Here is a 72089-nt window from a genome sequence, read left to right as displayed (position 1 = left end):
AGAATCCGAAGCAGGCTCTAGGCTCTGAGTTGTCAGCACAGAGCCCCATGTGGGGCTCGAACTCACAAACTGTGAGATCATGACCTGAGCCTAAGCTGGATGCTTAACCGACTGAGCCATCCAGGTGCCCCTTCTTATTCCTTTTAGTAAGTCCTGCTTCCTGCCCCTCCCTGTCTGTTTAAAAATGGTTCTTTTCCCCTCCCCACTGCTGGAAACCTGAGGGGATTTTTTTTTCTGGGTATTTACTGTGAGAACCTTGTGGTGCTTAGTATGGTCAGTGTTTTGAATTGTAGCTAATCTCGTGGCTGTATAGTGATATCTTACGTAGTTTTAATTTGCATTTCCTTTATCATTAATGATATTGAGCATCTTTTCATGTGTTCATTTGCCCTTTATATATCTACTTTGGTGAAATGTCTATTCAAATCTTTTGTCCACTGTTTTATTGAATTATTTTCTTACTGAGTTTGGAGAGTTGTAAAAGTGTGTGTTTGTGTGTGTGTGTATACATATATATACCATATATATGTATATATACACACATATATATGGTATATACATATATACCATGTGAGTATATATACACACACATATATATGGTATATACATATACCGTATATATATATATATATATATATATATATATATAGTAATAAGGTGATATACATTACATATTCTTATGTTCTTTTATGGATGTATTATTTTATTTTGAGAGTGAGTATGAGTGGGGGAGGGGCAGAGGGCGAGGAGAGAAAGAATCTTAAGCAGGCTCCACGCCCAGCATGGAACCTGCCTGAGGGGCTCCCTCTCACACCTGTGAGATCATGACATGAGCCAAAATCAAGAGTCAGACGCTTAACTGACTGAGCCACCCAGGAACCCCCTATTATCTATTTTTGACGCAAGCTTTTTTGTCCATATATGCTTTGCAAATATTTCCTCACTGTGGTGGTTCTTTTCATTTTCTTAACAGGGTCTTTTGAAAAGCAGGTTGATTAATGCCCACGCCTTAATTTATAAAGCCAGAGTGACAACACGGAGAAGTCAATGCCATTGAAATAGAAGTTTAATATTACTCCCAGGCCCCCCGGAGACGAGAGGCACAGCACATGTGCAGGGTCCCATGGGGAAGCACTGGTGTTGGTGGGAGGCAGTAAGAAACAAGGGGGAGGCATAGGCCACAGCCTTTATTGGGGTTTCCATGGGAAAGCCGAGGCAGGGTAAACAGCTTACAGTCCGCTAGTTTGAATAATTCTGGCAGGCTTTGGGGCATGGCAAATGTCCTTACTTACCTGGTATCTGACTGTAGGTTGATTCAGGGTAGGAAAAATACTGGCTTGGTATTAAATATGGGAGGCAGTTGGGTTTGGGATTGATGGGTTTGTATATGAAAGATAGGTTCATTGACAAGTTGTTTGCTATCTTAGAAATCCGCTAGCCCTGGGAGGGGGGTGGTCTCTTCTCAGCCAACGAGACTCCTCAAAATGTCAAAACATCATAACATATGGAAAATATTATGGATATATGCATTTTAAAAAATTTAGATGGAGTTTTCAGTTTTTTTCTTTTACATGTAATTTATCAATTTTTCCTTTTTTGTGTAATCTTCTTGTTGTAGATAAAAAATCTTTGCCTAACCTAATGTGCCAAAGATATTCTCCTATGGTCTCTTCTGGAAGTGTTATAACTGTAGGTTTTATATTTTAAATCTGTGATTCGTCTTTTGTGTTGGTTTGAGATTATTTATTGAAGTTCTTTCTTCTTTTTTTTGCATATGGATATATAATTGCTTCAGCACAATTTGGTGAAAAGGCTATTCTTCCCTAACGGAACTGTTGTTTGTGGCTTTGTCAAAATTTAATTGTCTGAAGATAATGTCGGCCTATTTCTAGACTCTTGTATTATAGATCTATTTGTCTATCTTTACCTCAGTGTTATACTATCTTATTTGCCTTGTACTGTCTTGAAATTATTTAGTTATAGTCCTTCAACTTTATTCTTAATTTCCAAAACTGGTTCTTTGAAAGGATAAAATCGATGAACCTTTAGTCAGACTGATAAGGGAAAAATGGAAGAGGTACAAAATTACCATGAAAAATGGAAGAGGTACAAAATTATCATTTTTTAAAAATGTTTATTTATTTTTGAGAGACAGAGTGCGATCAGGGGAGGGGCAGAGAGAGTTAGTTCTACAGGTAATAAATTTGACAACTTGAAATGGACAGATTCCTTAAAAGACACGGACTACCAAAGCTTATTCAAGAAGAAATCATGAACTTGGCTAGCTCAGTCTAACAAAGAAATTTAATTTGTAATTAAAACCTGATTCTCAAAAAGAAAACCCCAGGCTATTGTTTTGACTCTTCTAGATCCTTTGCATTTCTGTAAGACTTTTTGAGTCATTCATCAATTTCAACAAAAATCCACTAAAATTTTGATTTGAGTTTCACTGATTCTACATATGAATTTGGGGGAGAAATCACATCCTAACAGTATTGAGTCTTCTGACCCATGGACAAAGTGTATCTCTCCATTTATTTAGGTCTTCATTATCTGTCATCAAAATTTTATAGTTTTTAGTGTACAGGTCTTACGTATCTCATCAGATTTTCTCCAAGTATTTTAATAATTTTGATTCTATTCTTTTAACGATTTTATTTGTTTATATTTTTAAGTAAACTCTCCTCCCAATGTGGGGCTTGGAATTACAAACCCGTGATCAAGGGTCACATGCTCTACTGACGGAGCCAGTGAGGCAGCCCCCAAAATTTTGATGCTATTGTAAATGGCATTTGATAGTTTGTAAATCTCTAAGTATTCCATACTATATAGTATATAGAAATACAGTGCATTTTTTTCAATTGATTTGTATCTTGCATCCTTACTAAATTCACCTGTTAGATCTAGTCACTTTTTATTTCATTTTGTTAGGATCCATAGGATTTTCTACGTAGATGATCATATTATCAACCAATAAAGGCAACTGTACCTTCTCCTCCACCCCAATCTAGATACCTTTTATTTCTCTTTTCTTTTTTAAAAAAATATTTATTTATTTATTTATTTATTTATTTATTTATTTATTTATGAGAGAGAGAGAGAGAGAGAGAGAGAGAGAGAGAGCACTCAAGCAGGGGAGAGGCAGAGGGAGAAAGAATCTTAAGCAGGCTCCATGCCAAGGTTGGAGCCCAGTGCAGGGGCTCAATCTCATGACCGTGAGATCATGACCTGAGCCAAAATCGAGAGTTGGATGCCAACTGACTGAGCCACCCAGGTAGCCATTATTTCTCTTTTCTTGCCTGGTTGCACTGGCTGGAATCTTGTATATAATAATGAGTAGACATAGTGAAAGCAGAAATCTTTGCCTTGATTTTTATTTTTAGGTATAAAGTGTTTAGTATTTCATCCTTAAGTTAGATGTTAACTACAGGAATTTTTAGGTGCCCTTTATCATGTTCTTGTAAACAGTGTTTTAAGAGTCTTATTTTCTTTTTGAGGAATTGATGTTAGATTTTGACAAATGCCTTTTATTTGTCTTTTGAGATAATCATGTGATCTGCATTTTTTATTTTGTTAATATGATGAATTGAATAGATTGGTTTTTGAATTTTAAAAACTCCAGTTGGTCAAGATGTGTTATCATTTTTATATATTATTGGAGATGACTAGTTAAAGTTAGTATTAGAATTTTGCATCTATGTTCATGAAGAATATTGGTCTGTAGATTTCTTTTTTTGTAATGTTTTTGTCCAGCTTTGTTATTAGGGTTATGTGGCCTCTCAGAATGCATTGGGAGTATTCCCTTCTCTTTCATTTGTTGGAAGAGTTTGTGTAGAATTGGTATTACTTCTTTATTAAATATTTGGGAGAATTAAGTAGCATCATTATCTAGGCCTGGTATTTTCTTTTTGAGAAGGTTTTTAATTAAAAATTATTTTTTTGTTAGACATAGAGGTAGTCAGTTAACTATTTCTTCTTGAGTAAGCTTTAATAGTTTTGTCTTCAGAGATTTGTCCATTTTATCCACGTTTTCAAATTTCATATGTATAGAATCAACTCACTCATACCTGATATTGGTAATTTTGTATGGCCTCCATTTCACACCCCCCCACCCCCCGGTCATTTTGTCTAGAGTTTTATTATTTGTGCTGTTTCTTTCAAATAGCTAGTTTTTATTTATTGATTTGGTGCAATATTCTATTTCATTGTTGTCTGCTTTGATCTTTGTGATTTCTTTTGTTCTGCCTACTTTGAAGTCAATTTGCTCTTTTTTGTTGTGTTGTTGTTGTTTCTTTAAATTCTTTCTTTTTTTTTTAAATGTTTATTTATTTTTGAGAGACAGAGTGCGACCAGGGGAGGGGCAGAGAGAGGGGGAGACACAGGATCTGAAGCAGGCTCCAGGCTCTGAGCTGTCAGCACAGAGCCCGATGTGGGGCTTGAACTCACGGACCGCGAGATCGTGACCTGGCTGAAGTCGGATGCTTAACCGACTGCGCCACCCAGGCGCCCCCATACTCCTATGTTTAAAAAAAATTTTTTTAATGTTTATTTTTGAGAGAGAGAGACAGAATGCAAGTGGAGGAGGGGCAGAGAGAGAGGGAGACACAGAACCCGAAGCAGGTTCCAGGCTCTGAGCTGTCAGCACAGAGCCCGACGTGGGGCTCGAACCCACGAACTGTGAGATCATGACCTGAGCCGAAGTTGGACGCTTAGCCGACTGAGCCACCCGGGCGCCCCTGTTGTTTGTTTCTTAAGGTGGAAGCTAAAGTCATTGAGTTGAGACACTCCTCTTTTGCAGCCTAGGCACTTAGTGGTAGCAGTTTCCCTCTAGGAGTGATGTGAGGGAAGATAATGGAGTAGGAAGTACCAGGAATCTGTGTCTCCACCTGGACAACAATAGCAATGGCAGGATCTATCTGAAGTAAATGTTTCAGAGCTCTAGGGTTTGTTTGAATATTTGCGACTTTTTAGGAAACAGTTTGGCTGGCAAATTGCAGTTAGCTTTGGTACATTTCAGCCATCGGTACAGTGTGGCTACCTACTCCCTTACCCCCAACCCTGTGGCAGGTAGTTGTGGGAATGGCAGCCTGTGCTTGTGGTGCTGCTTGCTAGAGTAAGGTAGTAAGGACCTTGTCTTCCAAGTGCTGGAGCTCTGTATTCTGGTTGTGGCTTGCTGCTCTGATCATTGAAGCATGAGTATGGAGGTTGGCTGCCATTGTTCTGACCCCATGTGCTACAGTGACTTCCCGGGTATTTAAAGGGCTTCCCCTGTTCTTTCGGACATTCAAAAACAATTGCGTTTAGAGAAACTTAGAAGCCATCACATATGCCCATGGAAATATACAAGCTCAGGAAAGACCTGAGAAGACCTTAAGCTTTCATCTTAGGCTTATCCTGGCATAGAGGCACCCTATAATAAACAGAAAAACAGCAAATGCTGGGAGAGGAGAATCAGATTATCAGAGTTACCACTTTATGACACTGAATTGTTCACTTTACAGCAAAACATCATAAGGCATACAAAGAAACAGGAAAGTATGATCCATTCAAAGGAACAAAACAAACTGACACACACACACACACACACACACACACACACACGCACAAAATACCTAAGAAAGCCCAGATCTCAGAACTTACTAGATGAAGATGTTCAGATGACTCTTACAGGTGTTCAAAGAGCTAAAGGAAGGCATGGATGGAGATAGGAAAACAGTGTGTGAATAAAATGAGAATATTAATTAAGGAGATGGAAGTTACAGACAAGGAACCAAAGGGAATTCCGGAGCTGAAAAGTACAATAACTGAAGTGAAAAGTACAAGGGAGGAGTCAAAAGGAGGTATGAGCAGGCAAAAGAAAGAATCACTGCATTTAAAGACAGAACAATTGAAATTACCAAGTTCTGAGGAACAAAAAGGAAAAAAGAATGAAGAAAAGTGAACAGAGCCTGAGGGTCCTATGGAACATCAGCGATGGATCGATAAGCACATTATGGGAATTCCAGGAAGAAAAGACAGAGAGAGAAAGTAGCAGAAAGAATATTTGAAGAACTAATGGCTGAAAACTCCCTAAATTTGACGCAAGACATAGTCTACAAATCCAAGAATCTTGTTAACACCAAGTAGAATAAACTCCAAGAGACACACTGTGGGAGACATTGTAATCAAACTGTCCAAAGTCAAAGACAAAGGGAGAACCTTCACATCACCAAGAGGGAAGTGATTCAGGAAATGCAATGGGTCCTCAATAAGGCTATCCGCCACATTCTTATCAGAAATGTTGGAAGCCAGAATGTAGTGGGCTGTTATGTTCAAAGTACTAAAAAACTCAACTGAGAGGTCTATATCTGGTAAGGCTATCCTTCAGAAATGAGGGATGAATTTCCAGATAAAGACATTCCTGGCTAAACAAAATTTGAAGGAATTCATTACCATTATGCCTGCCTGGCAAAAATGCCAAAGGGTCTTCTTCAGATTGAAATGAAAGGAAACCAGATAGTAACTTGAAACCATGTGAAGAAATTAAGACCCATGGCAAAGGTAAATACATGGGAAATTAGAAAATCTAGTATTATTATAGTTTTGTTTTGTAACTCCACTTTTCACTTGGAACATGATTTGAGAGACAAACGCGTGAAATTTTTAATTGTTGTTATTGGGCACATAATGTATACGGATGCCATCTCTGACATCAATAACAAAAAGATGGAGACAGAGCTGTACAGGAACACGGCTTTTGAATACTATTGAAGTGAAGTTGGTATAAATTTAAGTTACAGTGTTATAAGTCTAAGATGTTAAATGGTAATCATAAAGAAAATATCTCTAGAATATGCATAAGAAAATGAAGAGGGAACCCGAATGTTTCACTACAAAAAATGAACTAAACACAAAAGAAGGCAGTAATGGAGGAGATGAGGCACAAAAAAGCTCTAAGGCATATAGAAAGCATAGGCAAAATGGCAGAAGTATCTCTTTGTCAGTAATTTCAAGGTAAAGGGATTTAAATCCTCCAATCAAAATACAGTGATTGGCAGAATGGATAAAAAAATATGATTCAACTGCATGCTATCTGCAAGAGACTTACTTTCCATCCAAATTAAAAAGAAAAAAAAAACAGGTTGAAAATGAAAGGATGGTAAACATGTTCTATACAAAGGGTAACCAAGAGAGGGCTGGAGTGGTTATACTCGTATCAGAGAAAATAGATCTTAAGTGCAAAAAGGTTCAAGAGACAAAGAAGGATACTGTTCATTAAAAAACATTTCAGTATGACAATGTAACAATTACAAACATTTACACGCCTAGTAACAGTCTCAAAATATGGGAAGGGAGAATTGGCAAAATTGAAAAGAGAAATAGGTAGTTCTACAATAAGAGCCAGAAGCTTTAATTCCCCGTTGTCAACAATGGACAAATCAACCAGACAAAAGATGGGTAAGAAAATAGAGAACTTGAACTACATAATAAAACAATGAGACCGTATCCCTAAATGACACACTCTTAAACAACCAATGTTTCAAAGAAGAGATCAAAAGGGAAATTAGAAAATACTTAAAGGTGAATGAAAATGAAAACATAGCATACAAACACATATGGCAGGCAGTATAGCAATGCTCACAGGGAAATTTTTATCTGTAAACACCTATGTTAAAGAAGAAAGATCTCAAATCAATTGCTTAATTTTATACCTTAATGAGCTAGAAAAAGAAAGAGCAAATTGAACCTAAGCCTGGCAGAAGAAAGAAAATAATTTAAAAAATAGGGCAGAGATAAATAAATAGACAATAGAGAAAATCAATAAAGTCAGAAGATGGTTCTCTGAAAAGAGCAACAAAATTTACAAACTTTTAGCTAGACTGACAATGAAAAAAGAGAAGGCACAAATAACCCAAATACAAATGAAACTGGAAATGTTACAACTGCTCTGACAGAGGTTAGAGATTATAAGAGCATACTGTGAACAGTTGTATGCCAACAAATTAGATAACCTAGAAGAAACATGGACAGATTCCTTGAGTCACATAAATTAACTAACTCAAGAAGTAGCAAATTTCATCAGATGCATAACAGAGAGATTGAATCAGTAATCCAAAACCTCCCAAGAAAGAAAAGTTCTGGACCAGATGGCTTCACAAGTGAATTCTACCAAACATTGGAAGTATTAACACAGATCGTTTGGAAACTCTTCCAAAAAACTGAAGAAGCAAGAATACTTCCTGATTCATTCTGTGTGGCTAGCATTACTCTCATTGAATCCATTACCAGATGAAGAACGTCGTAAGAAAAGAAAATTACAGGTCCCTATTCATTATGAATATAGATGTAAATATCCTCAAGGAAATATTAGCAAATTGAATTTAACAGCAATAATCATGACCAAGTAGGACCTTGCAGGAATGCAAGGGTGGTTCACCATAATTAATAAAACAATTAATTGGACAAAGGAAAACAAAATCCCCATTATCATCTCAACTGACACAGAAAAGGCATTTGACAAAATCCAACACCATTTTGTGATGAAAACTCTCAGAAAATTAAAAATAGAAACTTCCTCAGGATAATAAAGGGTATTTATAAATAGCCTGTAGCTGAGATGATACCCAAAGGTGAAAGACTGAACCCTTTTCGCCAAATACTAGAAACAAAACAAGGATGTCCACTTTCCCTGTTGCCATTCGGCATTGGTTAGGCATTTGCTCGATTGATGCAGCTTCTTAACTGGCTTCTAGACAAAGCTACCTTGGTCTGTATGTTGTTGTTTATTTGATATTTCATGGGGGAATAAGGACCTGGAGATTCTTCATTCACCCGCTTGCTCACTTAGCTTTCAGCTGGTCCTTTTTCATCACTGGTATAGATGTAACAGTGTGTGTGTGTGTGTGTGTGTGTGTGTGTGTGTGTGTGTGTGTTTATAGTTTCTTATTTATTTATTTTTTTAATTTTAGATTGAGAGAAAAGCGTGAGCTGGGGAGAGGGGCAGAGGCAGAGAGAAAGGAATCTCAAGCAGGCTCCATGCCCAGCTTGGAGCCTGATGTGAGGCTTGATCCCACCGCCCTGGGATCAAGACCTGAGCTGAAATTGAGCAGGACGCTTAACCAACTGAGCCATCCAGGCGCCCCTAGATCTACCACAGTTTTAACCATTCATCTGTTAGAGGACATTTGGGTTATTTCCAGTTATTGGAGATCATAAATGAAGCTGCTATGGATATTTGTGTGCAGGTTTATATGTATACATACATTTTAGTTTCTCTGGAGTATATCCAACAAGCTTTGATATGCTGTGTTTTCACTTTTGTTTAGTTCAAAATACAGTCTATTTTTTTAATTTATTCTATGACATGAGTTATTTAGAAGTACATTAATTGATTTCCAAATATCTAGAGATTTTTCCAGAGATAATTCTGTTATTGATTTCTAACTTAATTACATTGTTGTTAGAGAACAAAAATATGTGAGTTGAATCCTTTTGAATTTATTGGGCCTTGTTCTGTGGCCTAGAAGATTGTCTGTTTGGAAAATGTTTTCTGTGTCTTTGAAAAGAATGTGTTTCTACTGTCATTCAGTGGATTTTTCTAAAAATGGTGGGTAGATCAAATTTTTGATAATGTTGTACATGTTTTCACATACTTTCTGATTTTCTGTTTCTTGTCCTAACTTTCTCTTAATGTTCACAAAGTATATTTTTTCCATTATTGTAATTTTAATATATTTGTGTCTTTATACTTAAATTGCATTTATGTAGGCAGCATATAGTTGAGCCATTTAAAAAATCAATTAGACACCGATTTTTAATTAGGGTGTTTAGACTACATTCAGTGTGATTGTGGATGTGTCTATAATTTTGCTGTATGTTTTGTATTTGCCCCATCTTTTCTTTCCCCACTTCTATATTTCCTTTCCCCACTTCTATGTTCTTTTGGATTAGTTGAGGACTTTTTATGATTTATTTTGATCTCCTTCGATAATTTATAGTTATAACTTGTTATTTTGTTACTTTTGTTTGCTCGAAGGCTTAAGTAAGCATCTTTAACTTATCACAGTGTACCTCTGGGTGATACTATACCACTTCATGCATAAGAACCTTACATAGTACCTTTTTATCTCTCTTCTTCTAGCCCCTTTTGATTATGTATACATTCTAAACCCATAATACATTATCATGATTTTTATTTAAACACTGAATTACCTTTCAAGATATTTGAATAATAGAATAAACTCTTACACATTTATATATACAATTACTGTTTGTTATGCTCTGTAGTCATCTGTGAGATACACATTTCCATGTAGTTATACTTTAGTTACATTTTTCTTCTGTCTGAACTTTTTTTTTTTTTAACATTTCTTGTGGTATGGTCTTCTAATGAATCATTTCTCAACTTCACAGTGTCTGAAAGCATCTTTAGTTCACCTTTGTTTTTGAAAGAAATTTTTGCTGGGTATAAAATTCTAAGCGGATAATATTTTCCCTCCAGTTCTTTTTGTTTTAATAAGGACTTTTCTTTTCTTTATCATGATAAGTATACTTTTTAATCCCCATCCCCTGTTTCCCCTTGCCCCTATCCACTTTCCCTCTGGTAACCATCAGTTTGTTTTCTATAGGTAAGAGTCTGTTTCTTGGTTGTATTTCTTTTTTTTCTTTGCTACTTTGTTTTATTTCTTAAATTCCACATATGAGTGAGATCATATGGTATTTGTCTTTCTCTGACTGACTTATTTTGCTTAGCATTATAGTCTCTAGCTCTATCCATGTTGTTGCAAATGGCAAGATTTCATTTGTTGCTGTGGCTGAATAATATTTCAGTGTATATATATATATATGTATATACACACATACATATATATGTGTATATATATGTCATTATATTTTTGTGGCTGAATAAATACATATATATTCCCTATATATATATATATATATATATATATATATATATATATATATTTCCCCCCCCCCCAAAAAAAAAATCCTTCTTTATCCATTCACCTAACAGTGGACACTTGGGCTGCTTACATGATTTGGCTATTGTAGATAATGCTGCAATAAACACAGGGGTGCATGTATCCCTTCGAATTAGTGTTTTTGTGGTTTTTTATGTTGTTGTTAAATAGCATGATTACTGGATTTTAGGTAGTTTTATTTTCAACTGTTTGAGGAACCTCCATACTATTTTCCACAGTGGCTGCACTAGTTAGCATTCCCACTAGCAGTGCAAGAGGGTTCCTTTTTTTCTACCCTTGTCAACACTTGTTGTTTCTGGTGTTTTTGATTTTAGCCATTCTGACAGGTATGTGGTGATACATCATTGTAGTTCTCATTTGCATTTCCCTGATGACAAGTGATGATGACCATATTTTCATGTGTCTGTTCGCCATCTGGATATCTTCTTTGGAGACATGTCTGTTCATGTCTTCTGCCCATTTTAATTGGATTGTTTGTGTTTTTTTGGGGGGGGTGTTGAGTTGTGTAAGTTCTTTATATATTTTGGATACTAATTCTTTATAAGATATGTCATTTGCAAATATCTTCTCCCATTCTATAGGTTGTCTTTTAGTTTTGTTGGTAGTTTACTTCACTGTGCAGAAGCTTTTTATTTTGGTCGAGTTCCAACTGTTTATTTTTGTTTTTCTTTCCCTTGCCTCATGAGAAATATCTAGAAAAATGTTGCTGTGGCCAATGTCAGAGAGATTACAGTGTGTGCTCTCTTCAAGGATTTCTGTGGTTTCAGGTCTTATATTTAGGTTTTTAATCCATTTTGAGTGTATTATTGTGTATGGTGTAAGAATGTGGTTCAGTTTCATTCTTTTGCAAATTGCTGTCCAGTTTTCCTAACACCATTTATTAAATAGACTGTCTTTTTCCCATTGCATATTCATTTCTTCTTTGTTGAAGGCTAATTGACCATATAATTGTGGGTTTATTTCCAGGTTTTCTATTCTGTTCTGTTGATCTGTGTGTCTTTTTTTGTTCCAGTACCATACTGTTTTAATTACTACTGCTTTGTAATGTAACTTGAAATCTTGGAATTTTGATACTTCCAGTTTTTTCTTTTTCATGATTGCTTTGGCTATTTGAGGTCTTTTGTGGTTCCATACAAATTTTAGGATTGTTTGTTCTAGTTCTGTGAAAAATACTGTTGTATTTAGATAAGGATTGCATGAAATGTGTAGATGGCTTTAGGGGTTGTATAAACATTTTAACAATATTTGTTCTTCCAACCCATAAGTATGGAATGTCTTTCCATTTCTTTGTGTCATCTTCAGCTTCTTTCATTAGTGTTTTACAATTTTCAGAGTATAGGTCTTTCATCTCTTTGGTTAAGTTTATTCCTAAATAAGCACCCCTGTGTTTATTGCAGCATTATCTACAATAGCCAAATTATGTAAGCAGCCCAAGTGTCCACTGTTAAATGAATGGATAAAGAAGTTTTTTTGTGGGGGGAAAATATATATATATATACTATACTATATATGTATATATATACTATATATATATATACTATATAATATATATATACTATATATATATCGTACATATATATAGTATATATATATACTATATATATGTAGTATATATATATAGTATACAGTATAGTATATATATATGTACTATATATATAGTATGTATATATACTATATATATAGCATATACTATATATATACTATATACTATATATATACTATATACTATATATATACATATATACACTATAGTATATATATAGTATATATATATATATATATACACTATATATATACATACTATACTATATATATAGTGTATATATATACACACACACTATATATATTATATATAGTATATAGTATATATACTATATATATATTCTATATGTAGTATATATAGTATATATATATAGTGTGTATATATATAGTATATATATATATAGTGTGTATATATATATAGTATATACACTATGTATATATACTATATACACTATATATATATACTATATATATATTATATATATATACACACTATATATATATACTATATATATACATACTATATATATACTATATATAGTATATATATATATTTTCTATACTATACTATTCTATACTATATATACTATATACTATACACACTATATACATATATACTATATATATACTATATATATACACTATATATAGTATATATATATTTTCTATACTATACTATTCTATACTATATATACTATATACTATATAGTATATACTATATATATATTATATATATATATACACTATATATAGTATATATATAGTATATATATACTATATACAGTATATATATAGTATATATATATAGGAAATATATATGTATTTATTCAGCCACATAAATATAATGGAATATATATACATATATACAAATATATATACATATATATTTATACATACATATATACATACATATGGTTGTTTTTGGTGCATTTGTAAATGGGAACATTTTCCTAATTTAACTCCCTGTTGCCTCATTATTTGTGTATAGGACTGCATATAGTGTATATAGACTTCTGTACAGAAGCACGAGTGGGGGAGGGGCAGAGGGGGAGGGAGACACAGAATCCGAAGCAGGTTCCAGCTGTCAGCACAGAGTCCAATGCGGGGCTTGAACCCGCAATCCGTGAGATCAATGACCTGAGCTGAAGTCGGACACTTAACAAACTGAGCCACCCAGGCACCCCTCATTTATCATTTCTGTAGTGTTTTGGTGGAGTCTTTGGGGTTTACATACTTGACAGTGTCAAGTCCTTTGCAAATAAAGTTTTACTTCTTCTTTGCCAATTTGGATGTCTTCTATTCCTTTATGTTGTCTAATCTCTGTGGCTAAGATTTCCAGTACTGTTATGTAAAAGTGGTGACAGTGCCCCTCCTTGCCTTATTCCTGTCCTTGAGGGAAAATCTTTCAGTTTTTCACCATTGAGTATAATGTTGGCTGTGGGTTTTTCATATAAGGCCTTTATTATGTTGAGGGATGTTCCCTGTAGACCTACTTTGCAGAGAAGTTTTATCATGAATGGATGCTGTGCTTTGCCAAATGATTTTTCTGCACCTATTGAGATGATCGTATGGTTTTTATTCTTTCTGTTGATGTGACATATAGTGTTGATTGTTTTGTGAATATTGAACCACGATTGCATCCCAGGAATAAATTCCACTTGATTGTGGTGTATGATTTTTTTTTTATAAATGTATTGTTGGATTCAGTTTGCTGATATTTTGTTGAGGATTTTTTAATTTATATTCATGACAGATATTGGCCTGTACTTCTCTTTTTTTGTGGTGTGTTTATTTGGTTTTGGTATCAGGATGATGCTGGCCTCATAGGATGAACTTGGAAGTTTTCCTTCCTCTCGTATTTCTTGGAGTAGTTTAGGAAGAATAGGTATTGACTCTTCCTTCTACTTCTTTCTAGAAAGTAGAAATTCTTTCTTCTTTCTACTCTACTTCCTTCTACTTTACTTCTCTTCTTCTTTCATGGTAATTCTTCTTTCTACTCTACTTCTCTTCTTTCTACTTCTTTCTACTCTTCACAGGTAGAATTCACCTGTGAGGCCTGCTGGTCCTGGACTTTTGTTTTTTGAGAGATTTTTTGTTACTGATTAGATTTAGTTGCTGGTAATTTGTCTGTTCAAATTTTCTATTCCTTCCTGTTTTAGTTTTGGTAGGAATTTATCTAGGAATTCCTAAAACTGTTTCTAGGAATTATCCATTTCTTGGAAACTGTCCAATTTGTTGGCATAGAGGTTTTCATAATATTCTGTTATAGTTGTTTGTATTTCTGTAGTGTTGGTTGTTATTTCTCCTCCTTCATTGGTGATTGTATTTGGGTACTCTCTCTCTCTTTTTTTATGAGTCCTGCCAGAGTTTTATCAATTTTGTTGATCTTTTCAAAGAACCAGCTCCTGATTTCATTGATCAGTTCTATTTGTGCGTGTGCGTGCATGTATGTGTGTCTATATCATTTATTTCTGCTCTGATCTTTAATATATCCTTCCTTTTGCTTGGTTTGGATTTTATTTGTTCTTCTTTTTCTAGCTCCTTTACATGTAAGGTTAGGTTGTTTATTTGAGATTTTACTTGCTTCTTGAGGTAGCCCTGTATTTCTATAAACTTCCCTCTTAGAACCAGTTTTGCTGCCTCCCAAAGATTTTGCACTGTTGTATTTTCATTTTCATTTGTTTTTGATTTGTGGTTACCATTAGATTTGTACGCAACATCTTCTGTATATAGCAGTTTATATTAAGTTGATCATTGTTAAGTTTAAACCCATTCTTTACTCCTCTCCCCTCTATATTTTAGGTATATGGTGTCATATTTTACATTATTTTATGAATGTTTTGACTGATTTACAGAAATATTTATTTTTACTGCTTTTGTTGTTTTTACTTGTTATGCTGTCACTGTCTTTCCTTTCGATTCAAAGAGTCCACTTTAATATTTCTGTAGGATTGTTCTAGTGGCCATGAACTCCTTTAGTTTTCGTTTGAGAAACTCTTTATCTTTCCTCATTCTGAATGATAGTCTTATTGGATAAAGTATTCTTGGCTGCAGATTTTTCCTTTTCAGCACTTGAATATTTCGTTTCACTCCCTGTAAAGTTTCTGTGAAAAATCCTCTGATAGTCTTATGGGGTTTCCCTTGTGTGTAACTGACTTCTTTTCTCTTGCTGCTTTAAAATTTTTTCTTTATAGCTACTTTTTGTCATGTTAATTACTATGTGTCTTGGGGTGGACTTCCATGTGTTGAATTTTTGGGTGGATTCTGTGCCTACTGGATCTGGATATATGTTTCTTTCCCCAGATTAGAGAAGTTTTCAGCTATTATTTTTTCAAACAAGTTTTCTGTCCCCTTTTTTCTCTCTTCTTCTGAGACCCCTATACTGCAAATATTATTATGCTTGATGGAATCACTGAGTTCCCTAAGAGTATTCTCAATTTGCATAATTTTTTTTCCTCTCCTTTGCTCAACTTGGTTACTTTCCATTCCTTTCTCTTCGAGACCATTAATTCATTCCTCTGATTCATCTGGCTTCCTATTTATTCCATCAAGTGTATTTGTAATTTCACTTATTGAGTTCTTGGTCTCTGATTGGTGCTTTTTTATCTCTGTGTTAAAGGTCTCAGTGACGTCCTCCCTCTTTTCTCAAGCCCAATGAGGATCGTTCTGATCATTATATTAAATTCTCCAGCAGGCATATTACTTATACATATTTCTTTTTGGTCTCTTGCTGTGGTTTGTCCTGTTCTTTCATTTGGGAGATATTTCTCTGTCTCATCATTTTGTTTGACTTTCTGTGTTTCTCTGTGTTAGGAAAGTCAGCTATTTCTCTTGCTTTTAACAGTAATAGCATTATGAAGATGGGGTCCAGGAGTGCCCTGCAGTTCAGTGTACCCTGTTCTTCAGGGCCTGGTGCTTTACGGAGTATCTCCTATGTGTGTAGCATGTGCCCTGATATTGATTCTTGGCCTCTTTTTTCTTCAGTCTGGTTATCTACAGAGGCTCTTTTTGCCTATTGTAAGCAGTGTTTTGTCCCCAGCAGGGTGGGGTGCATTTTATCAAGGTGTGTAGGTGGTCTGCTTGTCATATGACGCCTGCCCTTTGCCCCCACTGCTAAAGGAGCTGAGGTCTTGCAAAATGTGCGGGTCAGGAGATGTGCTGTTGGTGGGGCTCAGGCTGGTTTTCAGTGGGAGAGGCCACAGTGCAGCGACTCAAGTGAGTGTGGCTGAGAAGGGTGGTTTAGCTGAAGCGCAGGGGTGTGGGGCTTGGTGTAAGCAGGCTGCGTAATGGGTGTAGGTGCTGTGCTGGTTCCCGCAGGTGGCCATTGCTTATATTAGTGGGTGGGGGAGGGTAATGGGACTTTCCAGCTCCTCTGTTCATGGAGAGGGTCTCCCAGTGATCCCTGTCTCCCTGGTCTGTGCTCTGAGATGAGCAAACCACTCTCCCTCCCGTCTGTCCCTGGTGTTTTTCAAACTGCTGGTTTTGTGCTATATCTGCATGAGGTATTTGTCGTGCTATCTCTTTAAGGGTGAGGACCCAGCTTCCTAGCACCCTGTGGGCTCTCCCAGCGGTGAACCTACCAAGTTTTAAAATGCCAGTCTTTCAGACTCACTGGTGGTAAGAACTCACAAAATTCAGCCCCTCTCACTTTCAAAGGCAAATATTGCAAGGATTCATCCTCCCTGTTCATGGGCTCCCTGGTGTGGAAGTCTGTTTTCCGTCCTTCTTCACGCTACTGACTCCCTCCCCACTGCGAATGGCCCCAGTGCCATATCACCCTTATTACCTTCTTCCATGTGGCCTCTTCTCTACCTTGTGGAGTTTGTTCTGCCAGCCTTTGGGTCATTTTCTGGACGATATATACTGATGTGAGTGTTATCTTGTTGTATCCATGGGACAAAGTGACCTTAGGGTCCTTCCGCTCTGCTATCTTCCCAGCCACCCTTTATTCCATTTCTTTCTTTTTTTTTTTTTTTTTGAAATTTATTGTCAAATTGGTTTCCATACAACACCCAGTGCTCATCCCAAAAGGTGCCCTCCTTATTCCATTTCTTTGCCTCTCCTGTGTTCCTGCCTGCTTTTTTTTTCCTAAGAGAAATCTGCTGATATCTGTTTATTTTAGAAGAGTTTTAGATTTACAGAAAAATTACAAATATAGTACAGAGTTCCCATGTGTGCCACACCCGTTTTTCCCTATTATTAATATCTACTGTGAGCATGGTACAGGAATCATAATGAACGAATATTGATATGCTGTTGGCTAAAATCCATATTTAATTCACATTTTCTTAGGTTTTTTTTTTTTAATGTTTAGTTATTTTTGAGAGAGAGAGGAGGGGGAGGAGTTATCTCACCAGGCTGGGATAGCATTTGTCAGGTTTCTCCGTTGTAAAGTTAGATGCCTCCCCATCCCTTCAGAGCAGAATATCTCCATAAATAATTTGGAGCTCTTCTGTGATTTATCGATTGTCTCCCATTTATCTACTCGTTTATTTATTAATTCAGTACAGATTCATGCATATCTTGGTTATAACTCAATGCTTCCTTATTTATTTTCTTGCTCAAAATAACGAACAAACAATTGTCGGCCATTATTTTTTCAAAAATTTTTTTATCCCCTTTCCTTCCTTGGAAATTCCCACAGTATGTATATTCACCCCATTAAATTTGTCCGGCTGATGATCTTTTCCCTTTTGCTCTTTGTGTTTCTTTTTGTATAGTTCCTATTACTTAGTCTTTAAATTCTTTATTTTTCTGTAAAGTCTGATCTGCCATCAATCCCATATATCGTATTTTACCATTTCTGACATTGTAGTTTTAATCTCTAAACACTACATTTGTGTCATTTTTGTAACTTACCTATCTTTACTGAACTTTTGAACATATGGAATACTGTTATATTTTATGTTTGTTTTAAAATGGCCTTGTCAACCAATTCTAACATTTGTATTAGTACTGGACTGTTTTTTTTTCCTCTTCTTTTTTTTTGAATTTTTTCCCCCAACATTTATTCATTTTTAAGAGACAGAGACAGAGTGTGAGTGGGGAAGGAGCAGAGAGAGGGAGATACAGAATCCGAAGCAGGCTCCAGGCTCTGAGCTGTCAGCACAGAGCCCAACGCAGGGCTCAAATGTATGGACCGTGAGATCATGACCTGAGCTGAAGTTGGACGCTTAACCAACTGAGCCACCCAGGCGCCCCAGTTCTGGATTGTTTTTCCACCTTACAAGGCATCATATCTTTGGTGTCTTTGAATGCCTGGTAATTTTGATCCATTCGGTGTCTTCCTTTTCAAGTTTGTTAAATGATACCAGAGCAGTACTTGGTTCTAGGGCTTATTATTTCACACTACTGAGTTAACATGTGAGTACTCTTACCCAGTGCTCTGTGAATATGAGGTTTTCTGGTATGGTTGTTGGAAATAGGTAATATTTCTGGACTTATGTAAGTCCTGGGAACTATCCCCCCTGCGCTTTCTGAACTGTTCTCTCCTTGGACTCAAGTAGTCTTTTCACAAGCATGTGTTGGTTGGTATTCTGTTGAATGCTCAATGGGGACCCTCTACAGATATCCAGAGTTCCTTGCCAGTATAGCTCTCTCTTTGCAGATATTCTGCACTGTGAATTCTCACTACCCTGGTCAGCTCAGTTTTCTCAGTTCAAGGAGTTGTCTGGCCTGAGTACAGGTTCCCCTTCTATGTCATGGTCTGGAAATTCTCTCAAGGCAATGTACTGAGGCAATGGTAGGGCTTACCTCCTTTGTTTCCCATCTTTTAGGGATCACGAAAAGATCTTTTAGGGATCATCTTTTAGGGATTCATTACCTGATGTCCAATTTCTTGAAAACTTCTTTTCCTATCTTTTTTTTTATTTGTTTGTTTGGTGCTGTTTGTTTCAGGTGGGAGGTTAAATCTGGTCTTTGTTACTCTATCTGGGATTAAAGTTGAACATCATTTTGCTCATTTGTTAAATGTTGGCATATGCCACAGAACTTAAAAAAGATATACTGCAAGCAAACAAAAAACATCTGATGTTGCATTTAGCCTTCAGGTTACTAGTTTGTGGTCTCTAAGGGAGATCACGTGGACAGGCAAAAATGGCACTTTTTATACAGTGTAATAAGAACCATAATAGAAGTTGCCATGGGAACTCAAAAATGAGGCTCTTCACCCATGCTGGGTATTGAATTAAGCCTTCTTGGAGGAAATGACACTTGAGTGAGCCTTGAAGACTAGGAAGATGTTATACAATAAATAAATCACGGTAGGAGGGGAGAGGAGGGTTCAGGTCAGAGATCCACTATGAGTAAAGGCATGTTGGTGTGGGATCCCATGACATAAGGTGGAACCACGGGCAGTTTGGTTTTACCAAAGCATAATAGGCAAGGTAGGAAGTGATAGAGTGAGGCTGGAGAAATAGGCAGGCAGCTGATAAAAAGCTTCGTACATCATGCAAACGTGTCAGTAGTGGGAGAAGCACTGAAGAGTTTTAAACAGGGGAGGGATACATCACATTAGCATCTTAGAGCAATTACCCTGGTGGCTGTGGGGGGCATGAAGTCGAAGTGCAAAGATTGACTTCAGAGACCACTTGGGAGATCGTTCCATCGGCTCAGGGAACAGACAGTCGGACCAAACTGTGATGTGCGTTCAGGGCTGGACATTCAGGGAGAGATAGGAGCATTCTTTAGGGTGTGAAATGTCAGGACATCTTGACTTACTATGTGTGAGGGAGTGAGGGAATGGGTGTGGGTATAAAATAAGTTCCAGGCATTTGGCTAGAATTGCCACAATGAAAATGCTGAGATGAAATGTTAGGAGCTGCTATGAGGGAGGAACAGAACTCGAGTAGGGAGAATTTGGACAATGCTGGGCATGAAGCAGCCATGGGAGGTTGCTCTTTGTCTTTGACCCTTGCTCTCACTGCCTCTCCTGTTCCCCCATTCATCCTTTTTGGTGGGGCCAGAAAAACGTGTGGATTTGCTACCTGGTTCAAGGAGACTGTTCCCAAACCAAGTTCCTTTTTGTAGACCTCTAATCATCGGTACTTGCATCAGTGGTTTCTGATAACTTGGGGGAGCAGCAGTTTTTGGCGACACATTAGATTGTCTTTGGTTTTATTTCAGAGACACCATTCGTATCATAGTACAGTGAATGATGCTCCTTGGAATTGGTCAGTGCACACCCTAAGCGGCTGTATGTGGTGATACAATGTTGTGTCATAGAAACAGCCTGACCTTGGCTCTAACTGGATCACTGACACAATGGGTGACCTTGGTTCAGCCACTCAGACTTCATGAGCCTCAGTTTTCCTGTCTGTACTGTGGGGGTGACCTTACGGGCCTGACTGTGAGGATAAAACGTGTCATAAATTCTAAAAGCGTTTGTTATTATTCGCATTTTCATCTCATCTTTTAAATCTAATCGCTAATATTGGTAAGAGGCTTTGGGTGGTGTATTTGCTCCAGGGCAAAGGTGGCCGCAGGCAAAGTAAAACAGAAGCAAAGACCAACTCCAGATTCAGCACTTGAGGACAGAGTACAATCAGATCTTATTTCTGTTTGCTGCCTTACTCTCCTTCCTCAACCACCCGATTCCTATAGCTTCCTAAAGCTTCCTAAGGGGATTGCACTGGGCGAAAAAATGAGATAGAACGGCTGAGGCAGTGGTTTTCTGTGGTAGGTCCTCATTAGAATCACATGAAGAGCTTTGGAAAATACCAATTTGTGAGCACTACCCCAAGTGACTGTGGTATAATTGTGACCTCAGCATCTGAATTTTTTGATGTTTCCATGATTCTGACGTGCATCTGAGGTGGAGCACCAGTATCTCGGCCTTTAAGTCTCCCTGATCTAATGTGAGGCCAGGACTGAAGTTGGTGCTGGTGACAGGGGAGGGCTTCTTTCGTTTTCCTTTTACTTTGAGATTAGTCTCCTGTTATTATTATTTTTTAAAAGTTCATTTAGTTTTTAGAGGGCGCAAGCAAGGGAGGGGCAGAGAGAGGGGGCTAGAGGATGCAAAGTGGGCTTCGTGCTGAGAGCAGTGAGCCTGAGGTGGGGCTTGAACTCAGGAACCATGAGATCATGCCCTGAGTTGAAGTTGGGTGCTCAACTGACTAAGCCATCCAGGTGCCCCTGTTATTTATTTATTTATTTATTTATTTATTTATTTTACATCTAAGCTAATTAACACATAGTATAGTAATAGTTTCAGGAGTAGAATTTAGTGATTCGTCACTTGCATATAACACCCAGCGCTCATCCCAACAAGTGCCCTCCTTAGTGCCCATCACCCATTTAAACCATCCCTCCCCCACTTCCTGTCCAGCAACCCTCAGTGTGCTCTCTGTATTTAAGAGTCTCTTATTTACAAATCAAAACCATACTGAGATACCACCTCACGCCAGTTAGAGTGGCCAAAATGAACAAATCAGAAGACTATAGATGCTGGAGAGGATGTGGAGAAACGGGAAGCCTCTTGCATTGTTGGTGGGAATGCAAACTGGTACAGCCACTCTGGAAAACAGCATGGAGGTTCCTCAAAAAATTAAAAATAGACCTACCCTATGACCCAGCAGTAGCACTGCTAGGAATTTACCCAAAGGATACAGGAGTGCTGATGCATAGGGGCACTTGTACCCCAGTTTATAGCAGCACTTTTAACAACAGCCAAACTATGGAAAGAGCCTAAATGTCCATCAACTGATGACTGGATAAAGAAGTTGTGGTTTATATATACACTGGAATACTACTTGGCAATGAGAAAGAATGAAATATGGCCTTTGGTAGCAACATGGATGGAACTGGAGAGTCTTATGCAAAGTGAAATAAGTCATACAGAGAAAGACAGATACCACATGTTTTCACACTTATGTGGATCCTGAGAAACTTAACAGAAGAAACTTAACAGAAACTTAAGAGGGGAGGGGAAGGAAAAAAAAAGTTAGAGAGGGAAGGAGCCAAGCCATAAGAGACTCTTGAAAACTGAGAATAAACTGAGAGTTGATGGGGGGTGGGAGAGAGGGGAAAGTGGCTGATGGGCATTGAGGAGGCACCTGTTGGGATGAGCACTGGGTGTTGTATGGAAACCAATTTGACAATAAATTTCATATTAAAAAAAAAGAGTCTCTTATGTTTAGTCTTCTGTTATTTAGAGAGGCCAGGCTGCAACATGGGCACGAGGAAGAGAAAGGGACTGGGGAGCTAGGCATTCTAATCTCTGAGCTTTTTGCTTTTACAGACTTTTTATGAAAAAAAGGTTGAAATGTATTTATAAAATAAATACATAAATAAAAAGATACTCGGTGTTTTCAAGAAGAATGAAATTGGCAACTAATGTCTCACTTCTGTCGTAAGGTTGGCCAACATCATTACTATATTGAATAATACTGTTGGGTTCAGGAGGAGATAAGATGTTGGTGTATGAATAAAATAGGGTTGCCAGATCCAGCAAATAAAAATAGTGCATTTAAGCTTGAGATTAAGATAAACAAGGGATACATTTTTAGTATAAGTATGTCCCATGCGTGATTTAGGATCTACTAAAAAGTTATTTGGTGTTTATCTTAAATTCACATTAACTGGATGTCTTGCATTCTTTTCTGGCAACTCTAGGATAAAACTACTTAGGTTGGGAGAAGGACTTGAAGCAAGTCAGGGTGAGCTGATCTAGGAATAATCAAAAGTCACGTTTTGACTATAATCATAAATGAGCTGTCACTGGCTTTGGTCTTGGGATAAGTCTGGCTTTGAAAGAAAACTAAAAACTAAGTAGCCTGCAAAGCTGTTTTAATAATAGGATCTCTTACATTGATATAACACATATGCTTTTCCAAAGCACTGTCACAACTCATTCCCTCGCTTTCTCCTCCAAACCACCAGAAGCTTAGCTCACATAAGCCGTAGTTTGACCGTGGGACATAACCAAGGGCTAGAGAAAAGAGACTATTCTAGAGTCCCCAAATGGGTGGGTATTAAGTCAAGACCTAGGGCCTATGTTTTCCTACTTGTAGCCCAGAGTCATCTCTAGATGAGGAGATGACAGTCTTAAGATAGAGGTGCCAAGTTGCAGATTGTATATGCACGTGTGTGTACATGGACAGATAGATGTCAATGTGTTGACATTCCTAGCAAGGGAGGAAGAGGTTAATCTGCTTAATATGCGCCTAAGCTTATGAGTTGACACTTGGCTGCACTACCCACCTCCCATTTCATAGTTGAAACTGGATCACAAGCAGCCCGAGCACTTGCAGTCCTGGTGGGGACAGTTCTTTAGGTCAGGGGTACTTCACTTCTGTTTTTGCTTCTCCCTCTGCTACTGACGCTCTTTGCCTCTGAGCTCTTGGATTTATCACTCGTATCTGGCACCATGAAGACAGATTTCAGGTTCTTGAGTTTCATTGCCACCATCTTCTGGCTGCAATCAGAACTTGCTCTTCCTCTCCGGAATTTTCTGTCCCTGCCATTTTGATTGGGTTTTAGCCCCCAGAACCCTAGCCCGCTGTTGACTTGGTGAACTGACGTTCTAGCCAGGGTGGGGCTTTTGAAAGAAGCAGTTGCCTAGTGATCTTGAGTTGTGTGTGGGGGGGGGGGGAGGGGGTGTGCTTTGGCGGCAGCTGATAGCTAGAGATCCCTGCACACTGTTCCCCTGACCATCTCTGAGACTGGTGGTTGTCACCCCCAGACTCCACTGTGCTGCTAGTCTACCTGCCTCTCGGCCTGGAGTGCTGCAACACCCTACCCTTGCAGGCAGGAACCTTCATGGCGAGTGGCTCAAAGTGTCAGCTTAACGCAGGTTCATGAGCATAAGACCCCTAGGGTCTATTTATGTCTTAAGCTGCCAGCAAATGTTTATGCAACACTTTGATTTTATTTTGTTTTCCTTCTCTTTCTCTCCTGTTCTCTTTTTCTGTCCTCTCTTTCCCTAACCACCCCCCTCCCCTATCTTTACCTCTCTTTCCAATCTAGAGCCATTTGAATGGAAATAAGGAACATATGGAAGGCAGAGCTCCATCTAGTAATATTTTTTACTTTTTTCCAGCTCATAGCGATTGTGCCAAAAACTCAGTACTAAGCCAAACCAAGAGGTGTCCCCGGTAACAGGGCATTCTTATCAACTGCTTTGAGGTACGAATGGAATTCTCAAGTGGCTGCTGGAATTGGAAATTTTTAATGACCTAAGGGAGAAGCTACGAAAGAAAAATACAACAAATGTGGTGATTGTGGTTGATCATTGGTGCACTAGTCCAAGAACTCCCTGTGTGGACCTCCAAATCTAAAAGTTTTAAGGGAGAAAGATACACAGGAACCCAAATTCTCTACCTTAATATCAAATAACTTTGGAGCTGGCAAAGGCCTTGGAAACTCTGAGCTGTTGAATGAGGTAGAGTCAGGACAAAATTCAAAGCCTCTGGACTTTATGATAATCTGTGGTTATAGTATATTTCCCTTTATTTTCCGAATTTTTCATTTCACTCTCTGAGGTTTTAGAATGATATGGTGTGGTTAGATTAGTGGGAATATCCTAGCTAAGAGTCTAGCCCTTCATCCCATTTAAGATAAGCCTGGTTCTGTGTTGGAGGGCAAAGTCCAAACTAGCTTGGCCATTTAAGGTCCTTGGCCCATTGGTCCCTCCCTGCTTTTCCATTTTTGTTCCTGATGAATATGATCTAGTTGCCCAAACTAGTGTCCTTCCTGTCCACTGAACCCACTTCATGCTTTGCCTCCTTTGAGTCTCCCTTTTTCTGGAAGGACTCCTCCCTCCGTGTTAGCTATATCATATACCACATTCAAAGCCTAGTTCCGATATCACCTTCTCTATGAAACTTTTCGGAGTCCTCTGATCTCCTAAGCCATTGTCGCACCATTCTTTGAAGATTTAGCATATACTAGGAATGGTACTGAAAACAGTGGGCACTAATTGATCAAATGGTTCCTGGCCGTAGTGTTAGTACAGGGCCTCAAAGCCCCTCCCCCCCCCCTTTGGTTCCATTAATTGCTAGATGATGAGGATATCTTTAGGGTCTGGGGCAGGAACCAGAAGGTCCAGACTAGCAGGGACACAGAGGTGGGAGGGCTTTGGGACAGATGCCATTTACTACCCAGAATAGAAGTATTTCAAGATTTTAACAGTCAGCATGGATGTAACAGTGCATATCAGATGAAAGCCATGTCTCTCTATATTATCTTATTTTCTTAACCTGCTTCCTATATGTCAGAAATCATCTGGCCCAGGGCTTCTTAATCCAGGGCCTGTACGACAGATTCAAAGGGAGCTTTCACCAGATTTTTAACGGTCATATAATGCAGAAAGCTTAGGAACCAGAAAGGTTTTCCCCAACAGTCGCATTTATACATCAGGAAACTATATGCAAGTGAGGTTGACCATAAATGCTCTGCACGCAGAAGTTTGTAGGGGAACATTTGCTGCCTACTGTCCAATTTACATTCCCTTATTGAAGGCACCATTGTTATTAATCTTATTGAAGATGCTCCGTGACACCACACTGATTGATTGTCTGCATCTTTTCTTGTGTGGAGTTTGCTTGCCAGGCAGGGGTGCTTGCTTGGAAGGGTGGGAGTGGGGAGCTGGTGGGAGCAGTGGTTCCCACCTAAATAGCAATGATTGGTGCTTACACTGAAGTGATGTATTGCTCAAGCAATCTGCTGGGGAGGTGAGTTGAGACACTCAGAGCAGAGTCTAAAATGAGTTGTCAGACCCCGGAGAGGGGTTGAAAGATATTAATAATTTGTACATTTTCTATTATATTAATCGAGCACTTAGTATCAAGGAGGCACTCTGCACGTGTTAAGCTATTTAACTTTCGCGCAACCTTATGAGGTAGGAATTACAATCCCGCCTTAAAGGTAAAGAGCTCAAGGCTCCGAGAGGATTGGCAACTTGCCCAAATCCCAAACTAGAGCTAAGCATTGAACCGACATAGGCCCGTTCCAGTGCCTGCGCATCCAACCACTCTCCCAACTCTTGCCTCTTAAGAGTTTGGGTGCGGAGTCAGGGAATGGAAGGCGAGGAAGGGCAGGTGTAGGTGGGCAGTGCGCGTGGGGGAGGCCGACAGACGTCTCCATCAGGTGCCGCTGCCCTGGGCTGGCTTTCATGCGGTGGTGCTGGGATGCTGGTCACGAATAAAGGGCAGCAGCGGGGTGGGCAGAATCTCTTGAGAGGTCCGAAGGCAGCTTGTGTTATGAGATTTATTTTTTCACCCGTGTAGGCCCCGTGCTTGGTACTGAGGACACAAGCTACATCTACTGCCTGGTGCTGAAGGACCTTGCAGGTCTTTCCAGAGGAAAAGGAAACCAAGGATTAAGTTATCTTTGGGGTACCTCCTCCCTTCTCTGAGCCTATCCTGCCCCTCGATGTCTTTCTCCTGTCTCCCCTCCAGGTCTAGTGCCCTCATCCTTGCTTCTTCTCCGTCAAGAATTCCGCGCTCTGGAGAGGAAGGGAAACGCTTTCAGCCCGAGGTGTACATCACGGAGGTGGGGCATAAACGCTTACCCTTCTGGCTGTTATTTTAAGCATGCTCTGGCCAGCTCCTCACTTTGCAACCCTGTGCCTCCCTGAAGAACCAGATAGTCAGCATCACCACAGCTAAGTTCCAGACACTGCTGCCTCATTCTCAATCCTGGCGGTGGACACTCACCCAGCACTGGCCTCTGGCGTTTCCTCCCCTTTTGGTGCCTATGCTCCTCTGGGATCTGATGACAGTATTTGCCTCTCCCCTGGCCCTGCCTGGTGGCTCTCCTCGTGCCTCTAGCTCTCAGCTGTGTCAGGAGGAGCCTGGCTGGGAAGAGGGCTGGGCTGGGTTGGCTTTGCTTGGGCAGCTGTTCGGGACTGGGGACAGCCAGGGGATGAGTGTGACCATTCCTGAGGTCCTACCAGCCTCTGGACTTTACATCTTTTATCTGATTTAATCATCCCAATGACCTTACATGGCTGCTATTAGTGACCTCATCTTATAGGTAAAGAAACCAAAGCTAAGGGAGTCTAAAATAACTTGCTTAAGCTCATATGGCTAACGAATGGCGGAGCGGGCGCCAGACCCTGGCCTGTCTGACTGCAAAGCCTCTTTGTGATGATTCCCCGCCCTAGCGCCATGGAAGTGGAATCCCATTGTCGATTCAAGGCAGCAAGGAAGGTACTAGAAATGAAAAAGAAAAGTACAAGGGCTACAGGTTGATTGGGCATTGAAATAGAGCAGCCAGAAGAAGCCCAGCAAGGGTGGAAAGAACTAGAAAGCGAGACAATCACAGTGAGTGAAGCAGCCGGAGTACCTGAAGTGGTTTATATTTTGGCTCTAGGTCCTGTGGTTTGTGGGAGGGGTGGCCTGGCACAAGGGCACAGGGCTGGGTGGGCAACCCTCAGCCATGCCATTGCTCATGTCCCTCATTCCTGGACCTGGCCTGCTTATCCTGAGTGACCAGGTCATCTGAGCCAGCTGTCCAGCCCCCAGGACAGCACCCCAGCCTCGGCCAGCATCTCAGGGCTTATCTCAGGCTCAGAGGACATGGGAACAAAGACGATAAGCCCATGAGCTGAGCTGGCAGCCTGGGGGTTCAGGCATTAGCAAGGTTGGGGGGGAAGGCAGTCTTTTTCATTCAGGGGGTGCTGTCTGGGTATCCCTAAAATTCTACCAGCCGGTCGGCATCTGCCTATTTTCCATAAGCCTGAGGCTGACCTCGGATAGTTATGTGGGTGTTACCGGCCCCAGGGACGTACACAATTGGCTTTCTGACCTTTCCTGCAGTTCCGTTCTAGGGAGAAGGGTATGCCTCCTCCCCCCACCCCCAATCATTATATGCTTCCTGGCCGAGGCGTCAAATCGAGTCCGCAGGTGGTGTAGAGGAGCCCCAGTGGTCTCGGGCTTGCCTCTCGAGACTGGAAAGGGAAGATTCCAGCACCGTTCTGAATGGCTGACTAAACTCAGCCTCACTCACAGGGCTCCGGGTTGCATTCGTCTCTGCTTCTGGGCTTTAGGCAGTGTCTTGAGAACTGCACGAGGGAGAAGGAGGAAGCAGGTGGACACCACGTGGGCTGGAGGAAGCCCAGGGTCACCAACTCCCCCCGGGGCCGGGAGGTGATTGCTCCCTTTGCAGGAAGACGTGTTAATCATCAGATGGCTGGGATGTCAGGCTGCAGAGGGGGGGAACGTAGAGCCGGGGCTTGCTAGGTTTGCGACGAGGGGCCAACTGAGGATCGCCTGGAGTCCCTTTCACCTCTCCTTCTCAGCAATAAGTGAGGCATTGGGAAGGATTGAACATTGTAGTTTCTGCAGGCAAGTGCACCGTTAATCGTCACTTGAGTGGGTGGAACCTGAGAGCTGGAAGAGGCTGTCGGGCAGGTGCCTGGTGCTTGACGGGTCCTCTGTCAGTGTTGATGGAGTCGTACTAGATTTTCTGGAGAGGGGCACTGACCGGCCCACAGCTGTAGGGGATATAGGGTCGGAGGAGGCTGGACTCCCAGGCAAGAGATGCCCTTCTCCATGGGGGGCGGCATTCTGCACCCCTAGAAACCCCTGTCATAAATATGACTACCAGAAGGAACTGAGTGGAAGGGCAAAGGCAAATAAGAATTTCGTACATTGTGTGTTACTTACTCTCCTAGGGATTTACATAATTTTAGAGATAATTTATCGTATGTGTTGTCTCCAGCTTTGATGAGCATTTGGATTTCTAAGCTTTGTCCCTTAGCTGCTCTGCCAAGTTTCGTTTTTTTTTTTTGTTTTTTTTTTGTATTTTTGCCATTGGATACTCTATGAACGTTACATGTTCTACGGGGTCTATAAATTCGTTGGGGATGAGGTTGGTTTAATGGAAAGAGAAGTAAGTGAAAAACAGAGCAGTTCTGGGGTTTGAATCTTGCCTCCATGACTGGTTAGATCTGTGACCTCTGGCTGATTACTTAATCTCTCAGAATTTCTGTTTTCTTATCTGTGAAATGGGAGATAGTGAGAACCTTTTCCCTGGATTACCCTGGGGATTAAATGAGATCATATATGCTTAATATGGCACCTGGCACATAGTAAGAGTCCAATAAAGGTTATTGATTTCAAATCTTAAACTAAGTGCCCAACATCAATTTTCTTCCACTTCTAGGATATTCTGTTTTCTGTGTAGGACCCTCCCTGCCCCCCAACCCCTTTCAAAAATAAGCAAATAGCCATTGCTTTGTAAACTGAATGTTCTTATACTGGCTCACATAAATGGAAATTCACATCTGTATTTTAAATGAGATCACCTGGTGTTTATAGCATCTCTAGGGTATCCAGAGGACTTTTGCATCAGTTTTGTTTAGTTTTTTATAAGCTCATTAATTTTCACAGCATTCTTATGAGACAGGGATTAGACATCTTGCTCATGAATTAATGAAAATACAAGAGAGGTTCTGGCACTTGTCCAACATTACAGAGCAAAATCAGCGACAGCAGGAATAGCATGGCCACCTCCAGGCTGCAAACTCAGGGTGAGCTTGTTCTCAGTTCTGCATATCTTCCGTCCTCTGGAGTGGCATGAGGGGGCTGGGGGTGCCCACGGAGCCTCCATCAGATATTGGTCACTGACCATTCCCTCCCATCCCTCTCCAGGACCAGTTTCAATTGGATGAGAAGTAAGAGACATCTGGAGCTGTTAATAAGGGTCAAACGGAGCCTATGAAATGCCCAGCCGCCTTTTTCCACTGGCCACGCCGCTCTGCCTTCCATGATGTCCGTGTCTTCTGACTTTTCTGGAGCCAAGTTCTTCCTCGCACACTCTGATCCTGGGGAAGGAATTCTTGATTCCTCTCTTCCAGTTGATAGCACCTTAAGTCTCATCCTTCATAGAAGCCATTATGTTCTGTTTACAACCAAAGACATTTCGGGCATTGGCGTGGTGGTGGTGGTAAATATCGGGGAGACCAGTGGTGCCATTGCTCATGTCCCTAAAACGGACCTTCCACCTCTGGGTGAGGGGTGCTGGTTGAAATCATGGTGTCAGATTCTGGGTTTCTATTGCTTTGCTCCCCCACCCCCCCACCCCCTCCACCACCCGTGGCAAAAAAGGTCTGGTCCTTAAGGCAACTTGGGGACTCACTCTGGAATGACCAGGTCACCACCTGCTCCCGTACTTGGTCTCCTTGTTACCTCCAGCCATCTCATCCCCTGGGGTTGACTCCTGGACTCTTCCCCCTCAATATTTTCTGCAAAGCTTTATGACTTTTGTTGCCTTGCCTGCTGGTTAGACTTGGGACCAGCCCTAGCTGTATTTTGGCTGCTTTCACTATGTTTTGATTCGCTTTTTCTAGTGTCCTGGCAGCCTAGCCTTGTACCATCTCTGATTTTTGTCCTCAAAATCAGCACCTGTGTTGATGCTGACTCCTTATTCTGTCCCTTCTTGCCATAAGGTGAGAAGAAAGAAGTAGCACTGACTGATGGCTCACCCAAGATTTTCTGTAGGAGGTAGGAATTTGAACTGGGTCCCGATGAGTGGCGGGAACTGGGGAAAGAGCTTCAGAGGGAACAGGAATGCAGAAGTGCAGCACGGTATCAGCAACTGTATTACTGGGTATTTAGCCAAAGGATAAAAAGATGCTGATTCATAGGGGCACACGGATCCAATGTTTATAGCAGCGCTGTCAACAATAGCCGACTTACGGAAAGAGTGCGAAGGTCCATCAACTGATGAATGGATTAGGAAGATGTGGCCTATACATTATACATACAATGGAATACCACTTGGTGGTGAAAAAGAATGAAATCTTGCCATTTGCAACAACATGGGTGGAACTAGAGTGTGTTATGCTAAGCAAAAGAAATCAGAGAAAGACGGATACCATATGATTTCACTTATATGTGGAATTTGATAAACACAACAAATGAAGATAGGGGAAGGAAAGATAAGATAAAAACAGAGAGGGAGGCAAACCATAAGAGACTCTTAACTAGAGAGACTAAACTGAGGGTTGCTGAGGGTGGAGTGGGATATGGGTTAAATGTGTAACGGGCATTAAGGAGGGCACTTTTTGGGATGAGCACCGGGTGTCCTATGTAAGAGAGGAGTCACTGGGTTCTACTCCTGAAGCCAAGACTACACTGTATGTTAATAACTTGTCTTTAAATTAAAAAAAAAAAAACAACAAAAAAACAAAAGCAGAGTTTGGCATTGGACAGAACTGGGTTCAGAGTGTGAGTGGATGAACACTTCTGCAGGCTTTAATCACAGTGGTTTTCTTGCAGAACTTGGGCCAAACAAGAGAGGTGCACTTAAAAGAATCCACAGGAACTTCTTTTCTCTTTCCCCAACTAAATACAAGATTGAGACTGTGGTGTTCATGTTTATATATGCATGTGCGTATCCAACTTCTAAAGCCTTTTTCATCGTAAAAGTAGTGAAGTTGCCGTATAATTTGTTTTTTACTGGAAAAGAAGCAGCTTCTGCAAAATGTCTGACCAGTGTTCTGAGCATGAAAAATTGTCAGAAAGGTTGTTGGGCAGATCCCTTATCTTCTCTGTACCTTGGCCTTCTTATCTGTAAAATGGGGCTAACACAACTCGTTTCCCAGCGTTACTGGGGCTATTAAATGGTACGTGTGAGTGCCCTCGGTAGGTTCTCAGAGAATGTGTATTTTATGTTATTTCATGCCATTGGCAGTGCTGGTTTACTTAGTAGGCTGGAGAAGTCCAGAGAGAGGGAAAACTCTTGCTTCTGCTCTAACCCCTTGCCTGGCCGATTGCTCAACACTGAACAATGAGAGTACTTCCTCTACAGATGTGCCTGTTCCCCTGGGCCTGGGCTTGAGTGTTTTGATTGCTGGAACTTGCACACTGGGCTAATGATGAGTTACCTTGCCCTTGTTAAAACTCAGCCTGGGGATATAACGTGATGTCAGCTCCTTCCCCTCCCAAGTGCCTGTGTCCCTCTCCTCTTTCCCTGTGATGATGAACCGTAGCCATTGGTGGCATTGTACATTTAACACAAGGCATTATTACAGAAACTCCTGTATTTCGCTGAGTTCAGGGAGACTTGGGGTAGGGAGTAGCTTGGGCTCTTAATTAGTATGTGTCTGTTCTTCTTAATCAGATATACTTATGCGCTTATGTGGACTCGTCCCAGCCCAAGAACCAAGATGCCTTGGACAAGCCCCATCCTCAGAAGACCTTAGCACACCACCATGTCTATTTTGCTGCTAACTGTAGCTCTTTGTATATTTCTTGATCGACTGCTTTGCCACTGGGTTCTGATCTTTGTTCTAGGATTTCTGTCTTTGGGATCTTGAACCTCTTGCTAACAAGATGCAGCCATTGTCTCTGGTCCTTAATTCCTGATTTCTTCCCTTACATTCGATCTAGAAACCTTGTTGAGCTCTGTATTTTCTCTTTAATAATTGAAGGTGCTGTTGGTCATTGTCCAAGCATCAGTACTTGGGTCTCTAGTACTAGATGTCCAGGATTCTTCAATTCTGTCTCTAGCTGAGTTCTTATATACAAGACTTCTATAGGTCAAATTCTGCCCGACCACACATATCCATCCATGCTGCCAGAAGTGCCTTGCAGGAAAGGGCTTCTAGACTCCAAACTCAATCCTAGAGTAGGTTCTGATTCACAAGGTCAGGAAAGGGGCTGAGGTGATGGAGAGCTAAGGATGAGTGGAGCCTAGATCTACCTAGAACTCCAGGTGGTTCATGGATCATTCACTGTGAACAACACTGACAAATGCTGACGTTTCTGGAAGTCTGGCTTTCACATACGTGGAAATGTTGCCATGTTGGCTAAGAGAGGCTTGAAGCCACAAGCTTAAACACTAGGTAAGAATGACTTGTTTTAAATCAGAGCTTCTTTGGAGACTGAAAACAATTTAATTTTCTGAGTAAGTTAAATGTTCTTTCCCTAAGTTTGTCAGTCTTAAGCATTTTCTTGATTAGCTCTTTCTTCAGAGGAAACTCAGAGGTGAATTTCAGGCCATGCTTTGTGCAAATAACTTTAATATTTGAATTTGTTCAAGTCTGTGTTTATAAAATGATGTCTGACCTTACAGAGTATAAAGTGTGTTCTCATCAGGTGCCATTGTCACTTTCCCCACTCCAATCCTTACCAGTCATCTGCCCCATACTCCAGCTGGCTCCCACAAACGTTAGTTAATGGCTTTCTGATAAGTGCTTCATGGGCGATCTTTCTTTCAGCCATATTTTTAGAGGAAGAGATGACAGGAGACTGAAAAATTAAAATCAAGATAAGCGTTCTCTGCCTTGGAATGTTATTAAGAGGATGTGGTCATTTAAAAGTACTTTTCCCTCTTCTCCCCAGTGTTTGACATCTGAAGTCATGGAAGATGCTATCACACCTTGCTTTATTTAACATAGCCAGAGTCACCTGTTTTGAAAAGCCTAGCAACATTAACCTTAAATGAAAAGAAAATGGAACAAAAAGAGAGATAAAGGGAAACTAGGTTTTGGCAACGGGAGATACCAGCTCTCGGCCAGGCCCCCACAGCTACTCTGTTAAATGGCTCCATGAATTTATTTTACAGGGAGATCATTTCTGCTATCTGAGTATGCTGAGTCTGCCATTGTCCAGACAAGATTCAGAACCCAGTTAAGTTATATAATGTGTTGATCGGTAGGAGAACAAAGAAGGGGGCAGAAAAGTTAGGGAAGGGACTCGACAGTGGAGATGGTGAGGACTGACCTTTTTTGGAGCCCAGTGGGACTTGCTGAGAAGGGTCAGAGGGTTCAAGAGAAATTGGGCTGAAGATTATACACTAAGGCCACAGCCATTGCACCGAGGCCAAGGGCACGTGCTGGCAATGTTGGGCTCTCGCAGGAGAGGCGAGGTGAAACAGAGCTGGGGACGTGGGTTGTACCGCCGCTGGCACAAGCTTTAGGGCAAGCCACTGTCGCTAATTCCATTTCTTTGTGCTGAGCCCCCGCTTCCCATTTTATTTCTTGTTGTCAGAGATGAGAGGTCCCTAAAAGACAGATGGGGTGGGGGCAGCATAGGAGTAGTTTTGTTGGATGCGGCCGCCTTCTAGCCCAGATTTCACGAGATAGGCTGACCCCCGAAGTCCTTCCTCACTGACTTGGTAAGCTGCTGTTCAAAGCATTTGTCCTGATTGGCGGGTTGAAGACCTCCATACTTTGTTTCGCTGACGGTTTGGCACCGACTTGACTTTGGGTCCTGTAGAACTTCACTTACTTCCAGGTCTGCTGCTTCCCTTCGGGAGCCTGACAGGGCAAGTGATTTTAGTTCATGCGAGTGTTAAGATAGTTTGTTATTCAAGGGAATAAGGAGGACTGAGGAATGGGTTTGATCAAAAGCGCGACAGCTGGGTTTGCTCCGGTTCCTGAGCGCAAGCGGTACCTCTCCCGGACAGCACGCTACCTCGCAAACGCTCACCTCCGTTCATACAGCCAAGAGGGTGAGGAGGGGGCAAAGATCAGGTGTGATTTACTTTTCTGCTGGGGAAAACAGCTCAAAGAATTTGCCATCCCAGTGGCTTCCTCATGGTATAGGAGGGAACGACAAATCTGTAACCCGATAAGGAGTGGTTTTTACTCATTAAAAAAAAAAATAAGAAAAAAATGTTGAACTGTTATTATTTTGTAGGGGTGGAGGGGGCTATTAGTCCTAGACTGTGATGAATACAGAGTCTGGAACTTAGTAGGAACTGGATCATGATGTTTGCTGATATATGAATTGCCTTGACCTGGAGTTGTAGGATTCGGCGTTTTCTTGGAACAGACACATATCTCTTAAATATCAAAACCATTAGAGGTATATATGAACAGCTGTCAGTCAAATATGATGAGGGAGTTTGCTCTTTTAAAGAGGCCATTTATATAAATATATATGGTGAGACCATGGTATCTATATTTCGGATCTCTTAAGGGCAAAATAGAGTCGTTTTATGGTAATAAGTGACTGGTTTAAGGTCTGCTTTTTGATTTTGATTTTAAAAAAATTTATTTTTGTTTCATAAAAATAGCATATGGTAGGGTGCCTGGGTGACTCAGTTGGTTAAGCAACTGACTCTTGATTTCAGTTTAGGTCAAAGTCGTGGGATTGAGCCCCATGTTGCACTGTATGCTGAGTGTGGAGCCTGCTTAAGATTCTCTCTCTCCCTGTCTCCTGCCCCATCCCCTGCTTGCACTCTCTTTCTCAAAATAAATAAATAAACATTAAAAAAATAAAACAACGTGGGGTGCCTGGGTGGCGCAGTCGGTTAAGCGTCCGACTTCAGCCAGGTCACGATCTCGTGGTCCATGAGTTCGAGCCCTGCGTCAGGCTCTGGGCTGATGGCTCAGAGCCTGGAGCCTGTTTCCGATTCTGTGTCTCCCTCTCTGCCCCTCCCCCGTTCATGCTCTGTCTCTCTCCGTCCCAAAAATAAATAAACGTTGAAAAAAAAAAATAAAACAACAAAATAGCACATTGTAAAAATACAAAAAAATCCCACCAAAACCAAAACCCGAAAAACACTGCAAAAAGCAAAGCCAAAATGGCAAGTAACTCTTTAAACAAAAACAATCACTATCAACATTTTATTATGTAATCTTCTAGCCTTATGTATTCATATAATTATGAATTATATATAATTCAATATACATATTCATATATATATATATATGGGTACACATACAAAGAGGAGATCATAATGTACATATATTTTGCTAAGTGTTTTATCACTTATATATTTTGAACCTTTTCCTATGTCTGTAAATATGTTTTTTATCTTTTTTAATGACTAAATATTATTTCATTACAATTCCCTTAATCACTTATTGCATATAGAGATTATTTTTATTGGGTAACACAAATTTTTGGGTTAAAAATTTCCAGAGTAAAGTGTTACATGTGTATATGTCCTTATACTACATTTCTATCTGTGGGATCTCTAGTTTAAAGGCATAAACTTTAAGACCCTGTACAGGTACTTGTAGGATATCCCCAAAAAAGTACTGTGTTTTGCATTCCTGTCAGTAGTGTTTGAAAGTTTTGTTTTTTTTCCCCAAACACTAATCAACATTGGAAATTATTATTAACAAAATCTTTTCTCGTTATACAGGTGAAAAGGTACAGATCTTGAATTTTTTCATTTTCAAAGGCCAGTTGTATTTGTTCTTTTGGAATTTTCTTTCATTTCCTTCGCCACTTTTCCCACCTGAGTGTTTATGATTATAGATGCTAAGAGCAGTATGTGTGTCTCACATGTGTCTTGCTATTGTCTAAAAACAAAATCTGGGGCGCCTGGGTGGCTCGGTTGGTTAAGTGTCCGACTCCGGCTCAGGTCATGATCTCGCGGTCCGTGAGTTCGAGCCCCGCGTCGGGCTCTGTGCTGACAGCTCAGAGCCTGGAGCCTGTTTGGGATTCTGTGTCTCCCTCTCTCTCTGCCCCTCCCCTGTTCATGCTGTCTCTCTCTGTCTCAAAAATAAATAAACGTTAAATGTTTAAAAATAAAGAAATAAAAACAGAATCTTCTGGAAAGAGAATGATCACTTTTTAATTAATGTAGCTATGCCACATTCTCATTTAATTAAATTCAGCCAGAGTTCCTATTATATGCCAGACACTGTGCTAGACACTAGGCATACAATTTTGAGAAAAAGATACTGACCTGGCTCTCAAATAACATACAGCTCACGAGGGAAGAAAAACAAGTCCATAGGCAATTCAGATCCAGTAAGGGGGGCGGGGTGTGCCTGGCTGGCTCAGTCAGTTAAGCATCTGGCTCTTGATTTCAGCTCAGGTCATGATCTCGTGGTTTGCGAGACTGACCCCTACATTGGGCTCTGTGCTGACAGTGCGGAGCCTGCTTCAGTCTCTCTCTCCTTCTCTCTCTGCCCCTCCCCTGCCTGTGCTCTGTCTCTCCCTCTCTCAAAATACATAAAACACGAAAAAAAAAATTCAAATTCTCCGTTGAGGAAGTAAGCATGAGAAGCTTTGGAAGCAACGGAAAGAGTACCTAACTCGGTCTTAGGTAGTTATACAAGGCTTCTTGGAGTAAAGGATGATTTCACTGAGTTCCAGAGGGTGAATAGTAGTTAGCCAGATGTGAGTGTGTGTGTGTGTGCGTGTGCGTGTGTGTGTGTATAGATGGAACAAAGTGTAATTGTATTGCTAATATAAAGTATTAGCAAAGGTCAAGGAAAGCAAGGTAAATGCATGAAATTGCACATACTAAGTACTTGGCTGGAACTCCCAGCATGAGAAGTAGGATGGATTTGAATAGGTTGGCAGGAGATTGAAAAGTAAGAAGGGGCTGGATCATGCAGCATTTTATATGATATTCAGTGTGTGGTGTTCATTTTTTCCTGATATTTTACGGTTGCCATTGATGGTTTCTAAGCAGTGGGGGTGACAATCAGATTTACTCTCTGGGAAGAGTCTCTTGTCCCTGAAGTAGGGAACGTGTTTGGGGACAAAGGCAGGGCATTCCTGAAATCTGAGAGAGAATTTAGGAGACTCTTGAGAATGAGGCCTAAGTCAAGGTAGCAGCCATGTGAACGTGGATAAATGGACAGAGTAGGGAGACAATTAGAAGGAGAAATCCGTGGTTCCTATTTGCTAAGAGCGGTCAGGAGACAAGTGTCAAAGATGGTATTCAGGCGGATGGAGATGCTGTTTGGTGAGTTTGGGAAGGCTCTGACAAAGAAGGATGTTTGGAGAATTCAGTTTTGGGTATGTTACGTTTTCGGTGGCTATTGTACATCGGAGAGGAAGTATCCAGTTGGCCAAGTGTTGGATATGTGGGTCATTTTCAAGGAAAATATAGTTTTGGAGTTCTTAATATATAAACAGGAATTGAAACATGTCAGTAGATACAGTACTGAAAGAGAGGATGCAGAATGAAAAGAAGGACCAGAACACGAGGCTGAACAACTCCATCCTTTCGGGGACGGGAAGAGGAAGAGGCTGAGGAGTGTTGTCACGGTGGCCTTTTACAGAGGACAGAATGTTTATCAGTGCCAAATGGGGCAGATTAATCCCATAAGATAAGGATTTTGGATTTAGCAACAAGAGATGTTTTGACCTAGTTTAGAGTCATTTCAGTGGAGGTGGATGCCAGATTCTAAAGAACTAAAGAGTGAATGGGAGGTGAGGAAATGAAAAGGAGTGCAGACGTCTCTGTAAAGAAGATGGCACAATTGTGAGAGAGGTGGTGGCAGCTGAAAGAGAGACAGCTCTGGGAGGAGGCAGAAGGGAGGGGCTGGCAAGGGATGCGAGAAAGGGGCACCTGAAGGCCAGGGATCTTGCATGAGGGGGACATGGTTGGGATCTAGACCTGAGGTAGATTCATTATTCTGAGCCAGGAAGAGAGATGCCGTACTTTTTGTGGCAGGAAGCGTAAAAGAATAGGTGTGGATGGCTATGGTGGCAGGGAATTGAGGGATTTCCATTTTGCCTGTGCGGTGAGAAGCAAGATTTTCTGCTAAGCCTTAGTAGAAAGGTGGTTGGGTGGGAGTAGAGAAGGTTTTAATCCTTGCTGTGGAGAGTGGAAGACAGAGCTGAACAGGGATGGGTGGGAAGATTCCCAGGCCGCGCCGAGGGTCCTGGTAAGCTGGAAGCTGATCAGTTTTAAGTGACACCAAATCTGTGCATGCTTTAGGATTTTCTTCTCTGGCTGAGGGTTGGGGTTTTTCCAGTTGAGCGTGGCAGAGATTGATGGGGCAAGCTAGTTGATGGGCAATGCAATTGCATGGCTGAAGTGATTAACCACGCGTAGAAGGCAGAGCAGGGAGAGGATGATGATAGGATAGGGGTTGAAAGATCAGGAGAATGTAGAAAGGTCAAGGCCCTGGGAGTCAGGGTAAGGTTTAAGAACTGATGTAGTGCAAATAAATGAATAGGAGAGCCATAAGGGAAAGATGTTGCCACCAGAAAGGGAGCTTCCAGGTTTAAGATTTCTGAATTATACCAGTATCACAAAAGGGTGACAGTCAATATATTTAACCGGTCTGATAATGACCAATCAGAGTAAAACACTGCCATACTGGTGTGTAACTCCTAGATCCAGGGTGTGGAGCTGAGGAAGGACTAAGGGTTTGAGCACGGGATGAAGCGTTCTCACGAAGTTGAACTTGTCCAGACTGCTGATGTGACTTGAGAGTGAAAAGGACACTCGTGAACCTGGTACCCATGTCATCAGTAAACGAGAGGCAATTCCTCTTAATATCATCCAAAGTACACTTAGGCTGGAGAACAGTGACAAAGAAAGGAGGAGAGTGGTATAGCCAGATGGCCTATCTTTGTTCTTTGGGCCTGCTGTAACAGAATACCACAGACTGGGTGGCTCATAAATATCAGGAATTTATTTCTCCTAGTTCCGGAGGCTGGAAGTCCAAGATCAAAGTGATGGCGGATTCGATGTCTGGTGAGGAGACGCTTCCTGTGCATGGATGACTGTCTTCTCACTTTTATAAGGACACTAATCCCATTCATGAGGGCTCTACCCTCATATCCTGGTCATCTCTCAAAGGCACCACCTCCTAATTCCATCACCCGAGGGGTTAGGATTTCAGCATATGAATTCCGGGGGAGAAACAAACATTCAGAACACAACAGCCTGAGCCTCAGTGGGTCAGAAGTTTTGTGGAACAGTGGCAGAATCAGTCTGGAACAGTGTTGGGAGTAAGTGGCCTTTGGGCCCCACTCATCAGTCTTGAGATTTGGAGGAATAAGTAAGTATTTGGGAAGATGGCAGGGGACAGTGTTTTTTGAGGAATCAGGTTTTAGATGAGAAGCTAGAGGTGATACTAAAAGAGAAGGTGAAGATATTTACCTTGGAATGGGCAGAGTTTGGAAGGAGGATAATAATAGGAGGTTCATTCAGGGAGGACAGACATGAAACAGTAAGAAAATGTGCAGACATTCAAGGAAAAAGTCAAACGTATTCTTAAAAGTTGATTTATTTTTTAAACCTGAAATTAATCTGTATTCTACACTATTAAACAATCTGACAATCAAAGCAAAACAAAACAGAACATGCAGACAGAGGGGCTAGATGTTGGGATGCTTAGACTGTGCTTAGAGTGGTAACTTTGGATGACCAGGTGTAAGGCGTGAAGGGATTAACAAACTGCAGCCTTTCCAGATAGCCCTAGAAGTCTCCTGATGGATAGGGGATGGGGAGGAGAGGAGCTCAGGCCAGTGTGGAGGGAGTGAGGCATGGCCTGGAGTGATTGTATTTCCAAGAAATCCCAAGATAGATGAGGAGGCTGTCGTTGGAATGGGTGCCAAGATTTTGGCCAAATGTTGGAAACACTGACAGTCTCTGTGGGACATAGACTATATCTGGTTTTTCCTGAAGCACAGTACACTTGCAGTGTGACTTAATTGTGCTAGAGTTGAGAATAGCATTCTGTCCTCAACTGGAAGCCACAAATCCCTTATTACAGAGTGGGGAGCAGAGATGCATTTCACTGGCAAGCAAGGGTCTGAATTAGTGCGTTCTCATTTTTAGCTCAGCCTGCTGCATGCAGCTTACAGGTACAATGTCAAGTAGCACATAGGTACTCTGCTGATTACTTCGGTGGTCAGGCTTCAATTAGTTATTTGAAAAATGGGGTGATATGCATTACTCTTCAGACTTTATGGTAGAGAAGTGGGGTGGGCTTAGCCAATGTCTCACTCTGGCACTCAAGTTCTTCCTTGGGGTAAGATATCAAAGGACTGTGGGAAATTTGGTTCATGGCAGAGCTTGAGTGTAAGGAAGAAAAATTAGTGACCTGAGGGATATTATGAAAATAACTACGTGACAAAAGAACCAAAGATATATGAAATCTTGATGTAATTTGACTTGCAGACGGCCATATTCCTTCTGGCTCTTTAGTATGATGTCTTGCACAAACTTAGCAAATCTCTAAACATGTTTGTGGATGAGTCTTTTGTTGCTCAGGTTACCAGGAGAAAGAAACAGCAAGTGTAAACTTTTATCAGGGCTAGTGCTGGAAAGAAATATGGTCATGTGGTGTTGTGATAAGCTGGCTGACCTAAAGATGACCAAATGGCACCTGGAATTAATGTCTCTACTCACCATGGCGATATGCACTCCATGCCCTGTTATCCATATGCTGTTATGGCTGCTAAGGCCCAGCATTCTACTGGAGGAAAAGCCCTGGATTAGTTGGTGGGTAATAGAAAGATTTCCTTCCTTCCTTCCTTCCTTCCTTCCTTCCTTCCTTCCTTCCTTCCTTCCTTCTTCTGCTCACAAATGCTTAGTGCATGCCAGCTTTGGGTTAAGCATCGGAATACAAGGATGACTAAGTTCTCTCTCTTTGCAAGCCCTCTCCAGTGCACTTGGCTATAAGCTTGGCTCTGCTGGGGAAGGCTTCCCAGGTGGCATGAACTTTGGCCAATGAAAAGGAGTTTGGGGAGAAGAATATTCATGAGAAGGAATGACATGAGTGAAGGTAATAAGGCAGAAAAGGTAATGGTGTCTTTGGGGGAAGACTGAGAAGTTAGCATTAGGAGAGCCTAGGGTGTGTGTTGAAAAGAAGGGCCCAGATTTTGAGGGGTTTCAATTTGAAGTCAAGATGCTCGATTTTTGTCGTCTAGGCAAGGGGGAGCTACTAAAGCAAGGGAGTGAAATGATCATGCTTGCGCTTCAGCAACATCCTTGCAGTGGCTGTATGGAGGGTTCTAGAATGGAGGAACTGACACAGTTATATGGAAACAGTCGGGACCTTGCTACTCCAAGCATCCTTCATGGAGCATCTGCATCACCTGGGAGCATGTTAGAAATGCAGCCTCTTGGGCATCACTCAGAAATACTGAATCACTTTAATGAGATTCCCAGGTGACGTGTATATACAGTAAATCTAGAAACACTGATTCAGAAGCAATGCTAATAGCTCTTATGGCATTCATGTAGGTCCCATGGGAGGGGCAACCTGACCTGTTCTTTCTCTTATTCTACAGATTCACAGACAGTTCCAAAAACTCCATTTTTGAAAGGCTGATAGAAATTTAAGAAATTTTTGTGTGTATTTCAATAATTGGAAAAATTCTTTTAAGCCATGGCTTTTCAAAAACATTTTAGTCATGGACTCTCTTTTCTTTTTTTTTTTTTTTTTTTAAGATTTTTTTTTTTTAAGTAATCTCTGCACCCAATGTGGGCCTCGAACTTACAACCCCAAGATCTAGAGTCTCATGCTCTTCTGACTGAGCCAGCCAAATGCTCCATGGACTCTTACAACTGTGTGAATGGGTTCCAGAGGGCAAACATAAGAGAATATCTTATCTATGCTGTTTTCTTTTCTTTTCTTTTTTCTCTTTTCTTTCTTTCTCTTTCTTTCTTTCTTTCTTCTTTTCTTTCCTCCCTTCCTCCCTCCCCTCCCCTTTCCTTCCTTCCTTCCTTTCTTTTTCTTCCTTCCTTCCTTTCTTTTTCTCTTTCTTTCCTTTCTTTCTTTCTTTTCCTTTCTTTCTTTCTTTCTCTTTCTTTTTCTCCTTCTCCTTTAAAAGTAGGCTTCATGCCCAGTGCAGAGCCCAACATGGGGCTTGAACTCATGACCCTGAGATCAAGACCTGAGCTGAGATCAGGAGTCAGATGCTTAACCGACTGAGCCACCGAGGCACCCTAAGGCTATTTTATTTCTCAAGCTTGGTGACGGTATACGGATGTTCATGTATTATAATCTGCCATTTTTGGTTAGTTGTAATATTTTATATTCAAATTCATAAAGTCTTGATTAAAACAGTCATGTTTAGTGATCTACAAAAGAAACAGAACAAGAACCAAGGTGGTACCTCAAGACTCATGTGAGGAGTGGGAGTAGAATCGAAATGATGGTGATAGTATTCACGTACAGAGCGATAGTTACATTAGTTGAGGGCACAATAAATACTATTTGTGGGGAAACTTGCTATGTGTGGGACACTTTCAGTATTTTATATGCAACTCATTTAATGCTCATGACTCCAGGAGGTAGGACTGATTACTTATCTCTGTTTCATAGGGATATTTTCACAGCTGAAAAAACTCAGATATGAAGGTGTCAGCTACTCGGTGCAAAGCCACAGAGGAACTAGGATTTGAACTCAGTTTGGGGAGATCTCAGGTCTTTTTTATTTTTTTAATTTTTTTTTTTTTAAGTTTATTATCCTTGAGACATAGAGAGAGACAGAGCATGAGCAGGGGCGGGGGAGACACAGAATCCTAAGCAGGCTCTGGGCTCCGAGCCGTCAGCACAGGGCCCGACCCGGGGCTCGACCCCCGAACCGCGAGATCACGACCTGACCCGAAACCGGATGCTTAACCGACTGAGCCACCGAGGCGCCCCAGGTCTCAGCTCTTAAATAGCACGCTAAAGTGTAGTGTGGACAGCCTCTCTGCCTGGACAGGTGTGATAGAAGAAGACGGAGGAGGCAGGATCATAATGAAATCAATGTAGTCTTTGTCCTGGGCCCGGTCAGAGAACAGCAAGTGCCATACGTTTGTGGCCTTAGAGTGGCAACTCTTGCAGTATTTGTTAGCTGTCCTGTGTGCACCTGAACTTGGAAAAATGCAGTCTGGAGGCAGAAATGAATGATAGTGAGACAAAAGTCCGTGTTTGAATTTCAAATGTAGAGAAAATCCACGAATTGAAACAAACGGACAAACGAACGATATAAGAGGTTTCCTTGGAAACACTACACTACAGTAGCCCTCCCCCACTTTTTTGTGACTGAACTCGTAACCATCCTTCAAGACTCAGGTAAATGTCATCCTGCTGTGAATCCCGTCCCCGTTTTTTGACATGGGAAGTTCCCTCCTTTTATCCCCATCCCCTCTCCTCGGATGCTACTTGCTGCGATTTAGTGAGCAATACCGCGTACTGGCCACGTAAGCACTTCACTTATTTTATGTTCTTTTAATAGTGCTATGGATAGTTACCACTCTCCTCATTTTATAGAGGAGGAAACCGATGTCTTTCGGGATGAAGTCATCTGACATCATGCAGTTAACGAGTGGCAGAGCCAGAACTGAAACCCCAGAAGTCTGACCCCGGAGCTGGGTCCCTCCTCACCACAGAGCCATCTGCCTCTCGTCACCTTGATTTGTCTTTTTTTCCCCTCTCTCCTGAAGTCCTTCTAAGCCATTCATTTAAAGCATTGAGGGTATCCTGCACCTGGGTGCTTTTTCCGGTGCTGGGACCACATCAGTGGCTACACAAAGGGGCTTCCAGTCTGAGCACAAGGTGGAGGGCAAGGTCTTCTAGAAAGTGAGGACGGCACAAATAAAGGCCCGGAAGGGAGACCGAGCACAGCCTTAGCAGAACTCCCGCACTGCGGGAGCACAGGGTTCATTGCTGTGAAGGAAGGGGGAGTCTTGAGGCTGGAGAGCTGAGTGGTGTCCAGACCATCCAGCTTCTCTGACGTCTGGAAGGACTCTGGGGTGCAATTTTATTCTGAGGGGAATGGGAGCCACCAAATGGTCTTAAGGAAATTTGGCAAGTGTTGATTTAAACCACATCCGTTTACGTATCGGCACTTAATTCGTGACTTTAAAGAACTCAATCGGCTGTTAACTTCACGTTCAGAAAGTCTCATTCAAGAAGTTTTTAAAGAATAACAATGAAAGACATTGGGGAAAAAAACAATAAAATGTAACACTTTATTTTTATTATTATTATTTTTTATCTTAGAAGGAATTCACCAAAGGCTTCATATTATGCTATGGCATCTTTAATTATAAAAATAAGCAAATAAAATAACTTGCATCTGTCATTACCATGATATGTTTCATAACCTTTATATGCACATGGAGCTTAAAAATGTAATTTAACAATAAATAATGACATATACCAGATATGCTCACTGTTTATTCCAGTACTCAGCCAAAAACCTAAATATCATTTAAATTATAAATACATAATGCAAATATAATGGCACAAAAATGTCTAAAGTGCAACCAAATCACGATAGAAGAATCATGCAAGCTGGTCTAGGTCAGCCCCCGAATCACTCTGTGCAGCAAACACAAGACGAAGCTTTGGAAGTTTAAAGGGGAGTCGGAAGGAGTGGGGTCGGATGGGGACAAGAGAAGCAAAAAACTAGCAACATCGTGAGAACTGCTTCTTTCCATACGTGTGGATATATGTATTATAGATACATATAGAAGTATCGCTGTGGGGAGAAAAGGGGGGTACCACGGTTTGAAGAGGTCACAGCAAACAAAGAGAACCTACTGGACTGAAGTAAGAGAGAATTTGGCTAGGAATCCTCGTGAACTACTTGTCGCATTGGGGTCCTGGCTTAGTGGGTTTGCGAAATGGACACAACACACATACTTGGGTAGCTTTTCTGGTTCAGAGAAGTCAGCCTTGCCTGGGGGGTGGGGGCTGGGGAGGGCAGGAGGGGGAGAGTCAACTTAGCGTGTGGTCTACCTGATTTCCAAGAGGCTAAGGCAGTGTCCATATGTTTGGGGACCTGGGGATGGGACAGTTCTGAGTATAAAAATGCTCTTAACAATCCGATGTCAGCACGCTTAGAGGCTGTGTGGGGACAAAGGCAGCAACGCCGTGCTGCTCTTGCTGCTGGGTCTGCTGCGATTGCCCTTGGTCCTTGAGCAGCGCGTTACTGCTTTTAAAGGCTTTATGGTAAAGTTGTATTGCTTTTCATTTTTCTGGAGATGTGCCCTCCCTCCTCCCACCAGGAACCCTATCACTCGATTTGGTCAAATCTTGAGTTCAACCTAGTGAGAGTCAAGCACCAATGGTTTCTACCTAAGCGAGTTTGGAGTGGCCCCTGCAGTCCTACTCCTCCTCCCTCTTTCTCCCTCAACATTGACCTTTGGTGGGCAGTGACGCTCTTAAGGGACTGTTGGGTTCAAGGACAGTGACCCTGAGAAACTACTGTTGTTCATAGATAGGTTAGTCATTTGGCTTTGGTGGTTGCCATCTTGTAAACATCACGGCAGAAATAATCAAACCACCAGCTCTCTTTTTTTTTCTTTTTTTTCTTTTTTCTTTTTTTTTCTTGTTTTTTTGTTTTTTTTGTTTTTTTTTTTTTTTACATTTTTTATTTTTTTATTTTTATTTTTTTTGCGATCCTACAGAGATGGCCCAGCTGCCAGGACTACTTTGGCAGGCAGCGTGCTACAGGACAAAAATGTAAGAGGAGTCTATTAAGGCTGGACAGCCCAGGGTTATTTATACCCCCTCAGCCCCAAGTCCCCGGAACTGAAGACCCAAAGGCTGATTGACTCGTTCCTGATCGATTTAATGGAAAGTCTCCCATGCCGTCATCGGTTTGCCAGAGCTATCAGGCACGGATGAGAGGCGGTGAGACAAGAATTGCCACTTCCCAAGATAGAGTAGGCCTTATGACGCTGTAAGTGGTCCAAGCCCAAAGGGATGCTCTTTTTGGTTCCCGTAATTCCCAGTTGGATGTGACAGAGCCGTTTCAGGATAGATCTAAGTCAAGAGTAGCCTCTGGGTTGAGGTGGGCTGGGAGATTAACATTTTACCTGGGGTCCTTCAGATAAACCTGTTGGTTTTTCCTATCTCGTACAGGCCCATCTTAAGTTTTGATGTTGAGTAAAACTACTTCTACCCCCTTAAGTTATAAAAAAGGCCACAAGGAGCATTTATGTGGATATCTGGAAGTGAGATAGTTATTCCATTCCCAGGAAAAGAAAAATAAAGCTAAGTTACAAAACTAAATCTATATGCAATAAAGTTATTATATACTGCTTTGTTTAAGCAGAGTCCTCTGGAATTTATGTACAGTACATTAGTTTTCAGCTATTTATATTCCACAGTTCGACCTTAAGATTCTCTGGTTTTAAGACAATTGTTAAAGGTACTTTTAAAGCTCTGAGCAGTTACAGTACATAAAGATGTTAGCTTTTTGTTTTTCATTAGATGCAAGAAGATGCGGGCTCAAACTCTGGTTGAAGAGCCAGGCTTGAGCAATTTGGTAAATGTGTTGGAAAGGAAATTACACACTAGAGGATCAAGACCATAAGATACTAGCTCATGAGAGATCAAGAATTCAAACACGACATTCATATTCGTCCATGGCCAGCACAGATTCATCACACGAATTCCATTTAACATCTTTATGAGCGTTTAAGACATGCATTTAAGTTAAGTTGCTTCTCATCAGCTAACTCTACTGGGGCAACCATCCTAAAAGGCCTCCACATCTTCCAATTACAAGGACTGGGCCTTACGCGAACGCTCTGTGTTTGAGAGTAGTTTGAGGGGACCCGGGAGAAGACATGGTAGAGGGAAGTGATCAAAAGGGTACTCTCTCCTGCCGAGAGGCAGAAAGATCACACGTATTCTGTCTGTGGGAACGCTGCCATCGCAGAATGTTGGGATATTGATTACAGAAGCCTATTTTCATGCAGTTTTCTGTCAGGGGAATAGAAAATAGGAACTACTTAAAAAAAAAAAAAATCAAACCAGGCACAGTACACTCAAAGTTGGTGCGCGAACACCTTTAAAATGATACTAGTTGGGCGAGGTTGGGAACACCTCTCCCCGCTTATGCACTCTCTTGTGAGGTGCGTTTGATGTGGGAGGGAGAGGCCACCTCACCTCGGAGGTTCCTGAGGAGGACTTTCAGCTTCTGTGGCTCGCTCGTGCGCCTCCTGTTGAAGTCAGCTCGCGGGTATGTTTGGGCACAGTGATCTGTCTGCAGGATGTGAAAGAGGCTGGCCATGTTGGGCCCAATTTTCTCCATCAGGCTGTCTCTGATGGTGCTGACTGTGTCTTCGTCGCATTCCAGGAGGCTTCGGACAAGTCTGTTATAGTATCTGCAAGGCAGATATACAGGCAACAGTCAGTCAGCGGAGAGCCAGGCAAGACCCGGTCTTTCATCCGGGCTGCAGCCAACGCCATCCGCCGTGGCCGGACCGTGCGTGCGAGCGCAAATGGTTGACAGCTGGCAGCCATGTCTGCAAATCTTAAAAACGTAGAAACGCATAGCTACATGGGCTCACAAAGACCGTGCAGTGGCTACGTCATCATCTCACAGAGAAGAAACAAACGTGGGAGGAGCTAAAGCGACTCGTCTGAGGTCGTACAATGGGTTAGTGGTAGTAACGAGACTTAGTCCAACGTAAGGAGGTGCGCCCAGCCCCGGCCACTTACATGAAGAGTCACTGGCACAGGAATTGGCAGGTATTTTGATGCCCCTTTGCAATTTTCCTTTTGTTTCGTGGTGTGTGTGCAGGTGCACGTGCACCTGAGCGCATACTCAGACTTCACTTCTGTTTTCAAAGGAGGCCCCTGCCTTCGAGTGTCTCACGCGTTTTACTCCCCAACCTAATTTCCCCATCACGCGCTCAGCTCGCCTTGCTAGAGGCCATCGGCTGCTCTCATTCTCAGTCTTCCTTCAGAGGCGCATTGCGGTCAGAAGGCCGAATGCCGGGCAATGAGGACACTTACATGGAAACACTGGTGGTCCTTGACGTTTTCCGCTTCAATAACTCCCCCCAAGTCTTCTCCTACTGCTCTAGCTTTTGCGGGCCTCTTCCTTTTTTTGGACATTTTACAGATCCCTGCTCAGCATCACACGGGGCAGCAGTGCATTGTCTAGGGATGGTTCTGTTTCCCCTACTAGGCAGTGAACTTATTGAAGGCAGGATTCGTGGCTTCATTTTTGGTAACCCTCATGTGCCGGGGTCCCAGGGCCACACTGCCTGCTTCCTGTCAATTTGTTAATTTATTTCGTGGTCACTGAGGACATGGGGAGTTTTAGACATAATAATTCTTTCCAATAAGTCATGGTTCCAGGAAGAAAAATTAGAGGTAGGTGTGGTTAAGTTCAAACAAACAAAAAAACCCCTTTGGGTTTGGTATAAATCACCTTCATTTCAGATGCAAGTTGTTTAGGTATACCAAACCCTGAAGCTAAGTGTTATGGCTAAGGAACAAGCTGTCTAATATTTACAGTGTATGAATTACTTGTCCTGTTCATTGGGAAGACAGTTCAGGTAATTTTCCAACGCGAGGTGGGACGTGTTTGCTCCACTTGGAGGTGGCACTTGTCAAAACCCATTAGCTCTGTGTGCACTAATAAGAGACTCTCCCGATGACAGTGACCTCCAGTATTTATGTGGGGAGACTCTTTCCTCAGAGGAGCCTGCGGGTCACTGGGGCCACAAGATCTTCCATGAAAAGAAACCTGTTTATTTTTAACTCACCTCGCAGAGCACAGGATCAAACATCCTTCCAGAATAACTTAACCCCCCAGAGAGGTCCTTTCAAGGATGTACGGTAAACAGAGTGGAACACGGGTAATGAAGCAGAGCGGTCACCCTTCCGTGGGCGAGCAGATGAAGCTGGGGGCCGAACGAAAGAGAAATCCTGCTGCCTGGGTCTCAGACACAGTCCTGGCTCTACCCCTCCCACGAGGGAGGATTATATCCAGCTGTTGTTAAAATTGGGATTCTCTGGCACAGAAACACATTTTCCAGCCCTTCGGAATTATAAAGCACATGAGTCAAAGCAGATCTCACTTGGATGGGGACATGGGGAGAAAGATGGTTTTGGAAAAACGGAGAATAAACTACTTTGCACCAACGGCTTCAGATACCTACGTACCCACATAGATCCCCAGGCACCCCTTTACTCTTGGGCTCTGCAAGGACATGGGTCCCCGTGATCTCTGGGTCCATTTCACAGGGCGATTAGATCTTAGGGAATAAGGTTTCTGACCTCTCACCCTCCTGGCCCCCAGTCAGGACTTTGTAACTTAAAGCGACCCCTTTCACTTCTAGAAAGAACTGTTCAAAACAGATGACCCCCGCCCCCCCCCCCCGCCCTCACTGCCCCTGCCAAATGAGCTACAGAAGAAGGCCTTTCCTTAGACTGACATTGAAGGCTTTTGCCCAGATGATGAAGTCTCACCCCAGTAAGGAAACCAAGCTTCTGTCATTAGCCTCGCCTCTTTAAGGCCAGATGTGCCTCTTGTGTTCCACTTTGTTAAAGCACTTACTCTCCTTCTTTGAGGGTGCCTACCTTTACTGCTACTTTCGCTGCTCACCAAGATAAGACACCTGTTTTTGGTGTTTCTGGATGAGGACCTCACCAGCCTGACCACCCTAGTGACACCCTCCAAATCTACCCTTAGCTTCTCTTGTGGAGCTTTGTTAACGCAACAAGGGCAGGCTAAGAGGGCTCCCTGTAAAATGTCCATGGCTCCATTACAGCTCCTCCAAGTCTGCAAAACGTGTCAACCTGTCAGGCTGCCTTGAGGCCAACATCATTTGCCAGAGTGAGCCACAGTTTAGGCCCGTGCCTCTCCATTAAGGGCTAGAATACACAGGAATGGCACTGACCTCTGGGATAGTGTGGATGAATGAGACAGACCCTTCCCATCTAGAAGTCACTGAGTGAGATTATTTAAGAGATCGTGTCTCCAGCACAAGTTGAATTAGCGATTGCCACATACTTGTCGCGCACCATCGTGTACCCACGGTTTATGTTACTATAGCTGTTGGTAAGATGTGCCTTCTCTTTGAGGAGATAACTTACCAAATTTAATCGTTGATCACCATGGGGCACATTTATTCATTTCTCCTTGGTAGTCTATTTTTTTCCTCCTTTTATTCTACTTGGATTGTGGAGATTTCCTACAAGTTTTACTGGTTGCCATTTTTGAAGCAGAAATCAAATAGCTTGGCTCAAGGCCACATGCATTCTAGGCCCTACTCTGTCAATTCACTAGCTGTGTGACTTTCAGCCAGTCACTTCCCTCTCTGGGCCTCTGTGTTTTCAATTAGCAAAATGAGGCGTTTACAGTCTATGCCCATCTCCAGCTATGGCATTCTATGTTTCTAGGGATTTGATACATAATTTCCTTCTTAATTGAACAAGGATGGTGCAGGTCTGCTTTAGGTTCATCCTCTGCAAGAGCAGTTAGAACTATTTCAGAAGGGTCCTTTCTTCACCTTTATAGGGGTTGGCAGGATGTGCTGCAGGGACTTGATGGGCTAAGTGCTCTGATCACCCAGCCTGGAAGGACCTTCTAAAGCATGTTTCTTTCCTCCCACTTTGAAAATTCCATCCCTGACCTTTTTTTTTTTTTTTTTTTTCTTGGTAAAGAATAACATCAGATATTCTCCATAGCTACTGTTTCAGCCATGCTTTACCCAAATACACACATACTGCCTAGGAACGTTCTGTGTGAGGGTTTATAAATAGTCCTTTGTTTCCCTTGATCAATATTATTCTTCTGTTTCCTGTTCCCTATCCATGCCCTAGAGAGCTGGAAGCTTTGTCAGTTTTCCCACCCTGGATCTGGATTGGTCTGATTTCTTCCCAAGCCTCACGCCTCCCAGCTTGCCTGATCAATTTTGCCTGTGTCCCTCATGGCTAAGAGAGCAGTTTGCGAATTCAGCCAGGGGGACAGCCAACTCTCCTTTGTCTTCTGAGCGCATTGCTCCTGTGGAAAACGTCCCTGTTCTGGCTCCTGGTCCAGTCACAGGCTTTTGGATTCTCCCAGGCCCAAATCTCATGCTAGATAAGTCACAGGAAGGTGGAATGAACCTGTAACTACTTCCCTTTGCAATTCGGTGCCAACTGGCACAACTTAATGCGTCTCTGTGGTGGGACAGAGGCTGGGAAAGCAGGATGTTTCAGGAGAGTGAGGAGCTTAAATAGAGCAAACCAAGCCCAGCATGGAACCGGAACTCTCTACAGTTCGGAGCAGGAATAATATTAACCAGTTGAAGTGAAATAATGGGAGAAAGGGCTGCATGAAGATTCTGGTCTTCAAGAGATGGCCACTTTCCCCACTGTCCGAATAAGCGTGATTTCCCGAGATGAAAAAGGGACATGACCAGGCTCCTGTGGCCATCTGATAGAAGTGGTGTAAAAGAAAGCCCATTGAAAGCAATAGTGGCCTGACTAAAAACTCCTATTCCTAGTCGCTTCTTAGATATTTAGGATCACCAGTCCAGAGTCTATATTATCCTTTCTATACGACCTCTCCCTTTATAAATGGAAGATATGACCTCAGTTGAAATCGAGAGGTTCGCATCGCCTCAAAGTTGGTCACATGCCATATTGTAAGTCACAAACTGTCACAGGATCCTTAACGGTCTAGACTTACAACGGTGGCTTTGCCAACATACCCCTGCCCCCGCCAGCTGCCCCACAAACACATACTTTGTCCTTAGCCCCTGTCTACTAAAAATTCTTTTCTTTTCTTTTTTTTATTTCCTTTGTGCTGAAGGGAGACTCCAACAATTAGCCAGCGATTTTATTTTATTTTTTCCTTCTTCTCTTCAGATGTCACAAGAATCTTTTTGGGAGAATTTTAAGACCAAGATCAATATAAAGAGATAGGCCATTTGAGATAAATGTGGGATTTGATTTTCTTGTTCTGAGGAAATCAGCTAGGACCCAAGGACACGGTCGCTTCTCAGTACCGAACAAATGATTTTATAAGTTGACATGAGGTTCTGGAGAGCCTTTACCGTGTGCTTCAGTGTGAATCAGAAATTTTACAGAGTTTTAATGTCAGGGGCCTTTAGCAGTTCCCTAAGGAAGACCTACCTTTCCCGTCTTCTACTTGCATACATGTGTGTGACTAAATCACTGGTAAGCCCCTGGAGGAGCAGGCTGTTGGTGCTACCCGAAGAAGGGACAGAACCTGGCTAGGAGATTAAGCAGGGAGGCTCATGTTAGCTCTCCAGTGGTCCGGGCAATAGGTAATAGGACTGATCTTTGTCAGTGTGTGCAGATTTGGCTGGGGAGTCAAAGGATCATAGTGCTTCAGGACTAGGCGGCGAGTTTCAGGCCGTGAGGCATCACAGTAGGGCTCAACGCGTCCCAGCCTCACTGTCCCTGCCATACCTCCATGCCAGCCCCACCGGCACCTCTCCTAACTTGATCGCAGTTGGGGAAGCCCAGGTCTTGCTGGGCAACTTTGTAGGTCGTGGAATGAACATGTCAGCCCTCTCGTGTCTTGGGTGTCCACTCCCGGCTGGTAAAGACAGTGAGTCGGCAGCACCGAAAGGCCGGTGCTCAGCTATGATTACTTCCGGGGTTTTGGGTCATGTTAGAATACTCAGATGAGACTATGAGCACTCGCCAGAAACATCGTTCCAGGAAATTCTGGACTAGAGAAAGAACTAACATGGGCCTGGGAGGGGGAATCATCTAGTCCAGCCATCTCACTTTTCACAAAGGAAATCTGAGTCCCCAGTGAAGTGACCTGGCTTATTCTGGGCTACCTACTGGAATATGTGCTTGGGCTTGGGACTGCTCAGAACACATGCGGATTTAAAAGTCTGCATTATGCTCTCTGTCTCTCAAAAACAAATAAACATTAAAAAAATTTTTGAAAAAAGGGCGCCTGGGTGGCTCAGTCAGTGAAGCGTCTGATTTCAGCTCAGGTCATGATCTCGTGGTTTGTGAGTTCGAACCCCACATCAGGCTCTGTGCTGACAGCTCAGAGCCCGGAGCTGGCTTCGGACTCTGTGCCTCCCTCTCTCTGCCCCTGCCCTGCTCGTGCTCTGTCTCTCTCTGTCTCTCAAAAATAAACATTAAAAAATTTTTTTTAAAAGTCTGCATTATGACATTTGACCGGGGTTTTTATAATGGCCAACTGTACCATGCATAGTCGTAATTTCAGCCAAATGTGATATCTCAAAAGCTTGTGTCCATAAACTTCACAATGCCCTTCAGGCTTATTGTGAGAAACTGACAATGAAAATGCACTCAGGGATGCCACAGATGGAGTTTTCTATTAGCTGCATGGAAAGACTTTTCCTATAACAGTGAGGGAAAAAAAAATCCAGGCTGCTTAAGCTGTCACAACCAATCACAAACATATTTTCCCTGCAAAAGCTGGGAAGGCTGCAAGCTAAAATAAGATCATGACTGTGGCAATTAACCCCCTTCTGTGTCTGGCTCTGCCACCGCCCTGCCCCCCCTCCCTCCCCAGCGCAAAAAAGCGGACTCATTCTGTACCTGTTGGAGAAGTGATTAGGGAGCTGGACCACCTCGGTGATGGCTTCGGGGTTCCGCTTGGCGACGCTGCACACATTCAGCTTGCTGTAGCACTCCTCTTGCACCTCAGCAATCATCCTCTGGAAAGTGGAGCATCTCCGAATGGCGAGGAAGACCTTGGAGGTGACCCCATTGGCGATGCACTTTAAGCTCTCTTTGACAAATGCTTTTCCCTGCCAGGCAAGGGGTAGGAGGAGAAGCTTTAGCTCGAGCTGCCCAGAGAGGACGGGGCATACAATATGTGGAAATTGAGGGGGCTTGCCTTGGCGCGGTCCCCTGGCCGTCTGTATGTCTTCGCATGCCGCGACCAGGATTAAAAAAAAAAAAATGTCCCTACTCTCATAGACTACCTTCAGAATTGAGCTCCGTAGAAATAACGAGACAGGAGAAAGAAAGAGACAGACCCACAATCAGCCACCCTGCAGCTTGAACGTAGCCATGATGCGGTTTTGTCTCGGGATCGAGACTTTGATAACTCAACTCACAAGCCAGGATGCTGGGTCCTACAGTGAGAACTTCTTTGTTGGAAGAACATTTTTATTTCCTGTTGAAGAGGCGAGGATTTTCTGGTCATCACCCCTCCCTTATAAGATAACCTGTGTCAGTGTGTGACAATCGTGCATTAGAGGGTGGGGAGCGTCTCGTACAGAACCGGCTTCCTGGCCGAAAGTGTGTGTGTGTGTGTGTGTGTGTGTGTGTGTGTGTGCATGCACACGTGCACGCGCACACGCGGGAGTGTGCGTGCACACGCTGGAGCTGGGGATTTCGGTTGAGGAGGCTGAGAAGCTGCTTCCCTACAAGACTAGTTCCTAAGAACAATAGTCTAGCACACTGTTAATGACAAGCAGCCAGTGGAAGGCAGGGGTCAAGGTCTGCTTACCTGAGTGTCAAATTTAGCAGCGCTGTACAAGAAGGATTTACAGATGTCGTACATCCCATCTGTATCACAGGTGGAGTTCTCCAGGCAGGCAAAAGCCCCGCAGCCAACCTGCAGAGCACTGTTGAGGCAGCGAACCACTTCAGCTGAAAGAGACAAATCCATCCAATCTGGGTCAAGCAGTGAAGGTGATTCGGAAGGGTCGAGGGGGCGCCATTCAAGGACAAGGGGTCAGAAGAACTTCTCTTCGGACGTCTGCGAGGGGGCCAGTAGATAGTCCCGTTCAGAGGGGGTGGGGTCGGGGGCAGGCCAGGCAGATCCCTCCTGCACGTGGAAGGAGAGGGCAGGAGCTTTCCCTGTTGGTCTCACCATCACATACAATTTGGGTGGCCGGAGGAGTAAGGTGAGAGTCTGTGGAATGCACAGTGCTTGAAACAGCTCTCCAGCATCAGAGGGTATCACTTAGAGCCCGAAAGCCCGGGAAGGCAGGAGGCAATGGCTGGTGGTCAGGTTTAGGAAGTAGAAGGGCCAGGGAGTCCATTTGGCTTCTGAAAACGCACTCCGGAGTAATAAGAATGGAATTTTAGTCTAAATGGCAGAGGACCATTTGCCAAGGAGTGCGCTTGGAGACCCTTCCAATTTAGGGCTGCTAACTTACCTTCATATTGGCAGAAAGGAATCTGGTCCGTTCGTGTTTCACCCCAGCCCCCACCATAGGACAGTGCTTAGAGGTATGCATAAGCTCTCTCATATTAAAAGCCATTTCTCCTTCTTTTTTTTTTTTTAAAGAAACACAGGTGTGGAATAACAAGGCCAAGGCACCCCTTGTGCAAGACTAGAAGAAAACCGCAAAGAACTTGCATGAGGCTTTCTACATTCTGGATAAGATCTCCCATAAAAGTGATTTCTCTCCTACAGAAAGGGGGGGGGGTGTTCTGGCAAGCAGCTCGGCAAGAAATGGTCTGCAGCCTTCATACCATAGGATTCTCCTCTGAGATCAAAAGCCTGGTTCGGTTAGGCTTCCCCTCCCCCTCCCACCACCCGCAGCCTCTGGGATGTTACAAGTCATTTCCCTAATTATATATTTCCACGGGTTCAAATTATAACTTTGCTTTAAGCAGTTTTAATATGCATTAGGGTTGCTATTGTTTTAGGCAAGCTCGAATTGTGAATCACTGCATTTCTATAGCAACTAAGTACAAAAGGAAGTGAAGCAAAGCCCTCCTCTGGGCAGGGACCTGTGCTCTTCGGAGAGGAGCCTTGTCTGCAGCATTTGGACACCTGCGATCCCATCTTTGCTGACAGTCAGGGGAGTGGGGGCAGTAATGTCAGAGGGGCAAGCTGGACAAGTGAAGTCAAAAGGCAGAGGTGTTAATACCGGCTTCCTAAGGACTCTTTTCCTTTAGAGACCAAGATAATACACAATTAACTGCTCTGGGAGTCAGCACGAGAGCGAGACCTTCCCCTTGAAGAAACAGCTGCTACATTTCACAAATACTCTTTTTCCAGGGGGCCCTCTGGCCACGGGCTGCACTGCACGGGCAGCTGAATGAAGGCGCGAGAAAGCCGGGAGGAAGAGAAGGAGCAGTGTCAGGGGTGGGATGTGTAGGGTTTTCTCTGCATCTGCCGGGGATTTGTCAGCCTTGAGGGCTATGGTTCGGTAAATCTGTCTGCAGAGGGAGCTTTCTGTGTGTTCTCTGAAGGGGCAGGGAAGTCCAGTTATGGGGACTTAAGGGTGAAGAAAGGGGGACAGCATCAGACAAACCGTGTCTCACCTTAAGATCGGCTTCAGCTTCTGGAAAGTATAGAGAGCGCTTTGAAGCATGCCAACGTTCAGGCCTTTCCCCCGCCCCCTCCCCCCCTCCCCCAAGAGGGTACGTGCCAGATTTCAGGCAATCAGGCTAGTAGGCTTATGCAATGAAATACCCTCAGCAGAGCGCCCGGCTTCTTCGTTAGTTGCATGCAATTTATTAAACAAAGGAGCTCCACTTCCTAAGGCTATTGGATTACACTGGCAGTTTATTGCCATCAGGCATGAAGCACATTTATTATCAAGATCAGCCGTCACAGACACAGTTGCAAAAGCGAGAGGCAAATGAGGACAGCTCTTTGGGGGAGAAACCGGTCCTGGGTTTGCCGCTTACCTGAGTTCTGAGCTGCCACCCGGGATTTCCTGGGGCTCACAGAATCATTCTGCTCCGCCTCATGGGTTGCAGAAGCACTGATCACCAGCACCAGAAGCACTGCTGAGTTTTGGAGCATTCTCTGAGAAGTTTCCGCTAAGTTGTTGGGTTTTTTTTTTCCTCCCCCCCTTTCCTCTTTCCCTCTCCCGGCTTGCGTGAAGATGTGGATCTGGATACACTGAAAGCCTAGGTGAGGATTTGATGAGGATTTTTTGTTGCTGCTGATGCTGTTCCTGCTGACGCTTTTGCTGCTGCTGTGGCTGCTGCTGCTGCTGCTGTTGTTGCTGTTGTTGGCTGCTGCTGCTGCTGCTACTGCTGCTGCTGCTGCTGCTGCTGCTGCAGTGGCTGCTTCTTGCACCTCTGGCTTTTGCAAACTGGGGGCCCAAGAGCTGCACCCAGGGATTTTATAGCCGTTCTTATCGGTCCTTAGGATCAGGGACCAATCAGGTCCTTCAACTGGTCTGGCTAGCCAATCGGAGGGCACTCTCATTGGGCTGGAGCTGTTTGACTTCTTAGAAATATTTTCCAGCAAATTAAAAGTACCTGCTGCCAATGTTTTACGTGTGTGTGTGTGTGTGTGTGTGTGTGTGTGTGTGTGACGGTGTGTGCATGGATGTGTGAAAAGCTATTTTCATGGCGTTAAGGGATGACTGTGTATTGATCGAATTGAGGGAAAATCATGAAAATCTCAACAAGGTGCTTTTGGAAATACATTTTTTTTTCAAATGATCTACAGGGGGTGGGGAATGGGCAGCATCTGCAGGATGTGAAGTGTGGTCTCTTTGGATTCGAACTGAACCTCATTACAGCCGTTTCAGTCTGATTTTACTGCATACTGTCTACCTTGTAAGCTACATGCACGGCACTGTCCCCATCTTGTTGGCACATACATATTCACAGGTCTGTGATGCACTTTGGTTGCACGTGGGCATCCTGAGTTCTCACTCACATATATGAACCCCTGAGGAGGGACGCATCTGGGTGGAAGGGCCCTGATGGACTGGGATAGGACAGCTCTGAGTGGTGGCCCCCGTTCTTCTACTGATTAGCTCTGTGACCTTGGTCAAGTCCTTCTCCCTTGTTCTGCCTCTGTTTTCCAATCTGTGAAATGCCAACATCGAAGTCTAGCATCCCTTACATCTCTAAAAACTATGATTCTCCAGTTACACAAATTTACCTTGATTCCATCTTCTTAGTCACCAGCAAGATTGCACGCCCAGGAGTGTTAGTTACCACAGGTATACACATGCACACCTCCACACACTAAACTCAGCAGGGAGACATCGTGAATGCCTGGAAATTAACAAACTGTGTTTTCAAGCCAGGGGACTTCATAATCACGTTGAAACAATAAGCTGGCCGAAGCAAGATGAAACCTGCTAGGTAAACCAGTTCATTTCTTGGGGGCGGGGAGAGAGTAAGGGGGCAGGCAAGACTGGGAAGGGGTAGGAAAAGAGCAGAATGTGTAGGAGAGAGGGCTGCTAAGCTCTAGACTAAATGGGGAAATTACAGTGGCATCACAAATCATGCCTGGTATAGAAGCTCATATTTTCTTATAAGTAGGCAGCACTGAGGCATGTCCTTAACTTGTGAAGGAGGCTGATGATCCAGGAGAGGACTTATCAGGGTAAAAAAAAAAAAGTGGGCATTACATTAAGGGCTGGGGTGCAGTGAAGGGATTAAGCAAGACAACCTTCAGACATTTTCGGGATGTAAATGCAAAAGGGCCATTGGAGATTCATGCAGGCAGGAACAAGATGATCTTGCAAAGGCAGTGGTTTCAGTTTAAATCCTAACACCTTCAAAGGTGGAAGAAACAACGCCAACTCTCCTAACCACAAACCAAGACTCTGCTCTGTGTGTGTGAGGGGAGTGGGCTTGCTGAGTGGTTACGGCCCCGCCCTCCCTTGCAAAAAGGGTTTTTTGGGAAGGACCAAGTTTGCTAGAAAAAAGGATAGGGGAAATAAAGGAAAACGGAAATTTCTAAAGGAAAGAAAGGGAATTTTCACATTTTCACTAAATAATAAGTACATTTCCATTTAGGTTGAGTGACAGTGTTGGTATTTCTCAAGTACCTCCTGGGCTGCGTGTTGGGGGCTGAGATACAGAAGAAGATACAGGAGAAGGAAAAGTCAGGATTCTTGTTGTCGAGCTTGCAGTCAAGTTGGGGAGATGGTCAACCTCAGTCGTATTTCCTAAAGGGTCAGGATGTGAGGACCTTGTGTGGTAAGAGAAGGGCGTGGTCAACGCTGGGTGGCGATGTGGGGAAGGCTTCATGAAGGGGTCTTCAAGGAAGGGTCAGTGTGGGAAAGATGTAAACTGCTGTTTTTGCTTTTTACGAATTTAGGAAAAAGCTATGATTATTTCATTTTTCAAAGAGTTCGTATCTGGAAAGCTCAGAAATTGTTTTCACTGCTTTAGGCAGGAGTGGTCGATGTATGGTAATGCAATATAATGGTTCAGTGTTCTCTCCTAGAGGGAGGACAAGAGAACAGATGCATGCATCTTTTCCCCGAGGATCTTGCTTTCTGTTCCTCAGCATTCTCCACCTCCTTAGCCATTTCTCTTCGTTAAAGGCAGCGCTGTTTGTTTCTCTTGCTGCACTTTCCCCTTGTTGGCTACTGGCTTTGTAGGGTGTAGAGTGATGATTTCTCCCATCTATATTCTTTTTCCCATTATATGGTGCGGCCACCAGAACAGAATGCCCTACAAGTGTCTGGATGTGTTTTGTGATTCCTCTGATGTTGATTTATTGTTCCTTCTTATTTCACTCATTGATTATCACGTGCCTGGAGGTTCATTGCCGGCTGTGTGAAGTGTTTCACAAGGACAGATAAGCTATCCTCTGAAGAAATCCAACAGCAGCCTGCTGCACTGGTGCGAATGTAACCGGGGCGGGGGGCCGGGCGGGGGGGGGGGGCATCAGGTCATTCCCATCTCTGACATTCTTGAATGTCAAAGGAGGGAACTGGAGTCTAAGTGGAAACGCCCAAGGTAAAGTCTCTTTCCAAAGAGGAAAAGTTGTGAAGTTGACACTGGGCCTTTCTACTTAGATTTCAGTTCAAGGATATCTGAGGGTCCACAGTCATCGTGTTCTCGTCTTGGATTTGCATATAGCAGTGATGTAAGAGTCTGGAGGTGTAAGAGTCTGGAACTCTGGAGGTGATGTCTGGTTCTTTTGTAACTTCTCCGGGGTGGTAGGAGACAATAGGGGGAGTCTGAATAGCAGATTTCAGAGCTCGAATTTTGTCCTGCAAGCAACAGGGAGTCAGCAAGCCTTCTTAAGTAGGAATTGTTAAAGAATGTGTTGAAGTCAGTGTTTGGGGAAGATATTTTGATCATACTTACGACGATTGGAAGGGAGAAACGAATGGAGGTTATAAGACCAGTTAGTAATATGTTCGTGTTGATAAGGCCCTGGACAGTGATGGTAGCAGTAGGAAAGGACAAGCTATTTTAAATAAAATGGAAATTATCAATTATTCCACGAACTTCTCTTGGGGGGAAGAAACCTGTCTCCTACTTTAATGGTAATGGGGGCAATATACTTCAGGGTGTTTCCTTCCCCTTTCACTGGTTATGATGTTTATAGTTGACAAGATATATGGAGCACGTCTGTTGGTCAGGCACTTTCTGGCTTCTGTTAAAGCAGTAGGCTTACTTAACAGAGGACTTGATTATATTTCCAGTAGATGAGACATCTTCCCCAGCCCGGCCTTTGTGAGCTGGAGGCGCCCCAGGTGCAGTGGGGGGAGGAGAGGGGACGCTTTGCCATTGCCCCTGAGCAGGGAAAGTGCAAAGAGGTGGGTGGGAGAATCTGCCAACACCTAAGGCTGGGTGATGATGCCCTGGCTGTGCCCGTGCAAGGCTGGCGTGAGTTCAGTGAGAAGATTAAGCCAAAAATCTCTGGAGCTTTGCTGGATTTGGCTAGCTTAAAGCTAAGTGGTGAATGGCTAATGGTGAATTGGTGAGAGGAACCCGGGAGCATGGTTTCTTGATAAATCTTTCTTTTGTTGTTAACAGAGTGCTAGACCCATCAAGGCGGGTCTGCCATAGTGACCAAGGTTGGGGCATCATTGTTATTCTGCTTTGGGAATTCTGGGCCTGACTGTATGGTTGGAATGTTGAGTCATGCCTTCCGAACCTTAAGGAAAAGAAGGAGAAGGAAAAGGAAGACAAAGCAGCAAGGTGTGTGTGAGAGTTTGTAGGTTTGCATTCAGTTAACATTTACTGGGTGCCTATCTACTCTCTGCCAGGCATTTCTGCAGATGCTTCTTATCTGTGAGAAATGAACCACTATCCTCTCTTCCCAGAGGAAGAGCCCAAGACCCAGAGAGAAGAAAGGCTTAGCCCTTGGTCATAGAGTGGAAGATGGAGCTAGGTCTCCTGAGATTTGCTTATTATAGAGGCAGCCCTGGGTTCTTCAGTTGTGCGAGCCCCGCATTGGAGGAGGGGGTATGCAGGCTTAGAGCTCTGCCCCTCGGTCTGGGTTGGGGGGAGGAAAAAGAAATAAGCAGGATGACCTAACATGTTTAAACCAGAACAGGCAAGAAGTTGAAATTAGCCTCCGCTTCTGTGAACCTCGGCTTCCCGTTCGTTCTTCCAGGTACAAGTTACGATGTCACTTTACATCAGGGAGGACAAATTCATAGTCCTAGGGGCAATCTGAAAATCTTTCGTTTCACAAGAGGTGCCTGAAACGGGATGAAGAGGTTACTGTGTGTCATTGAATCTGTCGTTACCTCTAGCCCTCCGGAAGGCCTAAAGTGACGTTACTCTGTTGAGACACATGAGGGCGCTCGAACCAACCAGCAAGGCGATGGCTCTTAAATTAAAAAAAAAAGAAAGAAAAAAAAAGTTGTGACTCCTGGCTCTGTTAGCTTGGTCATTGTTTCAGGCCATCAGGATGCTTTTTAAGGGGAGAATTTTATTTTCGTGACATGCACACTGCCTACTAGGGAGATAAGTGGCAGGGAAGTTTTTTTAAATTATCCTACCCCAGTGCTAAGGGGAGGGCGATGTCTGTACCTAACTGTTCAGGGCAGGTGGTAACACGTGTGACTTTGGGTTCTTTGTTTTCAAGAAGGAATTTTATTTCCAGGTGGTGGTGAGCATTGCACCTCATCAGTGAAGAAAACGAAATTTCTTTGACCCCTTTTTCCACTTAGCATTCTTTCTTCCAGTAGTCTTCGGACCAAAGTCAAGGCTGAATAGCTTTTCACTCTGTATCTGACACGTTTTTTGTGCCTGTTCCGTATTGGAAATCTTCCAGGGGAGTGTGGGAGGTCGACGTGGGGGCACGAGCGCTCCCCTGCGTCTTGGTCCTGCCCCCAAACACCTTAGCGAAGAGGACATTGGCACCCTGTTAGGTGCAGGCACTGGGGCAGACCTGTCACACGACACGTGTCTGAGGAAGTCCTCCACTTAGTGCTTAATGTAGACCCCTCCAGTGAGAGATCAGGGCTTACCGCTTCGAACCAACCAATCCATCCGTCGGTGTGGATTCTTTAAGCTCTCTGTGCCTGGAAGGGTGTTAGCACTGTGAAAGAACAGACAGTGCGGGGCGGGGCGGGGCAAGCCATGGAGACACAGATCTGGACGCAAGGCAGTAAATACACAGTGTTAAACTGTGAGCCCTAATGAGTGAGACCGATGGGTGATGCCAACGAGTTTGTGAAATAGAAATTAAGAAAATCCACATCAACAACCTGTGCTGAAGCCTCATTCTGACATATTTAGCCTAAAGCCAGCTTGTCATTTGCAAAATGCCATCCTGGTATAAAGAAGTGTCTTGCAGCCGTTCCTGAGTGCTAGACAAATCTATTATTACTAGTTTATTGGCTGAGAAAAGAGGATGTCGAGAGGGAGCAGTCTTTAGACAAAGTTACCTGGCAAGTCAGCAAAGGGGCCAGACTAGGAGATTATAGATTTCTTTACTTGATGTTTGGAAACCTGGCCAAGAAATTTATTGTGGCAATTCAAATGCATTTAATAATCAAGTTGCATTTAATATGCTTTAGGCTAAAGTGCAATTAAGATAAACCAGTTCCTGGCTCTGAGTGGGTATCATGGGAGTATCAACATATTCCAATGACTATATCAGAGTCGTAAAATGCAGAATGCAGAGTCAGAGTTTATACTGTAAGGGTTTTATAATGGTAGCAAAAATGGTCACCAAGTGCCATTTCATTTGGTTTCATGGAACACAGTTTTTGTCAGCTGTTGGGGAAATGAACTCTCTCAGCCCATTTAAAAATTAATTGTAAGGAAATTCGGTGGAATAAATGGAAATCCAAGTGCAAAGGAAACACGTTCTGGCCTCAAGGCAAGCATTTTCTTGAACTTGTCATTCCCCACTCTCTAGTGACAATAATAGGAAGGGGGAGGGAGAGAGAGAGAAAAAAAGTTACAGCTTTGGAGGAAGTGGTGAAATCCTTAAGGGCAAAAATGTCATCAGGGGAGTCGCTGTGCTAAGACAGGGAAATTTAGCTCACAGTAGTGTGGAGCAGTGGATTATTATTCTTTTCATACAGCAAATTTTAATGATATTCTCATTCCTTATTCTCCTATTTGTGTTTATAATGATTTCTTCCCATGGTCGTAACTTATTGTCTTCAGTGGTCTCTTGTAGATTAACAAAGGAAAGGCAGTTTCCTCTGTGTGTGTGTGTGTGTGTGTGTGTGTGTGTGTCTGGGGGGGGCATTTTGTCCTTCGTTTGGTGTTTAAATCACTCACAGCAGACTTCAGGCTGACTGAGCAGGAAGTGAGAAGCTGCCTTCCATGGGGTGACAAGACTGAGACTTTGTACCTCTCCTTGTGTGTCTTCTTTCAAACAAATGCAGTCTCTTTAGAAACTGGGATTGTCTTTCAGCCCCTCTCAAACCCCTTTCCCTCTCACTCCCTAAAATGTGGCCTTTGCCATGAATTGGGAAGAACCACGGAAAGCACCACGCTCCTCTAGAAGCCGTGAAGGCAAAGCCATCCGCTGTAAAATCGGTGTCCTGAATGGCTTTTCACAGGGAGGGGTTGATTTCCTGACAAGGAGCTGTGCCTTGCTGCAGGGTTCCGTGGCGGTTGCCAGAAGGGATTTGCTACAGGGTGAAGAATCCAAACTCTACTAAGTGCTTGGGCATGAAGGCTTGTGGAAGGTTGGGAGGGGGAACCCCCAACCTATCTCACTGTTAAGTGACTGAATCTGACTGCAGATGTCATGCTGGGGGCTTGGTTTATAACTTTGATTTTTAATCGATTGGAACATCTCCAGCTCCAGTGTGTGTGTGTGTGTGTATGTGTGTGTGATACACTGTAATATCTATTTAAAGGTGTGGCTCTTATTTTTTTTTTAATTCATTTTGAGAGAGAGACAGAGAGGCAGAGACAGAGAAGAGAGTGGGAGAGGAGCAGAGAGAGAGGGAGAGAGAATCCCAAGCACAGTGCGGAGCCTGATATGGGGCTCGAACCCACAAACCATGAGATCGTGACCTGAGCTGAAATGAAGAGTCGGACGCTTAAGCAACTGAGCCACCCAGGCGCCCTTAAAGGTGTGGCCCTTATTAAAGTAACTAACGGCCTTTTAAACTTTAGGCTCTAATGGAGCCCCTGAATCACAATATGGCAAATATGTTATGATGCATTCATATTCCATCAAAAGTATATTTTTATGTAATTATATATGAAGTGTTAAATAGCAATTGGCTAGGGGTATAGTGTTGCATTTTGTAGACGTTTACTTAAATATCTGTTGCAAATTTTTGCAGTGTTCTTATTGTATTTTTTTTCTTTTGGAACCGGCAAGGTTTCTCCCCGTTCTCGGTGATCTTTAAGCCCTGATGAGCTCAGAGACACAGGGTAGCATCCTATAGTGTCTCATGAATAGGTTGCTCCTATGGCTTTGGTTTATGAAGGAGTTATCAGACAGGATGCAGGCATCCGTTAGTGTAAATCGACATTTCCTAGAGCGTATTCCAAGAGGTAAAATAGTCCTACGATATGCACCAGGGTTTCGCCATGAGCATCAGCATGTTGAAGTCACCCAAAAATCCTGCAGTAAGAAAGCTTTTACATTGTTTAGTCCAATGTACCCCAAAGGTATTATTCAGAAAGCTTTTTTTTCTTTTTTTTTTTAATGAGTAGTACTTATCGACATCCTGCAGGACTGGTGTTCCTTGGAACCCACTCTGGGGAATGTTGATTTTAAGCCAATTAGCCCCTTACCTTCTCGGAGTTTACCTTGGTTCTGCTGTGGACCAGCTTTTATCCTTGGAGCCTCAAGCTCCTTTACAGCTACCTTCCTATTTAGACCTACCTTTCCTTGAGGGCCTACAGGACTTGAATACCTCATATCTCATTGAATTTTCTAAACAATGGGAGAAGTCAGGTGTTATGATGCATATTTTACCTAGCAGGAAAGGGAAGTTCAAAGAGGCAGGGTTATTAAGAAGGCGTGTCTTGATTCAACATTGGGTCTGACTCCAGAGGGCATGATTCTGACCGGTGGTATTCTACAGAAGAACGCTTGAACGCTCAATCTCAGATATAAATATACTTAGGAAGATAGTACAGCGTGTTTCTCTGTAGGTTCCCGAAAACTGTGCGTTCAACCGTACAAAACTCTTCTAAAACTGCCTGGTGGAGCACAGCAGGGAAGGGAGGGGCAGGGGCCCTCCAGAACGGTCTTTCTCTTCCAGCTTAGACAATTCTCTGCTGCTACCCATGATTCAGGGTCGTCGGGCCCGGCTGCACCCAGATGTGTAGCAGTGCTGCTACTTTTGGAATTTCTCTGCTGGGTTCGGCTCCCCACTGGCTGTCTCCCCACACTGCTCCTTCTAGCACTCACAGCCGAGGGCTGCTCGCTGCCCAAAACACTGCAGCAGAACAAGGCTATCTGGGTTACCCTTGTCTGTGTTTCTCTCACTGCCCCCTTGCAATTGCTCTTGCCTCGTGCTTAGGGAATGGCTCGATCTGATTGAGGGTTATTTTCTTGTCTGGAGAAAAGGGGAGGAGGAGCACAATGGCCGCATTGATGAGTCTGGGAGAGTGTGGTGGTTTCTTGGCTTGCTCTCTATGTAAAGAAAAGACCTTTAGAGTGACGGCCATTACTGCTTGAGGGGTTCCAAGCTCTCGCTCCTTCAAACTGCTGGGGAAGCTCTGAGCTTACACCTTTCCCCATTCATATGTAGTATGGTGGGTGTTCGCCTGGTAGAGTTTCCAAAGTCTAGTTTTCTAAAGCACCTCTTTTGTAGAAGGGCATCTGTGTGCCATCCAAATAGTTGATTCTCCGTTGGTGAGGTCTTTTGCCCATGCTTGTTTTGGAAGAATGAGTAGAGAGGGGACAGAAATTTGTACATGTATATTCTCTCGGCTTCCTAACTGTATGAAATGACAAGTTTAAAAGGCAAATTATTGGCAGAGACAGGATTATCCATGTTATTTTACTTTTTCTTTCACACTGTTTCTAAGCCAAGAACATCAGCAGGGATAGGAAGAAAATAGGGGTTGTTAAATATTACTTCGGCATTTGCCATGTTATGAGGGGGAAAATCCAACCTACATTCTTATGTATAACATTATGTTCAGTCCTTCATTAATGTCACTAGTTTGGCTAAGTGGCAGCCACAGGCTAACATAAACAAATAGTCACAAATGTACCGGGTGTCACAGTTCAAACATTCAAGGCAATAATCGGACTGAACGTGGGTGGGTGGTCAGAGGAGATTCCTGAAGAGGAGGGTGTTTGAGCTGAAGTCGGGACAATAACAAGAAGCAGTTAGGCAACAGTGGGGGCCAGGCGGTTGGGTCGCTGAGTCCTCGGGATCACCGACCATGGCCCGCATTCTCTAGGAGTAGGATGCCATCTAGTTATTCACCCGCGTTGTGGAAGTGGGAGAGGTTTATAGTGAGAAGGAAGCAGAATGCGTGGTCATCCTGAGATGCCGTATGGGGAGTCCAAGGAACTGAAAGAGGTAAGAAGGGGAAGAATGATACTGGATGAGACCAAAGAGGTTGGGTGGGGCTGGATCAAGCATGGGTTTGTAGTCCATTTTAAGATTTTTCAACTCTTTCCTACAGGCAATGAGAGACCATTAAAGAGTTTAGGCAAACAAGTGTCATTGGGAAGATTGGCATTTAAACATTTTTTTAAAGGTTTATTTATTTTTGAGAGAGAGACAGAGCATGAGTGGGGGAGGGGCAGACAGAGAGGGAGACACAGAATCTGAAGCAGGCTCCGGGCTCCGAGCTGTCGGCACAGAGCCCGACACGGGGCTTGAACTCACGAACTGCGAGGTCATGACCTGAGCTGAATTCGGACGCTTAACCGACTGAGCCACCCAGGCGCCCCCGGTAAGATTTGCATTTAAAAAGTGTGTATTTCATACTACACGATGAAGACTGGATTTGTTGAGAGCCAAGATAGAATAGGTACACTCATAGGACATGAGTGAGGATGAATGGCATTTGGACCGAAGGGATAGTGGGGTTGGAGAAAAATGAGTGGCTCCAAGAGACATAGGTTAGTGGATCAGTGGGATCAGGTGATTGACGTACGGGGTGGGGAACAGTGAGGAGAGAAAGAGCACACATTCAAAGATAATTTCTGGGTTTCTCTCTTGAACTGGATGAATGGGGGGGGCATTCGCTGAGATATAGAACACCATTGGGAGAGAGTTTTTGTGTGTTTAGATGCAGAATGATGACCCCAATTTTGGACTGAGTTAAGACGCTGAGGTGCTTAGTAGGAGATGTTGAGTAGGTGGTTGGGTATCTGGATCTACTGGTCAAGAGGGGCATTTGAGCTGGAGTTATAAACTGGGTGGTGGTTGTCAGGGCTTAGAAACCGTGGAAGTGGTTGAGATTATCAAAGGAGAAAGTATTGGGTGAGAATTGAAGAAGGCCATAAAAGGAAGAGGTTTGTGGCAGTCAGACATGAAATGGTTGGGTAGAGGAAGAGGAGGGTGCAAGAAGATCTAAAAGGCAAGTCCAGTGAGACGAGAGGGGGCAATCACCAAATTAGGAGAAGACAGTGTTTCACCAAAAAGGAAATACAGTTAGCTGTTAAACGCTAGTGAGACATTGAGGGTATAAAGTAGATCCCCTCAGCTGCAAATAAAGGAATCAAACTTGCTTAAACAACCAGGGTATTGACCCTTCTAACTGCAGTTTACGAAATTCGTAAGGCTTCAGGTTCACCTTATCTTAATAGCTCTGTCTTTGTTACTCCGGATCCCCTCAGGTGCACCCTCCTCTGTGGCTTTTATCTTGAGACGATTTCCCTCATGCAGACAAGATAGTTGTATTTGCTTCTGGTTTCACATCAGTACTTCCTGGGGTTCTGAAGTGATAGCCTGTCTTCCACTTGCTCACGGTTGAGAGTCAACTTATTTTACAGAAGCCCTCACCATGCTCCTTCTGGCTTGTTATATTGCACGGACCTGAGTCACATGCTTATGCCTGAACTAAACCCTGACCTGAAAAACATCTTGCATTTAATGACTTAAATGTGATTTCCTGATGCTATTACTGCTAAGGGGGACGGGGATAAATAGAGCAATAAGGCTCATTTCAGGAAATAGGGATGGAGGTATCTTCTCTTGAGGCACAAAACTGGAGTTCTTTGGGGAATGATAAAGAAGAGGTCGGGCAACCAGAAAAGCCCGATATATTAACACAAGTAAGAGCCGAGAACTGTTCTTAACAGTTTGGTGACTATTCTGCTAGATACAGTGTACTATACAATGTTCTCATTGTTTTAAAATTTAAGTAGGATTACATTGCACACAGCCCTCCCTAATTTGCTTTTTTCCCCTTTAAAAACACTTTTACATGACACGTTTACTGAAGTATAACAAAGATAGACATTATTTTAAAACTGTTATATGAAATATATAGCCAATCCCATAATGGGGGACATTTAGCTTGTTCCAATATTTTCAATATTACAAATTATTCTACATCATTGTAAATGCCTTTTGGGGCATGTGTAAGCTTTCTGTATTCTGTAGAATACATCCTTCATGGTGAAATTTCTGGGCCAAAGGCTAAGCACGTAATATTTTATAGAGGCTGAAAAGGCATCCCTCTTTATATTACTACGTAAAAAAAAAAAATTTAAGTTTATTTATTTTTTTTTATTTTTTTAACGTTTATTTTTGAGACAGAGAGAGACAGAGCATGAACAGGGGAGGGGCAGAGAGAGAGGGAGACACAGAATCTGAAACAGGCTCCAGGCTCTGAGCTGTCAGCACAGAGCCCGACACGGGGGCTCGAACCCTCGAACTGTGAAATCATGACCTGAGCCGAAGTCGGACGCTTAACTGACCGAGCCACCCAGGCGCCCCAAAAGTTTATTTATTTTTGAGAGAGCTAGAGACAGAGCATGAGCAGGGGAGAGGTCGAGAGAGGGGGAGACACAGAATCCAAAGCAAGCTCCAGGCTCGGAGCGGTCAGTACAGAGCCCGACCCGGGCCTCGAACTCACAAACAGTGAGATCATGACCTGAACCAAAGTCTGACAGTCAACTGACTGAGCCACCCGGGCGCCCCTACACTATTTCTTTGAGCAGTCTACGAGAATGAACATTTCATCCATACACTCACCAATGCTGAATAGCAGTAATTGGAAAATATTTGGTGAAATCAAATTGTCATTTTAATTATTTCCTAGATTAATATAATGTCTTTCTAAACTTTTAAAAATATTTATTTATTTATTTTGACAGAGCGAGCGAGCACTGGGGAGGGCAGAGAGGCAGGGAGAGCAGGAGAATCCCAAGCAGGCTCCCCACTACCAGCACAGAGCCACGTGTGTGGGTGGAACTTATCAACCGCGAGATCGTGACCTGAGCCAAATTGGGACACTCAACTGACTGAGCCACACAGGTGCCCCTATTTTTCATTTATTTTCATCTCATTGCTCTATTTGGATATTCTACTCTTTTTTGAGTAATATGGCAATTTATATTTTTCCAAGAAAAAAATTATTCATCTGTATTTGCATTACATTGGTATAAATTTCTCCATGGTATTCCCTTTGAATTAGTAGAGTTTCTTCTGTACCTGCGATTAAGACCATTTGTTGGCATTTAATGTTATTTATTTGTATCTTTTCTCTGTTTTTTTTTTTTTGTTAATCAGACTTGATAAAGATTTGTTTATTATAGTGTTCTTTTAAAAATGTTTATTTTTGACAGAGAGAGAGAGAGACAGAGCATGAGTGGGGGAGGGGCAGAGAGAGAGGAAGACACAGAATCCGAAGCAGGCTCCAGGCTCTGAGCTATCAGCACAGACCCTGTTGCGGGGCTCGAACTCACAGACCAAGAGATCATGACCTGAGCTGAAGTCGGACGCTCAACCGACTGAGCCACTCAGGTGCCCCTATTACAGTGTTTTCAAAGCACCATCTTTTTGGTTTTATCAAGTCTTCTAGTATTTTGTTCTAGATAATTAATTTCTACTTTTACCTTTATTAACTTATTCTTTCTAATTTTGCTGTTAGTTTTATAGCTTTTCAATCGGAAGTTTAGTTAATTTATTTGAAACACTTCTTGTTATATAATACAGTAAGCATACATAGTTTCATGAAAGCTGTTTTGACCATGTTGTAAACATTTTGTCATCTGGTACACTCACTTATCATTTTTTTCTCAATAATTTGTAATTTCATTTCAGATTCCCTTTAACAATTAATGATTATTTAGATCCATTCTAGTTTCCGAACGGTCCCACTAATATTATTTAAATTGTTTTTGAGAGGGAAGCAGGGAGAGAGAGAGTCAGAGACAGAGACAGAGACAGAGGGAATACATGATCAGAGGAGGCGTAGAGGGAGAGAGAGAGAATCTGGGATCAGGACCTGAACCGAAATCAAGAGTCAGACGCTCAACTGACTGAGGCAGCCAGGCACTCCAGCACCTGGATATATTTAAACGTATATTTTAAACATATATTTAAACATATTTGGACTCATGGTTTTACTAGTGATGGCTCATGTTTATGTTCTTCCTCACAAATATTAGCACGCTACAATGTTCACTTTTTCCACTTTCACCGTGTTCCAATTTTATAATAATCTTCCTAACATTGGTTCTTTTCATACTACCCTGTTTAGAGTTTACTGAGCTTCTTGGATCTCCAAGTCAGTGTTATTCATCAAATTTGGGAAAATCTCAGCCTTTATTTCTCCAAATATTTTTTCAAAACAATTTTTTTTTCTATTTTCCTCCTGAAACTCTTATTACTCATATGGTAGAACATTTTACATTTTTCCGTCCCGAAGCACGTGCGCGTTTTTCTCCAGTCTTTTTTTCTCTTCCGTCCCATAGACTGAATAATTTCTATTACTTAAGTCTTCAGACAGACCGGGCTAAACATCCGTATGACACATTCGGAGGACTAGTAGCAGATGTGGCGGTCAGCTAGAAACTCCCTTGGAGTTGTCACAGACAGCACCTACAGGTGGCCTGTCCATGTAGCTTGAACTCATATGATAGCAGCTGCATGAGTGTTCCGACAGACACAGATGGAAGAGCTGGAGGGTTTCTTATGACCTAGCCTAAGAAGTCCTATAATGTTACTTCTACTGCCTTTTATTGGTCACAT

At 42.7% G+C, this 72089-nt stretch overlaps 1 protein-coding gene across 1 annotated transcript; it reads right to left on the bottom strand.

The window, feature by feature from the left end:
* Nucleotides 1-45047: 45047 nt before the first annotated feature.
* Nucleotides 45048-57883, bottom strand: STC1 (stanniocalcin 1). The gene is made up of 4 exons (XM_015062653.3): nt 57457-57883; nt 55316-55458; nt 54397-54608; nt 45048-48227 (listed from the first exon to the last, which is right to left on the bottom strand). The coding sequence occupies exons 1-4, from the start codon at nt 57572-57574 to the stop codon at nt 47957-47959; spliced, it is 744 nt and encodes a 247-aa protein (XP_014918139.1). The 5' UTR covers nt 57575-57883; the 3' UTR covers nt 45048-47956.
* Nucleotides 57884-72089: the final 14206 nt, after the last annotated feature.

The sequence above is a fragment of the Acinonyx jubatus genome, chromosome B1 (genome assembly GCF_027475565.1).
Source record: "Acinonyx jubatus isolate Ajub_Pintada_27869175 chromosome B1, VMU_Ajub_asm_v1.0, whole genome shotgun sequence".
NCBI lineage: Eukaryota > Metazoa > Chordata > Mammalia > Carnivora > Felidae > Acinonyx > Acinonyx jubatus.
Note: the sequence above shows the minus strand (reverse complement) of the source record. Positions and strands in the feature narration are given on the sequence as shown.

What these genes read in the sequence shown, in the direction of transcription:
- STC1 (XM_015062653.3), bottom strand. Translation starts at nt 57,574, where the DNA reads ATGCTCCAAAACTCAGCAGTGCTTCTGGTGCTGGTGATCAGTGCTTCT. An exon ending in GGTGGCAGCTCAGAACTCAG is followed by an intron (nt 55,459 to 57,456) that starts GTAAGCGGCAAA and finishes TGTCTCTTTCAG; the next exon opens with CTGAAGTGGTTCGCTGCCTC. An exon ending in CTGCTAAATTTGACACTCAG is followed by an intron (nt 54,609 to 55,315) that starts GTAAGCAGACCT and finishes CTTGCCTGGCAG; the next exon opens with GGAAAAGCATTTGTCAAAGA.